The 72,089-nt window shown below is 38.6% G+C and overlaps 2 protein-coding genes across 5 annotated transcripts; both read right to left on the reverse strand.

Moving 5' to 3' along the window:
• Positions 1-14,209: 14,209 nt before the first annotated feature.
• Positions 14,210-41,897, reverse strand: LOC107799237 (uncharacterized). 3 transcript variants are annotated; one of them, XM_075219901.1, is made up of 12 exons: positions 41,602-41,897; positions 31,790-31,899; positions 31,450-31,581; positions 31,298-31,371; positions 31,098-31,203; positions 30,211-30,279; positions 29,441-29,505; positions 29,246-29,344; positions 27,980-28,079; positions 18,444-18,490; positions 14,728-14,842; positions 14,210-14,646 (listed from the first exon to the last, which is right to left on the reverse strand). In XM_075219901.1, the coding sequence occupies exons 1-11, from the start codon at positions 41,762-41,764 to the stop codon at positions 14,839-14,841; spliced, it is 969 nt and encodes a 322-aa protein (XP_075076002.1). In that variant the 5' UTR covers positions 41,765-41,897; the 3' UTR covers positions 14,210-14,646; positions 14,728-14,838. The 3 variants fall into 3 exon arrangements, with proteins under 3 accessions (XP_075076002.1, XP_075076003.1, XP_075076001.1); XM_075219902.1 differs by lacking the exon at positions 18,444-18,490 and adding an exon at positions 20,555-25,179 and having other exon boundaries at positions 41,602-41,896; XM_075219900.1 differs by lacking the exon at positions 18,444-18,490 and having other exon boundaries at positions 41,602-41,894.
• Positions 41,898-43,693: 1,796 nt separating this feature from the next.
• Positions 43,694-48,749, reverse strand: LOC107829635 (proton pump-interactor 1). 2 transcript variants are annotated; one of them, XM_075219904.1, is made up of 8 exons: positions 48,577-48,749; positions 46,505-46,876; positions 45,985-46,179; positions 45,684-45,863; positions 45,379-45,573; positions 45,022-45,120; positions 44,424-44,943; positions 43,704-44,328 (listed from the first exon to the last, which is right to left on the reverse strand). In XM_075219904.1, exons 2-8 carry the CDS (start codon positions 46,868-46,870, stop codon positions 44,015-44,017), a joined length of 1,869 nt encoding a protein of 622 aa, XP_075076005.1. In that variant the 5' UTR covers positions 46,871-46,876; positions 48,577-48,749; the 3' UTR covers positions 43,704-44,014. The 2 variants fall into 2 exon arrangements, with proteins under 2 accessions (XP_075076004.1, XP_075076005.1); XM_075219903.1 differs by lacking the exon at positions 48,577-48,749 and adding an exon at positions 48,367-48,456 and having other exon boundaries at positions 43,694-44,943.
• Positions 48,750-72,089: the final 23,340 nt, after the last annotated feature.

Here is a 72,089-nt window from a genome sequence, read left to right on the forward strand (position 1 = left end):
TTTTTCCTCGGTACTGGATGACTGATAGTCAGTGTTGTATATGTTCCAGGATGGATCTTCCCTGGGCCGGATGGCCAGTACCGAGTGGTTTAGCACTTGAGAGCGGGATCACATTGTGTATTTCATACAGTATGTGCATTGGCATGTAGAGATAGTTGAGTTATATACCTTACACTGTTCAGATATGTATTTACTTTATTGCTTTGAGCTGTCTATTTGACTTGAAAGCATGCCTACATTTCTGCATATTTATTTCTATTATATCTGTTGCGGTTAACTTCGTCACACCTTTCAGTCCAAAGTTTGAACTTGGTGCTTACTTAGTTGGTGTACTCACATTACCTGCACCTCGTGTGCATATCCAGGCGACTCTGTTCATGGCGACAGTTGCTAATTGAGGCCCCAGAGTTTGGAGACTACCAAGGTAGCTGCATAGCATTCGCAGGCCTTGACTCTCCTTCTTTAGCATTTGATGTATTTCCAGTTGTTTTCTTTAACCACTGTAGTGGATTATATTCCAAATATACGCTCATGTACTCAGTGACACCCCGGTTTTGGGTTTGATTGTATCACACTTTGGGATTTATTATGTTTTCAAAAAAGTTTCTTTAATGTTAACTACTTCCGTCATTATTTTAAAGTTATTTCTACTTGTTGGGTTGTTGAGTTGAGGATGGCCTAGTTCCACGATAGGCGCCATCACAACGGTTGATTTTGGGTCATGACAAGTTGGTATCAGAGCCTAGGTTACATATGTCTCACGAGTCATGAGCAGGTTTAGTAGAGTCTTGTGGATCGGTACAGAGACGTCTGTACTTATCTTTGAGAGGCTGTAGAACTCTTAGGAAACTTCACATTCTTGAATTCTTATCGTGCAGATCTGTTGATACTGGTAACTAAACTTTTGTTATTCTATTCTCTCACAGATGGTAAGGACACGTGCTACTGGGAAGGACAGACAACCACTAGTGCCACAAGTCGGGGCTGCGAGAGACCGAGGTCGCGGTAGAGGCCGTGGTAGGGGTAAAGGTATAGCCCCAACCACGGCAAGGGCAACACCTGCAGATCCACTAGTTGCCCCAGTTCAGGATCAGGTTCCAGTTATAGGTGCCACAGCGGGACCAGCTCATGCACTAATTGTGCCCATCGTGATCCTAGGATTTCAGCTCAGATTCTGATCGTGTGCATAAGTCTTGCTCAGGCAGTCTCTGTTTCTACTACAACAGCCACTTCCCAGGACGGGGGAGACACCCAGACTCCTGCCGCTCGCACACCCGAGCATGTGGTACAGGGACTCCAGACACCGGGGTTAATACCAGTCTAGCCGGTTGCAGCTGCTCAGGATTATGTGGTTCCAGTCATGCCTGATGATGAGCAATGTAGATTGGAGAGGTTTGGGAGGCTCCAGCCTCTGACTTTCAGCGGTGCAGAAGGAGAGGATGCCTAGGGTTTCTTGGATAAGTGTTAGAGGATTCTTCGTACAACAGGTATTCTGGAGAGTAGTGGAGTCTCATTCACTACTTTTCAGTTTACTAGAGTTGCCTTTACCTGGCGAGAGGCTTATGAAGGCGTAGGCAGGTTGGTGCAGTTCCACTTACGTGGCAGGAGTTCTTCGTTCTCTTCCTGGAGAAGCATGTGTCGTAGTCTCGCAGAGAGGAGCTGTGTAGGCAGTTTAAGAGATTGCGTCAGGATGATATGACTGTGACGCAGTAGAGACAAAATTTTTGGACTTAGCCCGTCATGATGTTTGGTTGGTTCCCACAGACATGGAGAGGATCAGAAGGTTCATTAATGGCCTCACATTTTAGTTGCAGGTGCTTATGACCAGAAAGAGGGTGTCTGGTGCTACCTTTGATGAGATTGTTGACATTGCTCAGGAGATAGAGTCGATCCGCAGTCAGGGGCGGGTTGAGAGGTAGGCCAAGAGGTCTCGTGGATCAGGTAGCTTTGGTGGTATTCCTTCTGGAGGTAAGTTTCACCATGGCAGAGGTCGTCCTTATAGGCATGCTCAGATGGCCCGCCCAGTTCACCGTGGTGCATCATCTGGCCATAGTTCTCACAGTTCTTAGCAGGGCCACTCATCTCTCAATGCCCTTCTAGCTCAGAGTTCGTCTCACGCGCCATCAGCTCAGAGTTCATTTATGTCGGGTCCTTCTAACGGTATCCTGGTGCTCGGGGCTCCTTTCAATCCCCACTGCCATTCATCGGTAGAGGTTGCTTTGAGTGTGGAGATTTGGGTCATATCAAGAGGTATTATCCCCTCTTTACGGGAGGTTCATCTCAGTAGAGGAGTCAACCTTCGACTTCAGTACCAGTTACTTCACCACCCTTCCAGCCGGCTCAGGGTGGAACTCAATCAGCTAGGGTCTCCCTAGAGGAGGAGTCCGATCAGGTGGCGGTCAGGACCGTTTCTATGCACTATCTGCCAGACCAAATGCCATTGCTTCAGACACAATGATCACATGTATTATTCTGTATGTCATCGAGATGCTTCTATATTATTTGACCCTGGTTCCACCTATTCATATGTGTCGTCATACTTTGCTCATTATCTGGACATGCCTCGTGAGTCTCTAGTTTCATCTGTTCATGTATCTACGTCGGTGGGTGATACTATTGTTGTGGACCATGTATACCGATCGTGTGTAGTGACTATTGGGGGATTTGACACTAGAGTTGATCTGTTGTTGCTTAGTATGGTTGACTTTGATATGATATTGGGCATGGATTGGTTTTCTTTGTGCCATGCTATTCTGGACGGTCACGCTAAAATGGTGATGTTTGTTATGTCGGGGTTTCCACAAATCGTGTGGCGAGGTTCGTTGGATTATATTCCCAGTAGAGTGATTTTATTCTTGAAGGCCCAACAGATGGTTGGGAAGAGTTGTCTTTCGTATTTGGCCTTTGTGAGGGATGTTAGTGCAGAGACCCCTACTATTGATTCTGTTCTAGTGGTGCAAGATTTCTGGATGTGTTTCCTGTAAACCTGTTGGGCATGTTGCCAGATAGGGATATTGACTTCGGTATTGATTTGGTGTCGGGAACTCATCCCATTTCTATTCCACCGTATCGTATGGCACCGACGGAGTTGAAATAGTTGAAGGAGCACCTTCAGGAACTCCTTGATAAGGGGTTTATTCGGCCTAGTGTGTCACCTTGGGGTGCACATGTTCTATTCATGAAGAAGGATGGCATTATGATAATGTGCATTTATTACAAGCAGTTGAACAAAGTCACAATCAAGAACAAGTATCCTTTGCCTCGTATTGATGATCTATTTAACCAACTTTAGGGAGCAAGGGTGTTCTCTAAGATTGACCTACGATCAGGGTATCACCAACTGAAGATTAGGGACTCGGACATTCTTAAGACAACTTTTAGGACCCAATATGGTCATTATGAGTTCCTTGTGATGTCTTTTGGGCTGACCAACGCCCCAGCAGCATTCATGCATTTGATGAACTATGTGTTTTGGCATTATCTCGACTCGTTCGTTATTGTATTCATTGATGATATCCTGGTGTACTTTCGTAGCTAGGAGGAGCACACCAATATTTGAGGGTTGTATTCCAGCGGCTGGGGGAGGAGAAACTTTATGCCAAATTCTCCAAGTGTGAGTTTCGGCTCAGTTTAGTGGCGTTCCTGGGGCACGTAGTGTCTAGTGAGGGTATTCAGGTAGATCCGAAGAAGATAGAGGCGGTTCAGAGTTAGCCCAGACCGTCATCAACTATAGAGATTCAGAGCTTTCTTGATTTGGTTGGTTATTACCATCGGTTCATACATAGTTTCTCTTCTATTGCATCACCCTTAAACAAATTGACCAAAAGGGCGCTCCTTTCAAGTGGTCGGATGAGTGTGAGGTGAGCTTTCAGAAGCTCAAGACTACCTTGACCACAACTCCAGTGTTAGTTTTGCCATCAGCTTCTAGTTCTTATACAATATATTGTGATGCTTCTCAGGTCGGCATTGGGTGTGTTCTGATGCAGGAAGGTAGAGTGATTGCTTATGCTTCGCTCTAGTTGAAGCCCCATGAGAAGAACTACTATGTTCATGATTTGAAGTTGGCTGCCATTGTTCACGCGTTGAAGATTTGGAGGCACTATCTCTATGGTGTGTCTTGTGAGGTGTTTACTAATCATCACAGACTCCAGAATTTGTTCAAGCAGGAGGATTTCAATTTGAGGTAGCGGAGGTTATTGGAGCTGCTAAAGGACTATGATAATACTATTCTATATCATCCAGGAAAGACCAATATGGTGGCTGATGCCTTGAGTAGGAAGGCAGTGAGTATAGGCGGTCATGCATTCATTCATGTTAGGGAGAGATCACTTGCAGTTGATGTTCAGGCTTTGGCCAACCAGCTTGTGAGGTTGGATATTTTGGAGCCTAATCAGGTCCTAGCTTGTGTGGTTTCTCAATCTTCCTTATTTGATCACATCAGAGAGCGCCAGTATGATGATCCTCATTTTCTTGTCCTCAAGGATAGAGTTCAGCACGGTGATGTCAGAGATGTGACTATTGGTAATGATGGTGTATTGAGGATACAGGGCTGGATATGTGTGCCCAATGTGGATGGGCTACGAGATTTGATTCTTGAGTAGGCCCATAGCTCGCAGTATTCCAACCATCCGGGTGCCACGAAGATGTATCAGGATTTGAGATAACACTACTAGTTAAGGAGAATAAAAAAGGGTATAGTTGGGTTTGTAGCTCGGTGTCTCAACTGCCAGCAAGTAAAATATGAGCATCAGATACTAGGTGGCTTGCTTCAGAAGATAGAGATTCCAGAGTGGAAGAGGGAGCGAATCACCATGGATTTCGTAGTTGGGATCCCATAGACCTCGAGGAAGTTTGATGTCATTTGGGTGATTATGGATCGGCTGACCAAATCCGCGCACTGCATTCCTGTGAGTACTACCCATTCTTCGGACCGGTTGGCTGAGACTTACATCATAGAGATTGTTCACCTGCACAGTGTGCCAGTTTCCATCATTTCAGACAGAGGCACATAGTTCACATCGTAGTTTTGGAGAGCCGTGCAGTGAGAATTGGGCACTCAAGTTGTGTTGAGCACAACATTGCATCCTCAGATGGACGGACAGTCCAAGCGCACTATTTAGATATTGGAGGACATGTTACGTGCGTGTGTCATTGATTTTGGTGGTTCATGGGAACAGTTTCTGCCGCTTACAGAGTTTTCTTACAACAATAGTTATCAATCGAGTATTCAGAAGGCTCCGTACAAGGCTTTATATGGGAGGCGGTGTAGATCTCCGGTGGCTGGTTTAAGCTGGGTGAGTCTAGGCTTTTGGGTACAGACTTGGTTCAGGATGCATTGAACAAGGTGAAATTGATTCAGGAGCAGCTTCGTACGACACAGTCGAGGCAGAAGAGTTATACTAACAAGAAGGTCTGTGATGTGTCTTACATGGTTGGGAAAAGGTTTTGCTGAAGGTTTCACCCATGAAGGGTGTTATGAGATTTGAAAAGAAGGGCAAGTTCATCCCTCCGTTCATTGGGCCTTTTGAGGTACTTTAGAGGATTGAAGAGGTGGCTTACAAGCTTGCCTTGCCACCCAGCTTGTCGAATATGCATCCAGTATTCCATATTTCTATGCTCCGGAAGTATATTGGCGATCCGTTTTATGTTCTAGATTTTAGCATGGTTCAGTTGGATGGCGATTTGACTAATGATGTAGAGCCGATGGCTATTTTGGAGCGGCAGGTTCGAAAGTTGAGGTCAAAGGATATAGCTTCAGTGAAAGTGTAGTGGAGAGGTCAGCCCATGGAGGAGGCTACTTTGGAGACTGATCGGGAGATGCAGAGCAGATATTCACACCTATTTGAGGCTCCAGATATATTTCTAGACCCGTTCGAGGACGATAAGAGCAGGAGGATGTAACGACCTGGCCGGTCAATTCGAGAATTGTAGCCCCATTCCCCCATTTTCTGCTTTTTTTGTGTTCTACAACTGTATTATGACTTATTGGATTAGTTGGTTTGAGTCCGGAGTGATTTCAGAATGAATTGAGACACTTAGTCTCTTATTTGAAAGCTTAAGTTGGAAAAGTTGACCTGATATTGACTTATGTGTAAACAACCCCGGATTAGAATTTCGATAGTTCCATTAGCTCTATTAGGTGATTTTGGACTTCAGAGCGCGTCCAGATTATGTATTGGAGGTCTGTAGTAGAATTAGGCTTGAAATGTCGAAAGCTAGAAAGTTGGAAAGATGACAGGGGAGTGGACCTTTTGATATCTGGATCAGATTAGATTTCCGGGAGTTGGACTAGGTACGTGGTGTCATTTAGGACTTGTGTGCAAAATTTGAGGTCAATCGAACTTGATTTGATAGGTTTTGACGTCGTTTGTAGAATTCGGAAATTTCGAAGTTCATTAGGCTTGAATTTGTGTAATTCGTGTTTTTGATATTGTTGGAGGTGATTTGACAATTCGATTAAGTTCGTATGATATTATGGGGCGTGTTGGCATGTTTGGTTGAGGTCCCTAGGGCCTCGGGTGAATTTCGGGTGGTTAACAGAATATTTTTGGCATTGGTGAGTTAGCTGATCTGCTGCTGTATTTTTGTTCTGGTTTCCTCTTACGCATTCGCAAGAGAAGTCTTGCATTCGCGAAGAGTGTTTTTCTGAGTTGGTGAATTTTATTTTATGTGTTCGCGAAGGAGAGGATGCAAACGCGAAGGGTAGGATAGTGTGTGCATCGCGAACGAGTGAGTGGTGTCGCAATTCGCAAAGAAGAGAAGAGGCAACTGGGGACACCATTCATTGGTTTACACGTTCGCGATGAGAGGGGTCAGTAAAGGTTCACGTTCGTGAGTGGTTGATCGCGTTTGCGTAGAAGGGATTTCTGGTCAGTGGCAATTTGTGCTTCGCGAACGGGAGGGTGCTTCCGCGTTCGCGAAGGAGGCATACCTGGGCAGAATAAAAGATTCAAAAAACGAGGGTTTTGAGTTCAAATCACAAAATTAAATTGGGAGCTCGGTAGAAGGCGATTTTTGGAGAGATTCTTGCGTGGGTGTTTGGGATAAGTGATTCCTATCTAATTTTGGTCAATTTTCATGATTTTGTCTTTAATTTCACTATTTAATTTGTGATTTGGGGTGGAAAATAGGGAAAAAAGAGGAAATGTTCTTAAGATAAAATTTTGAGGTTTTGAATGGTATTTTATTATCGGATTTGAGTAAATTTGGTATGGTTAGACTCGTGAGTGAATGGGTTTTCAGGTTTTTTAACTTCTGTCGAACTTCAAGACGTGGTCCTGGGGGTCGGGTTTGAGCCGATTTTGGATTTTTAGCTATAATTTGGTAGTTTTCTTGTGGAATTGATTCCTTTAGCCTATATTGATTGTATTGTATTGCTTGTAGCTAGATTCGAGATGTTTAGAGGCAAAAGCATTTCGGAATAGAGATTTGCTCGGTTTGAGGTAAGTAACGCTTTCAAACTTGGTTCTGAGGGTTCAAAATCCCAAATTATGTGTTATGTGATTGGTATTGAGGTGACACACATGCCAAATGACGGACGTGCGGGCGTGCACCGTGAAAATTGTAACTTGGGTGATTCCATGGCACCGTTTAGTTACTCTATCCTGTTGATATCCATGTTTTCATCATGTGATAAAGTAGTTGAGCTGTAAATCATGCTAGATATCATGTCGAGGCTTCATGCCGGTATTGTTGGGGCCTTTAGTGGTCGTTTCTTGCTGGTATCTCACTATTTTCATTGATATTTTGTACTCAATCGTGTTCATGTATTTTTGTATCATATCTCAGTCTTAGTTATTTGTTGATTCATCATATCTTTGTTTCGGGTTAGTTTTCATGACGTTGTGAGCCGTGGGTGAGACTGGAGAGATTGATGACTGAGCGAGGACAAGATCCTGATTATGAGTGATAGATATGGGATTGGGCTACACGTTGTAGCGGTTATACTGATTTGTGATAGTGTTTGGGTTGTAGGAGCCCCTCTAGAGTCTGTAACACACCTCCAGTGAACGCAGATGATATTATTGAGGGATGGATCTTCCATGGACATGGATTTTGTCTGAAGTACTTGATACCTGGAGATGGATCTTCTCCACAGGGTTAGATTGCCATTTTTCCTCGGTACTGGGTGACTGATAGTCAGTGTTGAGTTATATACCTTACATTGTTCAGATCTGCATTTACTTTATTGTTTTGAGCTGTTTATTTTTTGAAAGCATGCCTACGTTTCAGCACATTTATTTCTATTATATCTGTTGCGGTTGAGTTCGTCACTACCTTTCATCCCAAAGTTTGGACTTGTTACTTACTGAGTGGTGTAATCACGTTATTCCATGCACCTCGTGTGTAGATCCAGGCGACTCCGTTTACGGTGGCAGTTGCTGATTGAGGCCCCAGAGTTTGGAGACTACCAATGTGGCTGCATAAAGTTCGCAGGCCTTGACTCTCCTTCTTTATCATTTGATATATTTTCAGTTGTTTTCTTTAGACACTGTATTGGATTGTATTCCAAATAGACGCTCATGTACTCAGTGATACCCCGATTTTGGACTGGATTGTATCACACTTTGAGATTTATTATGTTTTCAAAAAAGTTTCTTTAATGTTAACTGCTTCTGTCATTATTTAAAAGTTTCTACTGTGTTGGTTGTTGAGTTGAGGCTGGCCTAGTTTTACGATAGGCGCTATCACGACGGTTAATTTTGGGTCGTGACAATAACCTAGCGACTAAAGATTAACCTCCCGATTGTTTGTACTTTTAGAGCAATTCACACATATAGCATGTTTAATTAAACTTTCAAATTTTGGTTATTTTAGGAAGTGTTGCAGTAGCACTCTTCGAGAAATTATTTTTGCATAGTAGCAAATTTATGTTTGGCTAATCATTTTGAAAATTATTTTTGCCAACATTAAAACAGTAATTCGTGGACCAAGGTTTCAAAAATGCTTTTGGGAAAAGCAATTTTTTACCACTTTCTAAAAAATAACTTTTGTTATTAATTACTTACTTTGTTCCTAAAAGCTCGACCAAACACCTTAACTTTCTAAGATAAACATCTTCTTAAAAACAAATACTTTTGGCTTCACAGAAGCTTTGACCAAAAGGCTAATAATTCAGTTACTTTAACATAATATGAGTGACTTTATTGTTATAACTGGTAAAATTAAGTAAGTTTAACAAATAATAATTTTATGACTTTACTATTATTAATATGCCACATAAGCCTTAGTGACCAAAATAATCCTCATTTATTAAAGAGAGAATTATACATAAGTACAACTCATACACATACATAGCAGTATAATAGTCCACTCACAACTTTATAAATCTGTAAGCCAAAAATAATAGGCCAAGGTACAAAAAAGAACATATTTCTATTTTTTTTTATTCGGCAGAGAAATTTCATCAGGACTATTATCTGATTCTAATGAAGTCTTGGAATTTTCTGATTCTTCCGTCTTTGATCTTTCTCCCCCAATTAGTCTTTACTGATTTCTCATGTTATATCATCCAAAAATCAAAACATAAAATTACATGAGTTGCTTGCAAAAGTTGCAATTATATAGCTACATTAAAGAGTTTGAGCTAAAACAGAATGCACATAAAATCATCACAAATATTGAGCATAGACAAGTTTGTAACTTTTCCTAAAGCATTCTTCCTCAAAACTGATAAACAAGATAAAATACCGAGTAAATTATTTTTCCCAAATTTGTTGATTCAATTTATATGGTAAAATTGAAAAACTTTGTTGCAAGTTCGTGATTTGGCAGAGAAATTAACAAAGATAATTAGATTTATACATGGATTGTTCGAGAAAAAGTAAGAAAACATACAAAATTTTAATTTCATTACACATGTACAGTACATGTATAATGATGTATAGCTATGTATAAATTTGTATATAAAATGTATTATAACGTCAGGGGCAGCCCACATTGTAGCAAGCGGGTTCAACTGAATTCGCTTCGTCGAAATTTTTTATAATGTGTATATGTTAATTTTAAATGAAATCGTTTTATTATCACTTGAAACATAAGTGACAGTATGCTCAGTGGTAAGGCGGGGTCATAATCTTTAAAATAGTTCGAGCTCAAGCGCGTTCAGAAATCGTCAGACACTTTATAAGTTTTTTAAGCCATCGTTAGTACATTAGAACAATTAGTATGGAACAAATACTTCTCTATTGACAATAGTATGCGTACTATTTACTTTTTCTTTTCATACTTTTATACCTTGTAAATTGTATAGTTGTGACTTTTCCCTCTCTTTGGCTTACGTGGAGGTCAGTTTTGTATTTTTAATTATTTGTTGTTTTAGTTAATTCTTTGTTTATTTTACTTTTATTTTGTTAATGGTGGCTTAGATGACCAGATTGATTTTATCAGCAATTAATTCAGAGTAAAACATGAAATTTTAAATTGAAGACTTTAAAGGAAATTTTTTAGTCTTATAAATTGTTAAAAATTGTTAAGAGTTATATATAAAAATTAATGGAACATCAATAAAAAATGATTATTTTTGTCTACCCAATAAAAAAAACATTTTATGGAAAAAAAGAGCAATATACAACATTCACTTTGTTGTGCGCGGTAACATTTATTGTTGAAAAAATTCATGTTTTACTCTGAATTAATTGCTGATAAAATCAATCTGGTCATCTAAGCCACCATTAACAAAATAAAAGTAAAATAAACAAAGAATTAACTAAAACAACAAATAATTAAAAATACAAAACTGACCTCCACGTAAGCCAAAGAGAGGGAAAAGTCACAACTATACAATTTACAAGGTATAAAAGTATGAAAAGAAAAAGTAAATAGTACGCACACTATTGTCAATAGAGAAGTATTTGTTCCATACTAATTGTTCTAATGTACTAACGTGGCTTAAAAAACTTATAAATTGTTAAGAGTTATATATAAAAATTAATGGAACATCAATAAAAAATGATTATTTTTGTCTACCCAATAAAAAAAATATTTTATGGAAAAAAAGAGCAATATACAACATTCACTTTGTTGTGCGCGGTAACATTTATTGTTGAAAAATTATTGGAATAATATTACAGCGCCTAATTGACTCCGCTTGAATAAAATTCTAGGTCCGCCACCGCATAGAAGTCATAAAACAAATTGCTTACTTTTGAAACGTTCAGATACGTGAGTTATTACACTAACAAAATTTAATAATCCAAAGTGTAGCCTTCCACTTTCTTTGCCTGATGATTAACATGCACTACCGTGCCGTCAGATGTATCAAGGACCTAAAATTTTAGAGTCAATGAATTTAATGTGTAATCTTGTAATATGTTGACAATTTAGTCATATGCATACATAATTCAAGCCGAAAATGGTAGGTTCAGTTAAACCAACAAGACTCACCATCGATCTCTCTCTAATAGAAACGTCATTTCACGATCTAGAGTGATTGCCCTTTCGTACCAACCGACTGAAGAATTATGAGAAAATGAGTGAACATAGCCCTTTAAAATTTGAATAGATGATTCACTTAAACTGCTAGTACATATCCAGTTATCCACAACTGAAGTTTAATTTCCAGACACCAGCCCCTGAACCTACATCTAAAAAAATGTATAAGATTGTATTACTTGCATCTAGAGGCGGACCCAGGATTCGAGCATGACGGGGACACCATTGTATGCTAATTACTAGCGATAAAATTTGGCGGGCAACTCTTTGAAAACTCAATGATTATGAAAACTTATCATCCAAGTATAAATAAATAAAAGTTTTAAAGAAATAGAAATTATCATTGAGGTCGATGAGGTCATGGAGGCAATGCGTAAGATGAGGAGGGGCAGAGCTACCGGGCCAGACGAAATTCCGGTTGAACTTTGAAGGTGTGTGGGTAGAGCAGGCTTGGAATGGCTTACTGGGTTGTTTAATGTTATATTCAAGACTAATAAGATGCCTGAAGAGTGGAGGTGGAGTACAATAGTTCCGTTGTATAAGAACAAAGGCGATGTTCAGAGCTGTAACAACTATAGGGGTATCAAATTACTGAGTCATATCATGAAAGTCTGGGAGAGAGTGGTAGAAATGAGAGTGCGAAGGACGGTGTCTGTTTCAGATAACCAGTTCGGGTTCATGCCGGGGCGATCTACCACAGAAGCTATCCACCTTATTAGGAGGATGATGGAACAATACAGGGATAAGAAGAAGGATCTCCACATGGTGTTTATCGATCTAGAGAAAGCATCCGACAAGGTTCCTAGGGAGGTCCTATGGAGATGCCTAGAGGTTAAAGGGGTCCCGGTTGACTACATTGGGGTGATTAAAGACATGTATGATGGAGCTAAGACTCGGGTTAGGACAGTATGAGACGACTCCGACCATTTTCCGGTTGTTACGGGGTTGCACCAAGGGTCTACGTTCAGCCCTTTCCTATTTGCTCTGGTGATGGATGCCATAACGCATCATATTCAAGGGGAGGTGCCATGGTGCATGCTATTTGCTGATGACATAGTCCTAATTGACGAGACACGACGCGGCGTCAACGAGAGGCTAGAGGTTTGGAGACATGCCCTTGAGTCTAAAGGTTTCAGGCTGAGCAGGACGAAGACGGAATACCTCGAGTGCAATTTTGGGGCCGAGCCGACGGAAGCAGGAGTGGAAGTGAGGCTCGACTCTCAAGTCATCCCTAAGAGGGGTAGTTTCAAGTACCTTGGGTCAGTTATTCAGGGGACCGGGGAGATCGACGAGGATGTCACACATCGTATAAGGATGGGGTGGATGAAGTGGAGGTTAGCAACGGGAGTCTTGTGTGACAAGAAAGTGTCACCGTTACTAAAAGGTAAGTTTTATAGAGCAGTGGTTAGGCCTGCTATATTGTATGGGACCGAGTGTTGGCCGGTTAAAAATTCACACATCTAGAAGATGAAAGTAGCAGAGATGAGGATGCTGAGGTGGATGTGCGGGCATACAAGGATGGACAAGATAAAGAATGAAGATATTCGAGAGAAGGTGGGCGTGGCCCCCATGGAGGACAAGATGCGGGAAACGAGACTCAGATGGTTCGGGCACATTCAGAGGAGGAGCACTGATGCACCAGTGAGGAGGTGTGAGCGACTGGCTGTGGTGGGCACGAGGAGAGGTAGAGGGAGACCTAAGAAGTATTGGGGGGAGGTGATCAGGTAGGACATGGCACGACTTAGGATTTCTGAGGACATGGCCCTTGACAGGGAATTGTGGAGGTCGAGCATTAAGGTTGTAGGTTAGAGGGTAGTTTGTGAATATTACTACAATGCACTAGAGTGAGACTAGCCATTTAAGAGTTAGTCTTAGGATGCTACTGATCAGCTACTGATGCAGGGCTGTATCTGTTGGATATTAGTATACCTTACATCCTTTTCTCCATCCTTTTCATATTTCCTATATTTCTTATATTGTTGTTATTTTTTTTATTTTATGTTATGTATTTTATGTTATTTATTATGAGTCTATTGATAGTACTAATATATTGTCTCTTGTTGCTCTCTTGAGCCGAGGGTCTCCTGGAAACAGCCTCTCTGCCCCTCGAGGTAGGGGTAAGTTCTGCGTACGTATTACCCTCCCAGACCCCACTTTGGGATTACACTAGGATATTGTTGTTGTTGTTGTAAAGAAATAGAAATTATCGAACAAAGAGAGATTTATTAGCAAGATAGGTGCTACGGAAAAGGAAGGTATTTGATTTAAGATTGTTTTAAACTTTAAAATTTCTAACCTTTTCTCAGTTAAATAAGGGGTCTATGATCAAAAAGGTGTTCAAACTTAAAAAATTATCAAAAAACTTACTAAACAAATCTAGATTAAGGATGTGCTAATAGTTACAGAACTGAAGAAAAGTCTCAAACTCTTAATTAATTGTCATTACTGAGCCAAAGTTGACAGATATCCGCTACTTTGTCAAAGTGATTTTTGAAGAAAGCTGTGGCAAAAGGATTTGTATTTTTCTACTTCTAAAGCGCAATATATTGCAATTTGAGGCTTTTAATTTTAAGGGAGGGATTTGAAAAAGAAAAAAAGTTAAGTTGACTATTATGTGTACATATTAGTTGAATTAAAAGATGTAAAATAAAAAAGGAGGGGAGAAAGAGATAATGGGTTTTGAACCCACGACATCCAACAAAGATTAGTTGAATTAAAGGAAGTAAACTAAAAAGAGGGGAGAAAGAGATAATGGGTTTTGAACTCACAACATCCAGCAAAAGCAGAAACTTAAGTTCTCCACAAAACCGCTCCTCTAATTCACCTCTTTGAGTTTGGGGGCACACAAAAAATATTTAAGGGGTCACAGCTGTATGCAAAGAGATATATATATACATATTTTTTGCCGAGGCTAACGGGGTCCCGTGACCCCTCAAGCCTCAACGTAGGTCCACCTCTGCTTGTATCTACAGGTAATTTAGTGGGTATTTGTTTCTTTAAATACACTGACAGTGTAAAACAAATTATACAACAATTCAAGACTCTAACCGGTTGTCACTCCCTTTAGGAAATTGATATAGAGGAATCAGGAAATATGACTGAACGAGTTCAAATCTGTGTGTCATCCTCCATTTTCCTGTTTTGTCTCGCAAAGAAAGTTAAACCGCGAAATGCAGAGTTGCAGACAACAGAGAACTGGCCTCAGGCGCACAACTGTAACATTGCAAACTTGAGAGAACTATATTTTCGTAAGCGCGAGAACAGTGGTACTGAAAATGAGTGCTTGATAGGTACCTATAGGAGCTTTTGAGTCCACGGAATCCATATTGCCAAATAACTTCAGGCTTTACAAATACCGAATGAGCTCAACTGCAAACTTTCCCTTCCTTGTTGAGTTAATTTCTCCTATCTGAATAAGAGATACATTAGTCAGCAGAAACAACTTCATTTCTCATTACTGTAATCCCCAATAGGATGTAAGAAAATGTTCATTATAAGTCCCAAAATGAGCTAGCACTGGTTGACTGCATAATCTGGTTTTTACCGACAAGCAATTCAACAACACAAATCCCCATACCTCAGATCACTGAACAATATATAATCATCAGTATTGTATTTTGATAAATCTCTTATTTGCACTAACAATGTCCTAAAACCAAACAAAGCAGAAAAACGAGACATGTCTTCAAACAAGCTTAGTATTTAGCCAAATTTCCAACTCAGGCATGTCGCGCAACTATAGAACTGACTCCACCAGTCGTGATAGAGACTCAATCAAAATGAGACTTCTTTAAGCAACCTGAAAATTGTCCCAATTGAGATTCTCCAACAACAATATACTATGCTTCAATTCCAAACTAGTCTGGGTCCGCTATATGAATCAACACTAACCATGTCCCTCTATTTAGACCCATATCAATCCAATATTTGAAGATTTAGGTACTCAAGCAAAAGAAGTTCTCTACATTTTTTATTAGCATACAAATTGTGAACAATTAATTTTTGACCACACCCCAATTCTAAACTATAAATATTTCTTCTAGGTCTAATCTTGATTTTTTTGAACTTTTATCTTACTTTTAATAGGTTCTACCTGTAAAGAAAAAATGAAAATTTACAAAAACTGTATGATTTCTTTTATTTTTATTAGTATCATTTAAAGTAGGGAGCTTTTCCTATATATACTATGATAGAAACTTATTAATTTTGTCTAGGTTATGTAGTTTTTTAAAAGTATCTAGGTTTTTCTTACAAATTGTATACATTCCCCCCTTAAAAAGCTCTCATCCCATTATTAATGTCTTCAATTAAGGGATTGAATTATATCCTTTCCTTTTTTCACACTTCTACTCATTTCATCCGTCCTAATTTTTTCAGTACGCAAATCTTCTCTTCTCTCTCTCTTCGGTAGTTGCACGTCTTCAATAAGAAGCTGGTAATTTTGCTTCAGTTGTCGAATGGTTTTGGTTGGAACCTTCAAATACTCCTATAATGTCATACTACATATTCTATGCTCCTATTATCCTTATAATGTTAGGAAAGTGATACCAAATCTAACAAATCCAATAACACAAAACTGCTTTCCACAATAGCAACCAAAAAGAAACTTTTTCTTCGCAGTTAGAAATCTATACACACGACAAAGAATGTCATGCGATGACTAAAAAAAAATCAGTTGCTAAAAGTTTTTTCAACAATTCAAAAATCGTTAAGCTCTAGCAAAATTATTACTAATAGGATAGTGGCTCATACATAATCCAAATGTGAAATTGGTCACAAATTTACAATTATCATATACATTTGTGATACAATTATCATACATTTGTGATACAGTTTCTGCAACAATAATGATACAAATACAATTATGATACAATCATGATACAATTCTGATCTTTATGTTCTTCAAGTTTCAATCACAACTCTAAACTTAAATTCTGGTAAAATATTGTATTATAATTGTATTAGTATTGTATTAGGTATTGATATATCAGATACAAGTCAAATACAACTTTGATACAATTGTGATACAATTATGAAGCAAATCTGATACACTTATGCTACAATTATCATACAATCGTGATACAATTCAGAAACTTTTCTTCTTCTAGTTTCAATATGAAATTTTACCTAAAAACTCTAAACTTTACCAATCTCCCTCAAAATTGAGATATAAACTCCAAGTATATTCTCAATCTTTTGCAAGAGCACCCAAACAAACAAATCACAAATACATAAAATCCAAATGTTGAATTCAAAGCTTCGAAACTTTTTAATGGTTGTCAATCGAGAACTCTTTGCAACTGCAGTTTTAGAGATAATGTCGATGAATTTGTGTGAAGACAATGAGATTTGGATTAATTTGTATGAAAGAGAAATATTTCAAAATCTTTTTGAAAATGGGATGAAAACTTGATTTTAGGGGCTTTGTATAACTGATATACATGAGAGTGAGAGGGGGAGTGGGGGCTGACGTGGGGTGAGAGGGAAGGGCTGCATCAGTTACATCCTAGTTTTAAGGATGCTCTCTTTATTAAGGTTTTGTATATAAGTAGTAAATATAGATAGAGAATATAATTTTTAAGGAACCTAAAGAAAAGTGGTAAATAAGTTTCTATAGCAAAATCAAGCCTAAACAACAGTTTTTATTTATTTATTAAAACCCAGCCCCAAAACACCATGAAACTCACAAGCTTCGGTTGAGTTCGAGGTCGCCAACGAGGTCGTGTTTCGCTAGCTCCTTTTCGAGTTCGTCCTGATTTTGGTCGCTACTTATTCAACTGTAAAGCTTTCTTTCTTGTTAAATTTTAAAGTGTCATCTTAAAGGTCCATATCTAACCCGTGCCCTCTATTCTTATTTAAGGAACTTGCGTGTATGTATGATTTTTTTTTAAAAGTTTTAATGGTGTGGTGACGTTATGATTCATGCTTATAATTGTTGAGGTTCAATATTCTGTCTTAGTAAATGTTATGAAATCTGGCTATTCAACTTAGCTTTATTTAGGCCATGTAACATAGAGTAATTTTATTCTAAGTCCATGTTGTCTACAAGGTGTTTGAGTTTTTGCTCATTTGAGTTACATCATTATTATGTTCAGATTCATCCTTTATTTTTAGATTATATGGATGATCCCTGAATTCTTCCATACTATTTTTACCTTATCCACTGTATCAAAATCTAATGCCTTTATAAGTACAAGTTATGCATTCAAACATTGATAGCAGAGGATCTGCTTAGCAATTCCTTTTCGTGGCTATTATAACAAATTAGTAAATGTTAAGAGACAAGTTTTGTTGTGGTGATAAGTTTAAAATTGCAAAATAGATCATTAGATTCTTAGTTTTTCTTTAACTGTTAGTAAATTATGAGTTTGAATTAGTAAGGAACGAATTGATTTGAGTTACAACTTTATGCAAATGAGTTTCGAAATTTGTTTCATGGATCTTCAATGCTAGAGACTGTGATTGGAACGATGGCTGTGTTAAGTTGACGTGGGCATGCCATTTTGCTTGGTACAAATAGAAAGATTATGTAAGGTTAGAAAGATCCATATTAACGTTTACTGTTTTAATACAAATATGTTTTAGATGATATTTTTTATTAATTGTTCTGTTATGTATTTGTCTATTAGATATTTTCTTGTTTTGAATTATTTTTTTGTGTTTCATCTACAATTGGTTTTTCATAAATCTCTAAGATAGAATAGTAAGAACTTATTGAACTGTAAATAATTCAAAGTACCTTGTTAATAATTCTAGCAACTAAAGCCATACACTTATTCCACAATTTCATATCCATATTTATAGCCTCACAAGAATCTCAAACTTAGGAAAGAAACAAATCATGAATATGCTAGAAAAGTTACAGATGCACTTTAAATCTTAGCCCATGTGTTTATACTCGAACTTTGGATTGACATGCTTAAATAATAAAAGGATCATGTGCGTATTTCCGCGTCTTGATACCTTTAAATTTAAAATAATTATGTTTTAACCGTGTGTACATTTCGTACCTTGGTTTAACATCCAACTTCAAAGAAGTACTGCGTGTGTACCGCATCTAAGTCAAAACAATTAATAAAATACAATAATAAATAAAGCGATAATAGGCATATCACAATCAGTAAAATACAAGAATAACCATGAATTGATTTAAGCCTTACATTAGTTAAAATAAGAGCGATCGTGCTAGAACCACGGGACTCGAGTAATGCCTTACACCTTCCCCTCGGTTTACAGAATCCCTTACTCAATCTTCTATTTTCGTAGACCATAAATTAGAAGTCAAACCTTCCGTTTGATGAGTGATTCAAATAAAAGGTAACTTGGAACACCAAAACTCAATTCCTAGTGGTGAATCTAAATAATAAACAATCCCTTTTCAAAACATCACTTTAATTGGAAAAACTCCTCTAACTCAATTTCATAATAGGTTTGTGAGAAGAAGAGGTGTGACGCTCTGGCGACTCTGCTGGGGACAATTAATTAGCATTCGAGCTTTTTATTGTTTGGATTTTATAATATTTTGGGTATTATTGTGTTTGGGAGCCTAATGTGTTATTTGTCGCTTATTTATAACTTTACTATTTATTTTAACTGTGATATAAACTGTATCCTCTTTCGCACCCCTCTAAGTCTTCTGATAGGTAGTTATGTTGTGTTTGCCAACCAACATCACAAACTTTCTATCTTGAGATTAGGCCAGTTAGCCTACCAGCTTTTGGTGAGGGATTTAATCACACATTGCAGTTACCTTGCCAGTATTGTTCTACTACTGGTGACGCTTGACGTTCCTTGGCTTGGGTTGTCTGCCCGTGTAAACCAGGTCTAGATACCATCTCCTTTAGGTTTTGAAAACTTAGAAGAACAAGCCACAAGCAATAGGTATCCCTAGTAGGCTACGGTTTATTTGCATAATGTGTATTGGACTTAGCGGGATTCGGCACAAGGGCCGAGCCCGCCTAGGACATGTACCAATTTTTCAGACCAGCATATTCATTTTACTGTGCTATATGTAACATTATTTGGTAGGTTTTGCTCAAATATTGATCGGCTTTAGGATAGATTAATTGAAAATAGGAGAGAAAATTTCCTCCAAATTTTCATAAGATACTCGGGTTTTTTTAAAATAAAATTTTGAAGTGCTTTGGTGAGTAAAATCATAATTTGCAAAATGTTTTTTTTAACTTTTAACCGAACTACAGGGGTTTGGTTCTAGTGACATGATGAGATACGTAGACAACCTTCATTGAGTTCAACCCCATTTTTTTTTTAAAAAACAAAATCATTAAAAAAAGGTGTCTATGAATTATTTTGGAAAAAAAATAATAAAAATAAAAAATATAGCCACTTTGTTTAGTTTTATCTCTTTTGGCCAGTTTTGCCATTGCGCCCCATCCTTTTTGCCGAAATAGCCTTGAGACCTTCATCAGAAGTGCAAAATGGTCGTTTATACAAAAGAGGCCAATTTTTACATTTTTTTATGTTCATTTGTTTTTACAAAAATAGTCATTTTGAGTTTTTTATTTCATGATTATTTTACTTATTTAACCCCTATTATTGAGTCTCATAGTTTGGCTTTTTATTTTTTCTATAGCGTCAAAACCCGAGAAATCGAATTTTTTATGTGTCAATAATATATTTGGTTAAAGCCTAATCCCGCGTCTTACTAAACAGGTACACCATGAGTAGGGAAAGAGATAAGTTTGAAAAGAGGCCCAGATCAGAAAGGATACCGGAGTATCTGATAAAGCGAGAACTCGCTTTTTTGAAGTGAAGCGAAATTTTTATAAGAAAAAAAAACTGCATAGACAATACATGTAATTGTAAGCAAATGTTCATACTTCAATGTAAAAACTAAAGAGTAGCATCAATTAAAGCACAAAATGAGCATCCTATTCTTCTACAAGATTGTAAATGAAGAACCGAAGGGGGAAAATGAGCATTTCGCTGCAATTTATCACTGAAACAGTGAAAAAATGAAGAAGAAGAAGAAGAAGAAGAAGAGGAGAATGAGAAAAAAAAAACTGAAGGGGAAAAAAGTCGCCTGCATTTCGCTGCTATTTGGACACTGAAACAGTGAAAGAAAAAGAAGAACAAGGAGGAGGAAGAAGAAATCACATACCTGGGACCAAACTTGATGATCTTGAAGTTGAAAAGTGTAGAAAACTTGAACCCTAGGTCACCTCTATTGTTGTTGCTCGATGGTCTTTTAAAAAAAGAGCTTTTTTACTTAGTTAACGTTGGCAGCCCAGTTATAAAAAGAAGCACTTGCTTCTGTAGCTTTGTTCATTTTAAGCGAGGAAGCTATCGCTTTTAACAACACTGACCACAGTTGTTGGATTGGTGGAGAGACTTTGAGGACTATGAGCAGCGACAAATAAATAAGTACCTGGGACATTTGGTTCACATGATTACGATTAAGCGTAGGAGGGATGTGATCGAAGCTTTGATTTCGCACGGGGATCCTGATAACAATGTATTCCGTTTTACCGACTCTGACCTGGGAGGAAATCGCTCATTTCCAGGGGTGGGGCCGCGATCTTCGCTGCCAAAGGCCTATAGTACCAAACAATGTGAATGAGGGTAGGTTTCTAAAGCTCTTGAACATAAATTACGGACGGTATGAAGGTTTAGGAGGCAAGTGGGTTAAGTTAAGGTTTCTGTTTCACTTGTATGGCCTAGAATGCAATTTCAAAAGGAATGTGGGAAGATTAAAATCAAAGGAAGATAAGGAAGGTACACAGAAGGTTCGCATTTATGGTGCTTTTTTGGGGCGTGTAGTTTTCCCTTAAGGACACATTGATATCCACTTGGCAGACGTAGTTCAAGATCTGACCTCAGACATGGATGATTATACTTTGGTCCCTATGATTCTTTCTTGCATTTTTCGTGCTTTAACTAGGTGTAGATTGGGCGCACAAGACTTTGATGGCTGCAACATTTTGTTACAGATATGGTTTTTAGAGTATTTCTATCGTCATCCCACGATCACCGACTTTAGTGAGCTATGGCCCAATCATACTGATGATCACTAGAAAAGAATTGACGACTGTGACTTACCAAAAGGGATTGATGCCCGAAAAGAACTACTTCTTACCCTGTCCGCCAAGCGAATCACTTGGAACTACCATTGGTTTTCATCTAAGGAGGTCATTTGTGAATCTGCATACCATTCTTTTTTGGGTACTCATAGGGTTAGATGGTGTTCAGCCCCTATGCTCATTTTCGGGTAATGCGTCGATTTGCACAACTACAGGAGGTACCACCAACACGAGATATGAGCAAGGTCTGTAATAATTTTGGTGAAGAGCAGCCTCATGACGAAGAAGAAATTATGAAAATTTGGTATGCAAGTAAGGTCTCGGAGTTGAATGAGATGGTAGAAGGCCGGGATCGTGGAAAAGGTGGTCCCTGAATATATTACCTGGTTTCATGACCCCATTGTTTAGAGATAGGCCTGAGGGGTCCAACAGGAGGAGAAATGATCAAAGAACTATACAAAGTCTAAAGGAGGAATTAGAGCATGCCCGGATAACCATAGCCCAACAGCAAGCTGGAGTCGCTCAGATTCGCTTGAATATAGAGAAAGATTATCAATCTACCTTAGGCGTCATGGATAAAGATCTAAAGCATGCTAAAAACGAGGTGGTCCGGTTAGAAGAAGAATTGGCAGACACGATTGGTTTAGTCAGACGAGTTGAGGTAAACAAAAATGTTGAAATACAAAAACTTCAAGAAGACTTGAGTATCGTTGACGCACCAGCAACAATTGGAGTTTGATTAGCATAAAGAGCAGTTTGAAAGAGAAAGGGCCCATCGAATACGCTCAAAAGGTCGGCTTCACACACAATTGGAAGAAATGAAAAAGCAGAACAAGGCTCATCTCCATGCGGATTTTGAGGCAGAGCGGCACCAGTGGATGATTGAGAAAGGTGTGCTACATTGTTGTATTGAAGAATACGAGGGACATGAGGCTCAGATGGGACACGCCCTCAACACTAGATATGGTTGTAGAATTGTCACATGAATATGGGCACGCCAGAGAGCAAGTACTTCGATTGGCGGAGAAAGCGGCATATATTCATGATGATGATCATCATCTAAACAATGAGAAATTTGGTCAACCGGCACGCGCCCTCATTCCACAGTTGCTGGCAGTGTTCCAGAATTTGTACGAGACTTTGGGGGGAGAGTGGAGGCCAAGGTCTCCTGAAGCAGACCATTGATGATATCTGTTTAGCAGGAAGACTATTGAAGATTAAAGTTTTAGTTCAGTCAATTAGTTTTTAGTTTCATTTTCATTTGTCCATTTTTAATTTTATATTTGGAGTCTTTTATTCCTATCAGAGTTTGTCTTATTCCAGTCATATTTATGTCCTTGGAGTCAATTTAGTCAGTTTCTATATATTTTCCTTTTCTATCATCGTATTTAGAAAAAAATTGAAAAAGAATGAAAAGTTTTTTTATACTTAGCATTATCAGATTGAGATGAGGAAAGGCTATTTCAATTTTTTTCTAAATACAATGATAGAAAAGGAAAATATGTAGAAACTGACTCAACTGACTCCAAAGACATAAATATGACAGGAATAAGACAAACTCTGATAGGAATAAAAGACTCCAAATAAAAAATTAGAAATGTGACAAATGAAAATGAAGCAAAAAACTAATTGACTGCACTAAAGCTTTAATCCTCAACCTAGTCTTCCTGCTAAACAGATATCATCAATGGCCTGCTTCAGAAGACCTTGGCCTCCACTCTCTCTCCAAAGTCTCGTACAAATTCTGGAACACTGCCGGCAACTGTGGAACGAGGGCACATGCCTATTGACCAACTTTCTCATTGTTTAGATGATGATGATCATCGTGAATATATGTCGCTTTCTCCGTCAATCGAAGTACTTGCTCTCTGGCTTGCCCCATATTCACGTGACAATGCAACCATATCCAAGTAATGTTGAGGGCATGCCCCATCTGAGCCTCACGTCCCTCGTATTCTTCAATACAACAGTTTAGCACATCTCTCTCAATCATCCACTGGCGTCGCTCTGCCGCAAAATCTGCATGCTAATGAGCCGAGTTTTGCCTTTTCATCTCTTCCAATTGTGCGTGAAGCTGACCTCTTGAGCGTATCCAATGGGCCTTTTCTCTTTCAAACTGGTCTTTCTGCTGATCAAACTCCAATTGTTGCTGGTGCGTGTCTTCTTCAACGATACCCAAGTCTTCTTGCAGTTTATGTATTTCAGCATTTTTGTTTCCCTCAACTGCTCTGACTAAACCAATCGTATCTACCAATTCTTCTTCTAACCGGGCCACCTCATTTTTAGCATGCTTTAGATCTTTATCCATGACCCGTAAGGCAGATTGATAATCTTTCTCAATATTCAAGTGAATCTAAGCGACTCCGGCTTGTTGCTGGGCTTGCTGTTGGGCTATGGTCATTCGGGCATGCTCCAATTCCTCCTTTAGCCTTTTTATAGTTCTTTGATCATTTCTTCTCCTGTTGGATCCCTCCGCCTATCTCTAAACGATGAAGGGTCATGAAACCAGGTAATATATTCAGGGACCACCTTTTCCACGATCCCGGTCTTCTACCATCTCATTCAACTCTGAGACCTTACTTGCATACCAAATTTACATAATTTCTTCATCGTCATGCGGCTGCTCTTCACCAAAATCATAATAGAACTTGCTCATATCTCGTGTTGGTGGTACCTCCTGTAGTCGTGCAAATCGACGCATTACCCGAAAAGGAGCATAGAGGCTGAACACCATCTAAACCTATGAGTACCCAAAAAGAATGGTATGCAGACTCACAAATGATCTCTTTAGAAGAAAATCAATGGTAGTTCCAAGCGACTCGCTTGGCGAACAGAGTAAAAAGTAGTTCTTTCCGGACGTCAATCCCTTTTGGTAAGTCACAATCGTCAATTCTTTTCTGGTGATGATCCGTATGATTGGGCCATAGCTCACTAAAGTTAATGATCGTAGGATGACGATAGAAATGCTCCAAAAACCATATCTGTAACAAAATATTGCAGCCATCAAAGTTTCGTGTGCCCAATCTACACCTAGTTAAAGCACGAAAAATGCAAGAAAGAATCATAGGGACCAAAGTATAATCATCCCCTTTTGAGGTCAGAGCCTGAACTACGCCTGCCAAGCGGATATCAATGCGTCCTTCCTTTTCCGGGAAAACTACACGTCCCAAAAAAGCAACCATAAATGCGAACCTTCTGTGTACCTTTCATGTTTCCTTATCTTCCTTTGATTTCAATCTTCTCACATTCCTTTCAAAATTGCATTCTAGGCCATACAAGTGAAACAAAAACCTCAACTTAACCCACTTGCCTCCTAAACCTTCATACCATCCATAATTCTTCAGAAACCTACCCTCATTCACATGGTATTGTACTATAGGTTTTTGGCGGCGAAGATTGCAGCCCCTCACCCTAGAAATGGACGATTTCCTCCAAGGTTGGAATCATTTCACAGTAAATAAAACGGAATACATTGTTCTCAGGGTCCCAGTGCGAAATCAAAGCTTTGATCACATCCCTTCTTGGCTTAATTGTAATCATGTGAACCAAATGTCTCAGGTACTTCTTTATTTGTCGCTGCTCATAGTCCTCAGTGTCTCTCTTCCAATCCCACAACTTTGGTATATGATCGACAATCAGAAAATTCGGTATCCCTTCTGATCTGGGCCTCTTTTCAGACTTACCTCTTTTCCTACTCATAGTGTACCTGTTTAGCAAGATGCGGGGTTAGGCTTCAGCCAAATATATTATTGGCACATAAAAATTCCGAATTCTCGGATTTTGACTCTAGAAAAAATAAAAACACCAAACTATGGGACTCAAAAATAGGGGTTAAATTAGTAAAATAACCATGAGATAAAAAATAAACACTCAAAATGACTATTTTTTGTAAAAACAAGTGAATGTAAAAAAATGAAAAAATTGGCGTCTTTTGATAAAACGACCATTTCGCACTTCCGAGGAAAGTTTTCAATGCTATTTCGGAAAAAAGGATGGGACGCAAGGGCAAAACTAGCCAGAAGAGATTAAACTGAACAAAGTGACTATATTTTTTATTATTATTATTATTTTTAAAAATAATTCATACACATCTTTTTTTTAATGGTTTTTTTTGTTTTTGTTTTTTTTTAAAAAGGGATTGAACCCGATGAAGATTGCCTACGTATCTCACCACGTGGCGAGAATCAAAGTCGCGTAATTCGGTTAAAAAATTTTAGAAATTTTTTTTGAAAATCATGATTTTATACACCAGAGTACTTCAAAATTTTATTTAAAAAAAGGGGTATTTCATGAAAACTTGGGCAAAGCCTACCAAATATTGTTACATATAACACAGAAAAATGAACATGTTGGTCTGAAAAATTGGTACCTGTCCTAGACGGGCCCGACCTCTATGCCGAGTCCCGCTAAGTCCAATGCACATGATGCAAATAAAGCGTAGCCTACTAGGGATATCTGTTGCTTGTGGCTTGTTCTTCTAAGTTTTCAAATCCTAAAAGAGATGGTATCTAGACCTGGCTAGCCGAGGAGCGTCAAAAGTCACCAGTAGTAAAGCAGCACTGGCTAGCTAACGACTCTCCCGCCTAAAACATATGACTAAATCCTTCACCCGAAGCTGGTAGGCTAATTGGCTTTATCTCAAGACAGAAAGTTTGTAATGTTGGTAGGCAAACATAACATAGCTACCTATCAAAAGACTTAGAGGGGTTCAAGAGAGGATACAATTTATATCACAGTTCAAATAAATATTAAAGCGATAAATAGCGTGGTAGGCTCCCAAACACAATAATATCCAAAACATGATAAAAGTCAAACAAGAACCAATGTAAAAAGCTTGAATTCTAATTAATTATCCCCAGAGGAGTGGCTAGAGCCGTCACACATCTTCTTCCCACAACCCTATTACGAGATTGAGTTAGAGGAGTTTTTTCCAATTAAAGTGACGTTTTGAAAAGGGATTGGTTATTATTTAGTCGCCACTTGTAATTGAGTTTTGGTGTTCCAAGTCACCATCTATTTGAATCTCTCATCAAATGGAAGGTTTGACTCCTAATTTATGGTCTACGAAAACATAGGAGTGAGTAAGGAATTTTGTTGACTGAGGGGAAGGTGTAAGGCACTCCTCGAGTCCCGTGGTTCTAGCACGATCGACTTTATTACCTAATTTAAGGCTTATTAAGCCTTACATTAGTCAATAAAAGTGATTGTGCTAGAACCACGATACTCAATGAGTGCCTTACACCTTCCCCTTGGTCAAGAGAATTCCTTACTCAGTCTTCTATTTTCGTAGACCATAAATTAGGAGTCAAACCTTCCATTTGATGAGGGATTCAAATAAAAAGTTCCTTGGAACACCAAAACTCAATTCCAAGTGGCAACTCTAAATAATAAACAATCTCTTTTCAAAACATCACTTGAATTGGAAAAACTTCTCTAACTCAATCTTGTAACAGGGTTGTGGGAAGAAGAGGTGTGACACAAATCACTAACAAAACTAAAGACTTCAAGCAAACTAAACCTTAACCTTAACTAATTGGCATCACCTATATTGATCTTTTTCTCCTATTGTGCCCTATGTTGCTCGGACTCTTCGAAAATGTGGCAGGATATGTGTCGGATCCTCCAATAGTAGTGCATTTTTGAAGGATCCGACACGGGTGCGGCTACATTTTGGAGAGTCCGCGCAACATAGATTGTGCCCTATTTGGTTTTATGTTTACATGGATTCCAAGAGATTGTCGGTCTTATGAGACAACTTCATTCCACGTGATTAAATGTCTTTTTTTCCTTTTTTAACACTTTCAAACACCATGGTTTCACACCTATGAACCAATGTGTTTGGAAGTAGATGTAGAACATGACCAATCTCAAGCGACCTTTTCTTAATTTATCCTCTATGTGGTGCTACTTGCACCTTCAGCTGAATGTGATAATTTCTAATCTTGAATGACCTACATCCATCTTAACTTTCATATTTCTACGACACTCATCCTGTGGATATCCCGTGGATATTCTCGAAATTACAACACCTAATTAATCTTAAAACTGCTATTGCAAAATTGGCATTATAGTAGGGCATCCAGGAATTTAGAGCAACGCTTACTACTTGACTTTTTTCTCTAATCACATTTTATCTTTTAGCTTTGTTTGTTGGTCAGAGACAACTTTTGAAATTAGAAATGATCACACTTAGTTGAGTGACAAAATTGGAAAATGATACTTCCAAAAGTTGGAGAAAAGGGAATTTACATTTTAAGCCAAGTCCGAAGTAAAAATGGATTCTCAACCTCAGAACTCATAGGGAGAGATAGGCATGCCCTTTTTTTCGCAAACGAGCCAATGAGCAGAGCACATTTAGCTCAATATTGGACAAGCATTATAAAAGTTAAACCAAAATTTATTTCTTGTCTATGGGAGATCTGATTTGTGTGTGGGATATGGGAGGGAGTTTCCTTTGATTCATTGACTTTCATAGTGACGGCAGAGTTTTCTGAGAAATAACTTACCTTAAGTCTGCCTTCTCCACTAACTGATATGATATCTCCGGTCTTAATGGTAGTATTGCTTTTTATCACAGTTGTCCAATTGACACGAACATCTCCATTACTGAAAGGCCACCAAGATAAGATTGAGATAATATCAACTTAGGCAACAAAGTATTTGGCCAAATACATCTGCATGGTCTAAGCAGTAAACATATAGAAATTGTTACCAAATCAACATATTATCCACATCCTTAGTGATTCATTCAATTTGGAGGCTACAGCAGCAAACAACCTCAAAATACCACCCCTCTGCTCCCACCCAACAACCCCGCCAAGCTTAGATACTACACAGAAATTGCAACCTTATAAAATCCTGGATCCCTAGTAGGTTAGTTTGAGAAAATCTAGAAGCCTGCAATAACCACCTCTCCCCAGCTGGGGATATAAACGCTATTTAGACAAGTGACAATCAAGCACAAAACTAAAACCCTCTCGCCAGTAGTGTCAGTTCAGTGCTGGTTTTCCTTTTCAGCTTTTCCTTTTGATTTCTTTTTAGGAAGTGATTAACAAACTTCCATCAAGAAGTTACTTATTCATCTGACCTGTTACCACTATAATAAATGAATCAATTTTTTTTCTTTGGTTGAGTTTCCTTTCCTTAAACAGATAATGAATCACTGCACAGCGACCATCTAGTTCTACAAGAAAGAAATCCTTTCTTACAGACAACTCAAGTAAATACATCATAAATAAAAAGAAACTCTTCATTTTCATGCTTATGAATGGAAATATAAATTCTTAGTAACCCTTTGAGAACTTAGATTTACTGTTAAGAAACAAGGGAGAATGTGCATCACTGCAGGATGATTCCCTTATGTCAATAGCCATAAATGCCGAACCTAGGAAAGATTATGGGTTGTAGTTCTTTTAAGTTACCTCGCTCTTTCACAGGTGAAAATCAAAACGAAATCTGTTGGTTATAGCGTTAAAAAACCCAAAAAGTGCAGGAAACAATGAGAAGGTGAAGAAATTTCATGGAAGAAGCCCATTTGAATACCATATATCGAATTTCAAGGTTATACTGTATCGAAAGGACAGCTTATCTGCAAATCTATGACAATTGATTATGGATCACACGTGAATCATTATCATAAATTCAGGCAATAGTCATTTTAATTATTCATATACGATGACTTAATGTAAGATCAGTTATGTCGTCATTCACCGTGCCAAGCACGCAACAAGCAATATATTTTGGAAAGAAAAAAATATATGAAAGGAGATTACCTAATCAAACTGGCCATTTTGGTTCGTGACACTTTGAATCCTGCACTAGCTACGGCATCAAGTCTCAGTGATGCCTCAACGGATTTTAAGGACTTGGTCCTAGAAAGAGTAAAACAAAAACGAAATTTCCTAAATCATAACATTCTGCGCGTGAAGAGAAGAAACCAAAGAAACAATTACTGTAACATCTTCTACCTTGGTGGTTCATATTCAAGGGCTAGCAATGGAATCTTCTTGCAAGAGACAGAAACATTTCCAACCTACAAAAATTAAGTGGAAAGCTTTACAACTTAATCACACCAGTACATTTTTAAAGCTAGAATTTTTTTGCTCCTTTTGGATTTTTCCAAAAAAGATGTTCTATGCAGAAAATTCATATACTTAATCACTGTCCAAATCAATGTAATATCATGTAATAATAGTAGATGTTGGTGGTGAGTACAGTAGTTGTCGATAGTCACAAATAATGTAGAAAATTTCAGTGTTAGTTGGCTGGTAGAAGCAAGTGGTGTGAAGCAGGGACAAAAAAAAAAGTTATAATGGAAAATCACATAGATGCATAAAGGAAAGAAGTTATTTTCTTTCATTTGGTGCAGAGCATTTTGTAATTCAAAGATAATAAGGCTCCTGAAAATACAACAAGACTTAAAAGAAAAAAAGTTGTACTTACTACATAGCAAAGTAATCAAGCATCTTGCAGCATGACTTTCCCAACCTAACCCACACCCATGAAAGAGTACCAAGAGTAAGTATTTTCCATTGTCCAGCCAATTCCAGCTTAGGGAAACTTACAGGTTAAGGGATCCAACTACCAATAGCATTATGCAAATGACAAGACAGATGCGCTCAAGAATGCAGAGACTAAAGTACTCTGATGACGAATGGAGAACAATATACTAAAGTACTTTGATGATGAGAGGAGAAAAGGATACTGCAAGTGGAAGCAATATGTAAAGTATCCTTACCTTGTCCAATGCTGATAAAATGAAGTCAGAAAGTTCTGGAACAACAAGAACATGAGCTCCCTTTTCACCCTAAACATCACAAAGAGATGTTCAAGACAACCTAATACTTAGTCAAATGGGAAGTGGAATATGTTACAACAGTTACATAAATACACACACAAGACCAACATCATGATCTAGAGGCTTTTGATTGGTCAGAAATGTCAAAGAAAGTAAAGAATAAAATATAACTTCATAAGAAAAATTCAAAAACTTTAGATAATCCAACGTGACAATTTGATATTGCCAGAAAATTTTATCTAGTGATATTAGTTTGAAATTGTGAATCAGCAGTCTTTAAAGAAGTTCAACCAACTGTTCTGTTTTAGGAATCGGTTTACTTTTAGAGAGTAGGCCAGCAGGATACTTTGTCGTGCTCTGTTTCTCTGTATCTAAGCTAACTTAGTAGTACGTTCTTGGTATAAAAGGGAGATTTCAAATCTATCTTGGATGTTGCTTCACCCATCAAGCTTTGTGCTACTTCTGCATCTTATAATAGATGTTTGAATCACCACTTCCACATTAAATTGAGGACTCATTGGGAGATCAAGTCTTGAGCTACAACTTTTCTTCATAACCAAGCACTAGCTCCACATTTAAGTTTTAACTCATCTTTTATTACATAATAAATCAGCTGCATAAAAAGGTGGATCCTCTCTTTGGTGATGCCCACAACTAAATTCCCAGGAGCCCTCCAGTTGATAAAAAAAAATTCACTCTCCGTCACTCCTATCATTCTTTTAGATATTTATTCTGTATCCAAATAAATGATGACTCAATTTGGTGTTGCGGAAACTTGAAAGAGAGAGAGAGAGAGAGAACCTCCAAAAAATAAATAAAGAAGATACCTGCAAGAGTATATCTCCCAGCTTATTCCTTACTATCCCCGTACCAAGGATTGCACCAAGGAAATCACCGTGAGAACAAGGTTGAAATGAAAAGTTCCCTGAAATACTGGAAAAGGGATCTCTTTTACAATGATAAAGAGAAATTATGATTGGTTGATTTAAACATAAGACATAACTGAACAAACCACAGGAGGACCTACCTCAAGGCTGAGACAATATCTGGATCACTTGTTAATGCATCTGGATGTCCAACTGAGAGACGGCAACATTCAGCCTATGTATAACAACAAAAAATATAAACTCAAGCAGCTTTATTGCTCAAACAAGTTTTATAGAAAACATTTTGTCGTACCTCTGGGTATCCTCCTTGTGCAACGATCTTAACGTCGGCTAACCTTTCTAAGACTAGCATTGACTCTTTCAGAACAGGTGGGGTCAGAAAGTCAGTATGTAAAACTTCTCGTCTCAATGATGCCCGTTTCGCCTGAGAAGTCGACAAGTGATTATCAAGAACTATCCCTTCATTAAGAACTTCGAAACTCTTCAAAAATCACTCCAATCAGTTTAGGTTTAAGACCTAGAACAATGCTTTGGCTCTTTTTCTGCAACAGGGACCAAAGAGAAAAACCTAGACATGACTTTGCAAATGCTAATTGAGAGAAGATTGATTGGTCCGACAGATGTATATGTACCAGTTCAACAATACGTTTCACATCTTCAATGGTGTTCTTGTCTCCCAATCCTTTCAGTAAAACATCTGTATCACCCTTAATAGCCTGTGGTAGGTCGCATATTCCAAAAGCTGTTTCGACAGAGTTTCAACAAACATGTGGGTCATCAGCTATTACAATTTTATAACTAAAAGTAGAAAGTTTAGGCCAATAGATATTCTGAAGGAATCTTCCAATCCTACAACACTTACTAAGATGCTAGAAATCAGCAAATTTATCCAAATAGCCCTTAAGCTATTACACATCGTTTTGTTTAATTTTTAAGGGGGAGTTGAGGCAGACAAATGGATAAAAGAAAAGGTGATCAAAGTAGTCCTTAGACATCTCCACTTGGTCTTATTTGATCATTATAACTTCAAAACGACTGATATGGTCCTAATACTACTCTGCAAGTGACCAAATTGACCCAGCCAATAATCACCCAAAAAACTAACGGTCTACTGATCTTGTAAAACACACATGAACAGCCAAAAAGAATGTACTCATTCCAAAAAATGGAATTTTCTCGTTCTTAGCTTGATTATACCCAAGGCACCTCATCTTGTGGAACTACAAGTTAGAGACTAGGTGAAAACCAATAAGCACTTAGCAGGCACAATTCTATTCTGCAGAAGCCAATCGAGCATTCACCTTTGCACTAGTAACTTGCAGTGAAATTTCAACTTTTAACAGAAGGAATGATTAAGGATAGTTAAAGTAGAATGTTTAGGTTAATAGATATTGTTTGATAAATGCCTCAGCATAACTCTTCCAATCCTACACCATTTACTCATATGCTAGAAATCAACAAAGTTATCCAAATAGTCATTAAAAGAAATCAGCTTAGAGGCCGTTTGGTCAAGTTTTTTTCCGAAAAAAGTACTTATTTGGAAATATGAGGTGTTTGGCCAAAACAGAGAAGTGCTTTTGACCAGCAGCAGAAGCAGTTTTTCTGCTTTAGGGAAGAAGCTACAAATTCTAGCTTCTTCCAAGAAGCAAATGCAGAAAATTAATTTTATTAAGACAAAATATCCTTATCATAAATTTATATTTCCTAAATTATCCTTCATTATTTTAACCTTTACTTCTTTTTTTCTGCCATTCTTTTCTTCTTCTTTTTATTTTAGCGTATGTTTATTCTTCTTCTCTTACGCCTATTTAGAGTAATCTCTCTACTATAAATAGATCTTTTCTTTTCTCTTCTGCCTTTTTTCTTTTTCCCGTCTCCTATTATTCTCTGAAATAACAACGCTAATCACCAGATTCAAGTAATCTTCAAAAGATATGTTTTTTCTTTCGTAGTATATCAACATTATATAATCTCCATTATGTAGTATTATTTATATTTCTTTTTGCCGTGCATGCATATAATACAGTTGACATAATGAAATACTACCTAATTCGTCGTTTTCTCAAGAAAAGAGAGCGCTTTTCTTACATGTAACATGTAAGCACATATCTTCCTACCAATATTGCTTTTATATACTTATATTTTATATTGATTAAGAATTTCAATATATATATTTTATGTTTTATACTTTAATTAAATAAAGATAAAAAATAATTAAATTCTTTTATAATAAAGATTTAAAATTTCTCTTTTTTAGATAATGTTAATTGTAAACTAAACCTTTACTGCCCTTTTTTCGTAATTTGACACTCAAAAATACTTTTTGAAAGATTGGCCAAACACAATTTATTTATCAAATATCTCAAAAAGTACTTCGCAAATGAATTGGCCAAACACAAACTACTAATCTCCAAAAGTACTTTTTCGAAAAGCACTTTTAAATAAAAGTACTTTTCAAAATAATTAGTTTTTGGTAGCTTGGTCAAACGGGCTCTTAATGTTGTAGCTTGGATAGTTTCGTTTGATCTTTATGTGGGAGTTGAGGCAGACAAATATATGGATAAAAGAAAAGGTGACAAAATAGTCTTTAGACATTTAGACGTGGTCTTATTTGATCATTATTATTTCAAGGTAATTTTCATGGTCCTGGTCCTTGTCCTAGTCTGAATTGACAACATTGGCTCAGCCAATAATACATTTAGAAAAAAACTAACTGCCTATTGATCTTTTGAAATGCACATGAACGACCAAAACTCAGTCAAAATATGCAATTTTCTCACTCTTACTTGATTATATACCCAAGGCACTTGTCATCTTGTGGGAGTACAAGTTATAGACTAGGTGTGAACAAATCAGCACTTAGCACACACAGTTCAATTCTGCATAATACAATCCAGCATTCACCTTTGTACTGGTAACTTGCAGTGAAGTTTCAGCTTTTCAAATAAAGGCATGATTGATGAGGATAGTTAATACAAAGTTTGAATCAGATATCCTCATTTACACAAGACTTGTTTATATGTTGTATTAATGGGCCATTCACTCATTTGGAAGGTGCAAAGCAATTGTTTGATAAAATGCCTCAGGATGATGTTGTAGATTGATGTTGGACTTCTCAAAATGATAAGCCTAGTCAAGGCTATTAATTTCAAGCATATGCAATTTCAATTGCATGCTACTTGAAAAATAGTATACAATTGTGTTATAGATGAGTTAATCAAATCTCCCGCCATTTCATTTTATGTGACGGTATTTGATTGGATACGAAGTCTGATATGTTAATCTGACTTATACAATATAGTGATGAATGAAGAGGATATTAGAGTATTGTTGAAAAGAGAGCAAACATCACATCAACCTTAAAGTGTAGATAGTTTAATGAATTTAAATTCTTGATAATTATGAAAGTTATATAGAAAAAGAATTATTTCAAACATTTTCTACGTCTCAAACAGGAAGAGTGTGACATTATGTAAAGCTTCGTAAAAAGTTCGTAAGGATCTAAGACTTTATCGTACGCCAACAACGATTTGAGATAAAGTTTTGCGCCCCAAGGCTAACCGCGGATGAGGAAAATATTATACGGGCATGGTATGAAGTGTATTACGATATTTGAAAATAAGTAGCTTGAGCGGAAGATCACAAAAAGAGACAAGAAAATTTTAAGGCAATGCTGCAGCATCAAGAATCGCCGCAAAAATGATACAATTTGAATCAACCCATCACTACTCATCGTCTTCTCTACCCAAAAATCCATTTCCAAGACCCATTTCTAGTGTTCCAACAATCTCCTTTGGCGCAAATCTGAAATTTTCGCTTTTGGTCGCCGCTTTTCTCCTAATCATCTCTCTGCCCGCTTTCTGATAGGTCAGTACTCAAGCCTTCGTCTTCCATCTCCTTCTTTAGATTTGTTTGTCTGTGTTAAGGTTTAGCAAAGGGTTTTGGTTTGATTTCCAAAAACCAATAGATCTAAAGCTATTCCAATTTTGGGCTCATTTTAGGTCCTTGTAGTCTTAGTGATAAAAGAAAGTAAAATTAGTGACAATACTAGGTAAAGTTTACGTATTTACAGTGAATGAAACTTTTGTAAAAGAGTAAATCATCCTTCATCATTATTAATCTAAACAGGAGTTAACAGGATTATATGATAAAACGCCATATGAATCGCTCGAAGTAGAAAGAATAGCAGAAAAAGAACCTTTTCTATTCCTTACATTGCTTTAGGAAAGAGGTTGTACCCCTACCACTAGAAATTCATTTAAATTAGACAAAGATAGATTTTAGCTTAAGAATTTCTGGAATTTGGCGGATTGAATCGCTGTCCATTGCTATCGAGTTGCACTCGTTTGGTCACCGGTTTGTTGTTGTTATGTTGCCGGATCTCCTCGCCTATTTCAGAAGCTTGCTTGTTGTTTTTCTTCAGTTAATTTCGGCTGCTAGTTACTTTCGGTGCTACACCAGTGGTAGCGGTGATAGCCCTTTTTGGTCTTTGGGTCGTGGTATTTTCTGTGTTTTCAGGGAAATTCTCAAAGTTGTTGGAGACAAGTTGGGCGCACGAGCATTAGCAAAGGAGAGCAACTTGGACGAGCGTCAGCAAAGGGCGGTGGGAAGCGGTGCGTGAGCTTGCAAGTATATCGAGGGCTGCAAATCAACACAGGTTTGGTTCTCGGGAATTGGTACCTCCCGTTCTACTGTTTTCCTTTTGGTGATAGCTAAATTGATGTTACTTTAGTTCACAATAGTTAAATCATTCAATAGGTGTACAGGTAGTCACTTGTTTCCTTTTAGTTTGATTCGTTGTCCGTTGTGCACTAGCGAGTCTTTTGTAGATCTGTCGTAGGTGTAGTGGCGGCAGTCGGGGATGATAGATTAAAGGCATGTCCTCAGGTGGGGCAGAGTGTGGGGCAAAGAGTGGGCCCGGGGTCAGGGGGTGGGTCGGGAGGCAGGGGAGGTAGAGGGGGCAAGGGAGCCTATAGGTTGAGAATCGGGTCATGGAACATAGGTTCGCTAACGAGTAAGTCTATAGAGTTGGCGAAGATCCTTCAGAAGAGGAAGATTAATATAGCGTGTGTCCAGGAGACTAGGTGGGTCGGATCGAGGGCGAGAAACGTGGATGGGTATAAGTTGTGGTACTCTGGAGTCGTGAGGGGTAAGAATGGAGTGGGTATCCTAGTAGATAGCCATCTTAGGGAGTCGGTGGTAGAGGTCAGGCGTGTGAATGATAGACTAATGACTATTAAATTGGTGGTGGGTGAGTGTACTTTAAACGTCGTTAGCGCGTACGCACCGCAAGTAGGTTGTGATGAGGAGATTAAAAGGCGTTTTTGGGAAGGGTTGGATGACATTGTTCGTAGTATTCCGCCTTCCGAGAGGTTATTCATAGGAGGGGATTTCAATGGTCATATTGGGTCGTCTGCAGGTGGTTATACTGAGGTGCATGGCGACTTTGGTTTCGGGGAACGGAACGGAGGGGGCACTTCGCTGCTGGATTTTGCCAAGGCATTCGATCTAGTGATTGCGAACTCAAGTTTTCCGAAGCGGGAGGAGCATTTGGTTACTTACCAAAGTTCGGTGGCGAGGACTCAGATTGACTATCTCCTTCTCAGGAGATGCGACAGAAGGTTGTGCGAGGATTGCAAAGTTATCCCAGGTGAGACCCTTGCAACGCAACATAGGCTCTTGGTGATGGACGCTATTATTATGATAAGAAGGAAACAAAGGTCAGTACGAGGCCGCACGAAGATTAGGTGGGGCGCCTTGACTAAGGTTAAAGCCCAGGAGTTGGAAGGAAGGTTGTCGGCAATGGGAGCTTGGAGAAGTAGTGGGGACGCAAACACTATGTGGTCGACGACGGCGGACTATATAAGGAAGGCGGCGAGAGAGGTGTTAGGGGTATCTTCAGGCCGCACCGGTGGCCACAAAGGAGACTGGTGGTGAAATGCAGTTGTACAAGGTAAAGTGGAAGCGAAGAAGGTGGCTTACCTGCGGTTAGTGGGGAGCACTGGAGAGGAGGAGAAGAGAGCGAACATTGCGAGATATAAGGTAGCTAGGAAGGAGGCAAAGATGGCAGTGACGGAGGCAAAGACGGCAGTTTTTGCTCGTTTGTATGAGGAACTAGGGAACAAAGGCGGGGAGAAGAAGTTACTCCGACTCGCTAAGGTGAGAGAGAGGACGGCTCGGGATTTGGACCAAGTGAGGTGCATAAAAGATGAGGACGACAAAGTTTTGTTGGGGGATAACCAGATTAAGAGGAGATGGCAGACCTACTTTCATAAACTTCTAAATGAGGAAGGGGATCAGGATATTGTACTAGGTGAATTGAGGAATGCCGACAGCCCCCATGAACTAAGTGATTGTCGGGACATTGAGGTCGATGAGGTCATGGAGGCAATGCGTAAGATGAGAAGGGGCAGAGCTACTGGACCAGATGAAATTCCGGTTGAGCTTTGGAGGTGTGTGGGTAGAGCAGGCTTGGAATGGCTTACTAAGTTGCTTAATGTTATATCCAAGACTAATAGGAAGCCCGAAGAGTGGAGGTGGAGTACAATGGTCCCGTTGTATAAGAACAAAGGCGATATCCAGATCTGTAACAACTATAGGGGTATTAAATTACTAAGTCATACCATGAAAGTCTGGGAGAGAGTGGTAGAAATGAGAGTGCGAAGGACGGTGTCTATTTCAGACAACCAGTTCGGGTTCATGCCGGGGCGATCTACCACAGAAGCTATCCACCTTATTAGGAGGATGGTGGAACAATACAGGGATAAGAAGAAGGATCTCCACATGGTGTTTATCGATCTAGAGAAAGCGTACGACAGGGTTCCTAGGGAGGTCTTATGGAGATGCTTAGAGGCTAAAGGGGTCCCGGTTGCCTACATTAGGGCGATTAAGGACATGTATGATGGAGCTAAGACTCGGGTTAGGACAGCAGGAGGCGATTCCGATTATTTTCCGGTTATTACGGGGTTGCACCAAGGGTCTGCGTTCAGCCCTTTCCTATTTGCCCTGGTGATGGATGCTATAACACATCATATTCAAGGGGAGGTGCCATGGTGCATGCTATTTGCTGATGATATAGTCCTAATCGACGAGACACGACGCGGCGTCAGCGAGAGGTTAGAGGTTTGGAGACATACCCTTGAGTCCAAAGGTTTCAGGTTGAGCAGGACGAAGACGGAATACCTTGAGTGCAAATTTGGGGCAGAGCCGACGGAAGCGGGAGTGGAAGTGAGGCTTGATTCTCAAGTCATCCCTAAGAGGGGTAGTTTCAAGTACCTGGGGTCGTTTATTCAGGGGTCCGGGGAGATCGACGAGGATGTCACACACCGTATAGGGGTGGGGTGGATGAAATGGAGGTTAGCGACGGGAGTCCTGTGTGACAAGAAAGTGCCATTGTTACTGAAAGGTAAATTTTATAGGGCAGTGGTTAGGCCTGCTATGTTGTATGGGACCGAGTGTTGGCCGGTGAAGATCTCACACATCTAGAGGATGAAAGTTGCAGAGATGAGGATGTTGAGGTGGATGTGCGGGCATACAAGGAAGGATAAGATTAGAAATGAAGATATTCGAGAGAAGGTGGGTGTGGCCCCCATGGATGACAAGATGCGGGAAGCAAGACTCAGATGGTTCGGGCACATTCAGAGGAGGAACACTGATGCACCGGTGAGAAGGTGTGAACGACTGGCGGTGGTGGGTACGAGGAGAGGTAGAGGGAGACCTAAGAAGTATTGGGGAGAGGTGATCAGGCAGGATATGGCGCGACTTAGGGTTACTGAGGACATGACCCTAAACAGGGAATTGTGGAGATCGAGCATTAAGGTTGTAGGTTAGGGGAAATTGTGATGTCTTTTCTACAGCGCACTAGAGTGAGACTAGCCAGTTAGGAATTAGTCTTAGGATGTTATTGATCAACTACTGATGATGGGCTTTATCTGTTGTGTATTAATACCTTACATCTTTCTCGTATTTCCTATATCTCTTATATTGCTGTTACTTTGTTATTTTATGGTATTTATGTTATGTTATGGATTTTATGGTATTTTATGTTGTTTTATTATGAGTCTATTGATAGTACTAATATAGTGTCTCTTGTTGCCTCTTTGAGCCGAGGGTCTCCTGGAAACAGCCTCTCTGCCCCTCGGGGTAGAGGTAAGGTCTGCGTACATATTACCCTCCCCAGACCCCACTTGTGGGATTACACTGGGTTGTTGTTGTTGTTGTTGTTGTTGTTGTTGATGTGATTTTAGATTTCAACACTCTCTACTATTCCCAGAAGAAAATATTTTCGAGGCAATGCTGCAGCATCCAAAAATCGAATGTTGTAGCATTCAGACTGTTCTATAAAAGGGCCATTTCGGTCACCCTTCATTTTTTAAGCTAGGGCATGGTTCCTTGATAGGTTTTTTACCCCAAGTCTCCTTCCAAACATCAAGGTTAGTTGGAAATGGTTGATTTAAGTTAGATTATGTTTGTTAACATGAATTATAACATCCAAATGTGGATTTTGTCCAGAATCTTCATCTTCCTCAAGAATCTTCAAAGTTGGGAAATTTCAAGATTTGTCTAAAACAACGTAGCCCCGCTACTCCATTGTTATATATTGTGTTCTAATAAGCTTATAGAACATGTTTATGGAATAAAAGCGGAGTTTAACATAGAGATTGTTGGAACACTAGAAATGGGTCTTGGAAATGGATTTTTGGGTAGAGAAGACGATGAGTAGTGATGGGTTGATTCAAATTGTATCATTTTGAGTTTCTAATGAAGCTACTAGATTCCATGAGGCATTTAATGTACGGCTTGGAGTTAAAACACGAGAATCGACATCCAAAGGAAGAATGTGGATTTCTCTTGAATCTTTGGGAAGTAAGCATAAGCATTGAACACTTAGTTGATTGAATGGGCGTTGTTGTGATATGATGTTGATGAATGTGAATTCATAAGTGCAGATTCAAATTGTTAGTGTCGATTGGCTCGTTCTTAGATAATTGGAGCTAACATTAATGACTAGAAGGGCATACCCAAGGTATATTGAACCGAACCCTTCCATAGAATTATGTCTCCAAAACTTCATATCTTCTAAGTATGTCTACATTGTCTTCTAAGTATGTTTATATGTCTATTGTTTTATGAAATGTTAATGTATGATTGTGTGGGACAAGTAATTATGCATATGTTTTTAAATGTTCCTTGAGCCGAGGGTCTTATCAAAAGCGAAAAGCGCAAAAAAGCTCTATGGTATGTTGGGGCTTTACGCACAAAGCGCAAATAAAACATGGGTTTTAATGAAGAAAGGCGCAAATATGGACAAATAATGTCTAGTCCAAGACTAAGATCTATAAGCACGAATACCAAATATATGGACAAATAAATTGAAGAAAATTCACGATAAAGTGAAATATCAATTATTTAGTGTCATCTTATCAGGATTACGCTCATTGGCAAGGAAAAGTATGCCTTAGGGCCTTGATGATAATACTGAAGCGCCAACTAAGCAAGGCGAAGCGCTCAACATGTTTTGAGTCTCGCTTCCGGGCTTAAGCGCACCTTTGATAACACATGTAGGGGTAAGGTCTGCGCACTCACTACCGTCCTGGATCTCACTTGTGGAATTACACTAGGTTTGTTGTTGTTGTTGTTGTTCATATGTTTTGAAATGAAAATGCTCAAACGCTATGACTCATAAAGTGTTGGGATTTTAAGTGTTTTCAAGCCTTCAAATTAACATTGATGAAAAGGGTTTTCAAATGAAAATGACAATGACAAGAATGTTTCAAGTTTTAAATGTAAAATGAGCATAATGGTAAAGTTTTTCTATGAACATGTATATGACTTTATAGCTTTCAAATGATAAAATGTCAATGGCTATGAAACACAAAAAGATTATGTTTAAGCGGCAAAAGTGCCCATGTTTTTAAGAAAGGGCCAAAGGTGCCAAATTTAGTGCAACATTTTTGGGATTCTTATTATGTTACCGAGAAGGTATTGGTCAAAAGGAGCCAATATCCAAAGCTACACGTGCCGGTGTAGGACTATGGTCGTACTATTGGCTTGGTCAATTAGATAGTCACCCTTGGAACGAGTTACCTTGGTTAGGATTAACAAAATGCTAGCAAACTAATGTCGATCTACATGGTATTATGGTGAGATGGCTTAGCCGAAGGGGCCGAGTTCTTTTTATGGATCGTTCCAACTTTTTGATCGTCCAAATTTGAAAAACACGCAGATGCAGAAAAGATTTTCTGACGCTATATTATAAGCAACGCTATTTTGTTCAGTTCCAATGATGGATAGTAATCAGGAATTCACATTACACTCAACTATTCAACTAAAAAAAAAATTTTAATGAGTAACTATTCAACTAAAATTGCAGTACAATGATAAAAATTGACACAAAAATCACGAGAAGAAACGGAGGAATGAGGATAAAGAGAAGTTTGCAGACCTGAGGAGCGCAGAGGTGCTCGTAGGATGAGGGTTCTATCGTAAAAGATCTCTTTGACGGCATGAGTGGGACGAGAAGATAGGAGTGACGGAAGTACTCTTCTGAGAATCGGAAGTGAGGCTAAGCCACTGGCAGCCATGGTCGACACTCGTAGTGCGCACATTTGGTTCAGGATTTTAAGGGGAGTGGCAATGGTTTGTGGGGCAATTTCCAATTCAACGATTTGGGTATTTTGGAATTTAAAGTAAACACTCAAAGATTTTGGGTGAATGGATATGTTTCAATATTGAAATGAGAGGTTTTGGTAAATACTCTTTTCTATTCTTATTTCAAAGTTGGGCAAATTTAAATGCAACATGGTTCGTGTGTGAGTATTAGCCAACATCAATTTATTTGCTATTGGGGCGTAGTTAATGTGTTATATAACGGATTGGGGGAAAAGAAGAAAATAATTATATGTAAGAATTAAATAAACACCTATTCCGTGAGAAACTTCTATAAAATCACTAGGTTATAATCTTTGGTGATAATATTTTTGTTATTTATTAAATAAGAGCCTGCCTTCTTTTTTTATTTCTAAAAGTTAAATATATATATTAACATGAGAAAATTCCTCCATATTAAAATTTTAGTGTTCTTATTGCTCTTTTTATTCTCATTGATTACTATGTCTGGGTGCTTTGTTCTTATTCTTTGATATATTTACCGTGACATTATTTCTGTGTATTTTTTTACATGATTACTTTCAAAGCTACACTATTGCACTCAAAAGATCACTCAATTAGATTTTCCAAATTTTGGAGTGTCAAATACCTATTTTACCCTCAAAATTATAAATATTTATCTTCTTTTTATTTTTTTAAAACTTTTTAATATTATAATTTTCCCCTTTTTAATTTACATTATGGACTTACCTATAGAATAAATATATATTATTTATAAATTTAAAAAATAAAAAAGTATTTAAGCATATATAATGCCAGAATAACAAAATAATGAGCATAGTAAAAAAAATTAATTAGAATAATTTATTCGTAATAATAATTTTAGTTTTAACATAAAAAATTCAAAAATTAATTTACACAATTCAGAATGAAAGAAAATAACGGTTGTAAAATATATATTCCATGCACGTAATATAAAAGTAATTATTTAAATAAAGTTATTTTATAATATATATTATATATTCTTGAAAATTATGCTTAATTATATTATTTATATTCCATGCACGATTTAATATAACATATTTTACCCTATACAGGTAGTTCCCCTGCTTTCAGGTGACATAACTTTGTATCGTCGGAAAGTTGATAGAAACATAATAATATAATTGAGCATAATTTTCAAGAATATATAATGTATATTATAAAAATACATCTATTTAAATAATTATTTTTATATTACGTGCATGGAATATATATTTTACAACCTTTATTTTCTTTCATTCTGAATTGTGTAAATAAATTTTTGAATTTTTGTTGTTAATACTAAAAAGTATAACAAAAAAAAATAAAAAGAAGATAAATGTTTATAATTTAGAGGGTAAAATAGGAGTATTTAGCAATCCAAAATTTGAAAAATCTAGTTGAGTGACCTTTTGAGTGCAATACGCCTAGTTCAGTGACTTTGTTGCTACAAACGAAAGAAAAGTGATTTTAGGAAATAATTTGGGATAGTTGAGTGACCATTTGAGTAATTAACTCGATCAAGGATCATATTGAAGTATTAAGATGAATTCCACAACTTACAATCTTTTGAGTTCTAAAGTTTAAATATGGAGGCAAAAAATACTAGGTGATTTATTCTCATTTATCCAAGCTTTGGTGGAAAGAATTACCTAGTACCTTTTGCTGGTGAGAGGTAACATGTATCCCGTGAAATTAGTCGAGGTGCGCGCAAGCTGGCCTCGATACCACAATTATCAAAAAATAATAATAAGAGAACGTACGAGTTAGGCTGATAGAATATTTGCGAAAACGAGCATTTGCAGACTTCTGGGAACGCATGAGAAGGGGAGAGCATACCAACAGAAAGACAAAACTCGAACAAAAACAAAATATGCACTCCTAGGTTAACAGAGTTAAAGGCTATCTTTCTTATGAAGCAGCAAGTAGGAAGATCATAAATAACTTAAATGTTTACAATTAAATGCCAAGATTAAAATCTTTAAGCAAATGTCAAAACTTGAAACTACACCAACCAAAATCATACATGCATAAAATACTCTTTTCTGTAAGTATCTGAGAAGGCCTTATCTACCGCAACATTATGACTTCTCCATCCTTAGTCAAGGATGCAAAAAATAGGCATGACTTAAAGATTACAAAAACAGAACTTGCCAATACAAAATTGTAAGCAATACCAGGTTTTCCACCTCTTTTACTCCCCCTCTACTTTTGACTTTCATAATAATCTAGAGAATATACTTGTATGCTACTAGTAGTAGTGGAACTACAAGAGCAGCAGGAGCAGCCCATAGCCAATAGTTCATCGCCTTTTTCCGCTTCAGTATAGTTTTAGGAATATCCATGCCTTTTGCACGCTTTGATCGGCTCCTGATAGTATTCTCTTTCGGTGCCTTAACCTTAGGTGCAACCGATGTTTCAACCTTTTCCTCCGCCTTCTCTTCCTCAGCAACTTCCGCAGCTGCTTCAGTTGGTTCCTCAGTAGATTCTTCAGCAGGAACAGATGCTCCAGTTTTCTTCTTCGCCTTCTTCTCACGTTCCTGAAAGGAGTAAAGATTCTATATAAGTTCATAGCTAATGTAAATTCCTACAACATAAAACAAGAGAGAAATGATAGAATGATAAGGATAATTTCCTTGAGCTTCCTTTCAGCTTCTTTTTGAGCTTTTATTGCTGCTTTGGCAGCTGCTTTCTCGGCCAACTTCTTCTTCCTCTCCATTGCCTTCTTATTTTTTGCTATTTCTTCCTCTCTCTTCATCTCCCTCAATTTCGCTTCATCAACTTCCTTCTTGGAAGTCATATCCTTGGGTTGCTTTTCTAAACCATGGATTTCCTCTTCGATATCAAAGATGTACTTTTTCGTGGTACTTTCTGTAACTTTGCTACTTGCTTCTTTTGGCTGCTTGTTGTTCTTCTCTTTCTGTACTTTCTGAGCAGGAGGCGCTGATTCTTCCTTTAATGGTTTCGTATTAGTTCTTTCAACAATCTCAGATTGGGAAACAGTCTGTGCCGCTGGTAATACTAGAGGCTTTTCGTCAGGGTTCCTCATCCTGCCATCTTGGCTCAACTGCCTAATATCAAGTGATGTTAAAATTCTCCTCTCATAATCATCCCTAAAGGGCTTACTGCCACTCCATAGGGAAATGAATTTATCGACCTGAAAACATTGAAGTTATTGTTAGAAAGAAACATGCAAAACTTCAAATTGTAGCAACTAAAGACAGATCTAATGTACCTCTGTAAGTGAGAGTTCTTTAAGGGCTTCAACATCCTTCTTATCTGCTAGCAATTTTGCTTTTTGCAACAGTGCATTGTTTTGGTAGAAAGGAGCATTCTGAGAAAATTAAACGACATAATAAAGATCATAAAATACATAAGACATCTCTCTTTCATGCTTGCAAGCAAATGATACATTTCATTTTTTGAGTAATTGAGAGCGACAGAATATTTGTTTAGAATGCTGAGATTAACATTTGAATAAATCAACATAGTTCCTTTCAGAACTAACATTTCCTATTTCTTCTCTCAATAATTTCTTTTTTCACAAAGTAAACTTGACAACATTTTAATCAACAAGGAAAGAACATCATACCCCTTCTTCACGGTGTTTTCTTAATTCCAGAACATGTGCAAAAGCTGTGTCCCTCTTCTTTGTTATTTCCTTCAATTCCTCATCCAATAACTTAATCTGACTGGTATTGGCATCGAGTTGATCATCTAGTTGCTTAAGCTTGGCCTTAACAACCTGTTGCTCCTTACGAACCCCGTCAAGGTTACCACTTATAGCCTATAATACAAAAACGGATTGAGTATCGTTAGTTAACCAATGACATTCTTAAGCCCAGAAAACTCAATATTTCACATTTGTACAAGTATACAAAAAGCTCTGACCCTTACCTTAACCTGCTTTTGTATTGTTTCTTTTTCACCAATCGAATCTTGAATTTGTGCCCTCATAGCCATATGGTCTCTTACCTCTCCCCTTGTTCCTTCAAGTCGTTTAATTTCTCGCAGAATTTGTTTCTCTTCAGTCAGAGTAATGCTTTCATGCTGAATACGGTACTGCAGACTCTTAATCTAATCGATTTCAAAATAAAAAACATATAACAATTAACATTAGGTGGTAACAGAACAGCAAAAGGAAAATGAAGGGAAAGAAAAGCTAAGAAACTAAAAGGACAAAGAGACTAGAGCTTACGAGATCGTCAAGCTCCTCCTCGGATGAACACAGACTAGAACCCCCTTCTCTGCCGGCTTTCCTAGGACCGCGGAGCTTGCCCAGGGCATCCTGCAGAGGTTCCATTTCCTTTCTTTTCTCACCAATTACTGCCCAAAACTCCTGATTCTCAGCACTCACAGATTTCCTTTGTTCTATCAATTTTGATCGTTCTGCCTGCAAAATATTAAATGAGTTAGTTATTTCCTTATTTTCATTAAAAAATTTCAAATCAACTGACTGGACACATCCAAATAATCTTTTACAATGCAAAGCTTGCCACTTTTGAGCTAAACTGGATGTTGAGAGGGGATCCATATTCAACAATTTTGGTGCATATTTTAACATGTATAACACAAACATGACTATTGAGTTCGGGTAAAGAGCTTGAGGTTCTTGTTAGAAGACAGAAAATGACATATTAAATAATCTTATAGGCATGTCACTTTGATATGTTCTTGCAAATGTTCAGCCGAAAGAAGAGTTAAGAGACAAAACTTACCCTTATGGCCTTCAATTTTTCAATAACCTGAGATCTTGCTTTGTTCATTTTCTGTAGCTCTTTTTCTGCCAGATCAAATTTGGCCTTGAGTTTTTGGTCTTCAAATCTTCGATATCTAACAATATAGAAAGAATGTATCTGCTTAGGTGCAGGCCAGTCGTCAACTGCATCCTTCCGGAGGCTGCTCACAGGAACATTTTTCCCCGCCTCCTTATTTGTTTCTTGAGAACCATGCGAGCGAAATTTTATAGTCTCATTAACCCCTACACCATGATTCTTTTTTTTGTTTTCCTTCGGAAGGTTTTTCTGTTCAGTTCCAGTTTCAACTGAAACATGAGCTAACTGAGATTCCATGTCTCTACCCATGATTCACTGAAAAACAAACAAAAAAAAATGGCCTTCAACTCTCAAATCCAGAAGTAGACAACAAAAAAAAGGGCAGCCCCGTGCACTAAGCTCCCGCTATGCGCAGGGTCCGGGGAAGGACCGGACCACAAAGGTCTATTGTACGCAGTCTTCCCCTGCATTTCTGCAAGAGGCTGTTTCCACGGCTCGAACCCGTGACCTCCTGGTCACATGACAGCAACTTTAGCAATTATGTCAAGGCTCCCCTTCCTGAAGTAGACAACACAGAACATTTTAACAAACTTTGCATATTAATTACTACCAACTCATTTGAGAATAACACTGTGCTCAGGAGAGAGAGAACACCTTATAGAGAAAAGACAATGAGAACAAAATTTTCTAAGTTACAAAGCCTATTCACACTGAACTACATATGGAATACTTGTTAGTTAATGCATTCATCTACAATTAGTTATGCCAAATGCTGAAGACAATATAGCAACTACGCCTCAACTCCAAACAAGTTCGAGTCATGTTGCTCCATTATGCTCATCTTTGATCAATATTATATAAAATAAAAATCAAATAAAAAGTACTAGAAGTTCTCTATATTTTCTATGGCTTTGACATGGCAAAAAGACTCCTAGAAAAAACATATAGAACCCACTGTAAACGTACTAACATGCCTAACACATACAGGGCAAAAAGACTCCTAGAAAAACTTAGTACTTACCGTACACGTACTAACATGACTAACACATAATTCCAACTAATTAGTATTTCTTATACTATATAGTTTTCTTTCAGTATGCCCTATTTTTCCTTCTAGAAAACTTCCTTAATTCCATACGATTTCAGGTCTATCTCGTCCCCTTTTAACACCTTCATTCACCATGATTTCACACCTACGGAGAGGGCGATGCGGGATATGACCAAACCATTTCAAGCGACCTTTTCTCATTTTATCATCAATGTGTGTAACTTAGATACTTGCTCAACACAAATTTCAGCATACAAGAGCTCAGAAAGAGGAGTAACACACACACAAAAAAAAAAAAGCCATTTAAGAAAACACCAATCTATTAGAGGCTGAAGCGTAGAAATTAAAATGACACCACCAGAAACATAAATAGGAATAAGAAAAATGAAAAGAGAAAAAATCCCAGAAAACCTTAATGCATCTATGCGTCACATCAGAAATAACAGTAAATATTTGTATATATTTTATAAAGGAAAAGTACATATTGCATACAAATATATCTACAAGTGTGCGTGAAAGGTAACAGAACACAGATGCATACATTACTGCAAACTGAAGCAGAAGAAAACACAAATAGTTATTGTTCAATTCCAAACTAGTTTAGGTTGGTTGTTAAATACTGAAATTGCCAAGAATAATCATATAGCAATGCACCACTACAAAATTGGACATAAGAGTTTGTTCACACCCCAAAAGATCAAATTATAATTGAAAAAATATCCATTCATTTATTCTAATGAAAAGTAAGGAGAACCACCTTAATCAAGAGATCAATAGTGATGGAAGAAAAAAAAAAGATTTTATTTTTATTTTATTTTTTGGGGAAAAAGAAAGAGAAAAACTATGAAAGAGTGAAGAAAGGGAGAAACAGAATTGTGGAAATGGATTGAAAATGAAGCATGTATAAGGGGGAGACTTGCAAGTAATAAGGAAAAAATTAAGGCAGAGAATTTTAAAGAGAGTGTACCCTTTGGTTTGGAACAAAATGGGAGAGGGCCATTCGAAAGAGAGATTGGGAGTGAAACAAGTGAGACCCCCCACATATCTCCACTCTCCTCTCCCTCCCTCTCTGTTCTCTACTTCTTGAGAAATATGTGAGACAGAAACTAAACAAAGACACAGAGAGAAGTGCAAGTGTATAGTCTTGTAGAGAGAAGGTTAGGATATTTTCTTTTCTTAAATAATACTACTAACTCTTTAAATAATAATAATAAAATCCTCATTTATCCAAATCTTTTGTGCCCTTTTAGAACAATTACCTGTTATGGCCAATAGCAACACTTAAATTTGGATCTTATTTGATTGTTCTAACAAAAGAATACCCAAAACTTATTTTGTTAATTTATTTATGTTAAAACATATAATTAAATAATTTATTTTAGAATCTCAAATATATTTATATATTAATTAAAAAAATTAAAAACTAATAAATACTCTCTCCGTTTCAATTTATGTGAACTTATTTGACTGGGCACGGAGTTTAAGAAAGAGAGAAGACTTTTGAACTTGTGGTGTAAAATGGGGCACATATATTTTGTTTGGCTATAAACAATTGCATAAAGGTAAATTGTTTTCAAATATGGAAAAAGGTCATCTTTTTTGGCACAGACTAAAAAGAAAATAATTTCACATAAATTGAAACGGAAGGAGTATTAATAAGGCGGAATGTGGAAAATGACAGAGTACGAAAAATTCTCAATTTAATCTTTTAATTCTTCATGTTTCAAAAATCGGATACAGTCCCGATGCCGTCAAAGTTAGGGAAACTACCATCAGAAGCTGCGGCAAGGCAACCACATGAAGGTTTGGGATACAAGAAACCGTCACCAGTGCGCATGTCCATAAGAAGAGTGAACATCAATTATATCACTGTAGAAGATGAATTTGTCACTTCTAACAAGCCTTCTATCTTTGATCGACTTGAAAAATCAACTGTGAGGACTTCCGTGTTTATGAGATTGGGTCCATTAAAGAAAGGGAATAAGTTCGAGAGAAATTATCGAAATACAAGAACACCCGTTTTGCCCAAAATTCAGAAGATCTCTAAGGATTTCCAAAGTCTGGTTCCTTCTAGAATGAGGCGACAAACAAAAGTCATGGTTTCATGTGATGAGGTACTAACGGTGTGAAGCCATACACTATGGTCTACACTAAAGAACATGATGACGACGAAGAAAGTGTGGTTTCTTCGTATCATGTTACTGTACAAGGCGAGTACGGTGTTTCATCTCTAATAGAGGATGACGAGAAATTGGAGGATGTTTCACTGTATTATCATGTATCCTTCAACGATGGGGACCCTCAAGAAGATGAAGATTCGAAAGATACTCCCCTGAAACTTGAACAAGGGGTGAAGGCAATGATTGATACCTTAAAAGAAGTTAACCTTAACACAGATGAAGAACCAAGGCTCACATATCTAAGTGCTTTACTAGCAATCGATGAAGAAATCACTTATATTCAGTTACTCAAGGAGTTCAGAGATGTCTTTGCTTGAAGTTACAAAGAGATGCATGGCTTGGACCCGAAAGTAGCAGTCCATCACCTTGCCGTCAAGAATGGTGCTCGCCCTGTTAAACAAGCCCAAAGGCACTTTAGGCCGGACTTGGCTCCCTTGATTGAAACCGAAGTTAACAAACTCATCGAAGCTGGCTTTATTCGTGAAGTTAAATACCCAACATGGGTTTCAAGTATTGTCCATGTAAGGAAGAAAAATGGCCAGATTCGAGTGTGTGTTGACTTCAGGGATCTCAACAATGCGCGCCCGAAAGATGAATTCCCGCTTCCTATTCAAGAGCTGATGATCGATGCTATTACTGGGTACAATGCAATGTCATTTATGGATGGCTTATCATGCTATAACCAAATTCGCATGGCGCCAAAAGATGAAGAGCTTACTGCATTATGTACCCCCAAGGGCATTTATTGCTACAAAGTAATGCCTTTTGGCTTAAAGAACACTGGTTCTACTTACCAAAGGGCTATACAAAATATTTTTGATGATCTTCTCCACAAGAATGTCGAATGCTATGTTGACGATTTGGTGGTAAAATCAAGAGAAAAGAGCGACCACTTGAATGACTTGAGAATGGTGTTTGAGTTGCTCCGGAGGTACCAACTTAGGATGAATCCATTGAAATGTGCTTTTGGAGTTACTTCTGGATAGTTCTTTGGTTTCATTGTTCGACATCGAGGGATCGAAATTGATCAAGCCAAAGTGGATGCCATTTTGAAAATTCCTAAGCCTCGGGATATTCATGAATTGAAAAGTCTCCAAGGAAAGCTAGCATACCTTAGAAGATTCATCTCAAACCTAGTTGGGAGGTGCCAACCATTTAGTCGCCTCATGAAGAAAAGCATTCCTTTAAAGTGGGACCAAACTTGTAGCAATGCCTTTGAAAGTATCAAAACTTACTTGATGAAGCCTCCAGTTTTGGCAGCCCCTATACTTGGAAAGCCGATGATACTATACATTTCAGCACAAGAAAGGTCTGTCGAAGCATTGTTGGCCCAAGAAAATAGTGAAGGGAAAGAAAACTCCCTTTACTACTTGAGCAGGATGATGACACCAAGTGAGCTGAATTATTCACCAATCGAAAAGTTATGTTTGGTGCTAGTCTTCCCAATCCAAAAGTTGAAGCACTACTTTCAAGCTCATGTCGTTCGTTTGGTTTCTAGAGCAAATCCCATCAAGTTCGTGATGTCAAAACCTGTCCTTAGTGATCAACTAGCAAGGTGGTATCTCCAGTTTCAACAATTTTAAATTGTGTACATCCCTCAAAAAGTTATAAAAGGACAAGCGTTAGCGGATTTCTTGGCAGATCACCCTATACCTGATGATTGGGAGCTAAGAACTACCTGATGAGGACGCAATGGTCATTTCAGTTCAACCTCTATGGAAGATGTACTTTGATAGTGTTGTACATCGCGGAGGAGCTGGTGCTAGTGTTGTATTTGTCACTTCTCAAGGCGAAGTTCTACCCTACTCTGAGATTGATTGTTAAGCTTTATATTACTACATACCTCAGTCTTATTTTATTTTGCAGATTTTATTTTACATGGAAAGTAGCATCCATCACTTAATTTAAGCTTTCTAGAATCATGACCTATGTTAGATAATTGTTAAGCCAACTGAGGTATTGTAAAATCAACTATAGTTTTTAAACTTAATTTCTCCACTCAATCGATTTTGTAAGACTAATAACTACACTTATTTTTGTAGTTTTTTTAAAAGAATGAAACAAGTAGAATTCCCACTACCGAAGTTCTCATCTATGTTTACCCTTTTACTGTTTCAAACATTCAAACATGACTTTGCTTTCTAAATTAATGGATGCTGTTTAGTGTTCCATTTTTGGATTTAACAAGTTAAAATTACTTTAAGATTAGATCCACTCTAAGAAGAAAACAGTTTTTCAACAATACAATTCCAAATCAGTTTTCCTTAAAACAAAGATACATCGCTTCAACATTTTTTAGAGTGGATCTGATTTTCTTTTTATAAAAGAAGACCACTACATTTACATTTACATTTAGTTTAAGGACTTAATTAACTTTAGTCCGGTCAATTAACCATTTATAATGGATCTTAAAGGGTACCTTAAAAATCTTCCCTTTAAATTAATTGAACTCATACCTAGAATCTTTAGGTTAAGTAGACTCTAAAAAGAGTTATACTTTATTAAATTACTTTAATCAATTTAGGTGTCCTAATTCACCTTAGAATTAATTAGGAGGCACATTATGAGGTATGTGGGTCACACCAGTCTAGACCAAAGCTCCACTTCCATATAAAAAGGATGGGATATTATTGGCCAACGATGGTAAAAGATTGCTTGGACTACGCTCGAAGATGCAAGGCTTGTCAATTCCATGCGAATTTTATTCATCAACCTCCTGAAGTGTTGCACCCGACTGTTGCATCCTGGCCATTTGACGCTTGGGGATTGGATGTTGTTGGACCACTGCCAAAGTCCTCTGGTGGGCACCTATACATCTTGGCTGCAACTCACTACTTCTCAAAATGGGTTGAAGTTATTGCTCTTAAGAAAGTACAGAAGGAAAATGTTGCAAGTTTTATCCTAGTTAACATTATCTATCGCTTTGGCATTCCTCGTTACATAATAGCCGATAATGGCAAGTCATTCGACAATAGGTTGATGAACAAGATTTGTGAACTCTTTGGCTTCAAGCAACGTAACTCTTCTATGTACAATGCTGCCACCAATGGTCTAGCCGAGACATTCAACAAGACTCTATGCAACTTGTTAAAGAAAGTCGTCACCAAATCCAAATGGGATTGGCATGACCGTATGGAAGAAGCTCTGTGGGCATTTAGGACAATTCACCGCACGCCAACACAAGTGACCCCTTATGCACTCGTTTATGGAGTCGAAGCCCTCTTGTCACTCGAGCGTCAAATACCTTCATCACGACTAGCTATTTAAGAAGAGATTACTGATAAAGAAAATGCTCGACTTCGATTAGCAGAGTTGGAGGCTCTTGATGAGAAGAGATTGGAATCTCAACATAGTCTTGAATGTTATCAAGCTCAATTGTCTCGCGCCTTCAATAAAAGAGTTTTCCCTAGATCCTTTCAAGTAGGAGATCAAGTCCTTGTCGTACGAAGACCCATAATTACTTCTCATAAACCTGTAGGGAAGTTCACTTCAAAATGGGATGGGCCATATGTCATACAAGAAGCTTACCCAAGTGGGGCTTACAAGCTATTTGATGCAGATGGCATGAGAATCGATCCGATCAATGGCAAGTTTTTGAAGAGCCTAAACTGCATGTTCCTACACTCCTTGACGCATGAGCCTAAACTGCATGTTCCTACACTCCTGGTCCGCATGAGTCTAAACTGTGTATAGACCACATAAAAAAAAGAGTCAGCTAGGTTGAAAATCTCGAAAGAGGCGCCCTAGGAAAAAGTTAGTACATAAAAGAAAATCAGCCATTTTGAACTACGGTATGACTTAATCCTCTTCACCGAGATACGTAGGCAGCTTAGAGTTTCATTCTGAGTTCATTCGTATGAGATCAAAAGATACATAGTGTCCCAATCATCGTTCTAATTAAGTACGATGGAATGTAATCCATTCAATCAACACTTGAAAATCGAGCTGAGATATCATTCATCTGTTAAGCTTTGGATCCCATTTGATTTAAAGAGGGCAAGCTGCTATGGTATAATGGTGTCTTCACTGAAATAATGATAATATTTACATCAAAGTCTAGGGATTTGCTATGTATTCATATTCACATAACCTTCAAGTTTGTTGGTCTTCATATCCGCTCACTGCCTTAAAAAAAGGGGGAAGAGAAGAGAGGCGTCAAAAGGGAACACAAATATAAGAAGAAAGATTCCAGGGCACAACATTTCAAATTCAGTGAGACTTGAACCGAAGATATTTGTGAGAATGGAGCTCTTGAATTTTAATTGATAGTAAGAAAAACGTATTGTGATCCCGAGGCTTCCATACCAAAACATAAAAGGTTTGGCAAAGTCGGGCCAATTCGAAACTGTCGGTATATTAAAATTTGATGTTAATTTCGAAATACTATCTGAAACTATCCTTAAGGTATTAAATCCTATATTTTGGAAATGTTTTATATTTTGAAGTCTTATTTTCATAAAATTAAACGGTTCGTGATTTCGACATTCCTACATTCAAGATATAAAGGTTTTGGTGAAGTCGCGCAAATTTGAAATCGTCAGCGTGTTGGAATTTTACGTTGACTTCGAAATGTCATATGAAACTATCCTTAATGTATTAAATCTTGAAATTTGGATATGTTCTATATTTTGAATTTTTTTTTCGACAAATCTAACGGTTTATGATTTCGACGTTCCTACACTAAGGTACAAATATTTGTGTGAAGCTGCGCAAATCTGAAACTATCAATGTATTAGAATCTAAAGTTAGATTCAAAATAATATCTGGGACGATTCTCAAAATGTTTGATTCCGGAATTTGAATAAGTCTTAGATCTTGAAGTCTATTTTCCACAAAATTAAACGATTCATGATTTCGACGTTTCCACTCCAAGATATAATATTTTTGGTGAAACTGCAAAATGAAGCTATAAACGTGTCAGAATCTAAAGTTAGATTATCTGGGACGTTCTCAAAACGTTTAATTCCAAATTTGTATATGTCTTAGATTTTGAAGTCTAGTTTTTATGAAATCAAACGGTTCACAATTTCGACATTCCTACACCAAGATATAAATTTTTTGGTGAGACTGCGCAAATCTGAAATTTTCAACGTGGTGGAATCTAAAGTTGGTTTCAAAATATTACATGCGGCGATTCTGAAGGTGTTTGATTCCAAATTTTGGATATGTCTTAGATTTTAAAGTTTAGCTTCTAAAAAATTAAATGGCTTATATTTTTGACTTTCTCACATTGAGATATATATCTCATACCACAAAAGGTGCAAAGGTGATGACCAATATTATCCTCAACGAAAAAGGAGGATGTATCTCCAAATACAGAGAACTTTGAGACATGAACGCCAACACCATTTAAAAGAAAGCTAAGTTCTATTATAGGGACATCAATACATCATGATAAGCAAAGAACTATTGATATTGAACCGCAAAGAAAAAAAGGGATATTGATGAAAACACGTGATATAAAGTAAAACAGATAGAGTTTTCATTTCTAAGAATAGCTGCTAGTCAATCAAATGCAAAAAAAAGGCAAATAAAATACTCCATATAGACTAATCTAAACACAAATTTTAATTGACCCGGTCTTTAAGGGTTGCCTCTAGGTGGTGTTTCTTCATCTCCACGTTGGCCAAGTCATCAGCAGTTTCCAAGGAAACATCAGAAATATACAGTACTCCTCTTCAACAGATGAGACTCTAGATTCAATCTCTTCAACCTCTTTCTTGGCAACACCTCAAAGAACTCTTAACTGTTTCACCTTCTCCTTGGCTTCTTTGAGAGACTGATTGGTGACAGACAATTTCTCGACCTTCTACCCTTTCTTAATCAAGACATTATCAAGATGTTCCTTGGCATTTAAAAATGACACTGATTTTTCAACATCCACAACCTTGTCAGAAAGAGTTGATCGTGCCTGGTCATATGAAGTGGCAAGCTCAAAGAAAGACGTCAATAGGTCTTTTAGAGGGGAAATATCCATACCCTTTCCATCCATCTTCTCGAGAATCACTTGGATCTCGAATTGAAGAGAAGAAGCATTGTTTGCGGTAAGGTCCTTGAGTTTGGCATGAATTTTAGCCCAGGCATTCAAAATGAAATCCTTGCGAAGAATCAAGACAAATTTTCTTCCATCAAAGATAGACGTCGTTGGTGCTGATCATTGGTAAAAATTAGGCCCCAATTTTGCTCCAAGACTAGGAATAGAAGTCGCCTCTAGGTCTGACTTAGGTATTGGAAGTGATTTCTTCGAGTCTGGCTCCGCCACGGATTGGCTACTACCTTGTGGCTTGCTTTGGTGTGACGCCATTGAAATATGAACACCACTTGGGTGCACAGAAAAGGATATACAGTCAGTGAAATTACTTGGATATTATAAGATAATATGAAAGTTTTAATCGTTAACTCTTTGATAGCTATCAAAGTCCTTGAAGCACTGCCGATGCTGTCAATAATCTCGACTACACCCAAATTAGCATCTCCTTGATTGTTTGAATATGGCTTCACCTGCTTGAAGTTTTGATCCCCATGACTACTATCACTCTCATTTTGGGACAGGCGTTTTCTGGAGGTAGGAACAACGGTACCTAATGGAAAGGAACCCTCATTGGCTTGATGAGCCTAAACAGGTCCCTTCTTTTTTTGAACTTCTTTATATGGAGGTCCTTTGACGTCGCATGGTACAACCACTTTGGACTTTAAAGTAGGAGGCTTGTCCTCCCTTTTATGCTCTTGAGGCGTGATCTTTAATGGCGTAGCAGTAACTGGCCTAACGGTATTTAACAAAGATTGCAAGTGGTTCTCAAGAAAGTTTCCATGCACTCTTTCCCACCAAGATTTATGATCACGCCCAACTATGCATTATAAAAAGGACAAAGCGGTCGCTGCAAATATATTCCGGTTAACAAGTTTGGAGTCGAATCCCACAGGGAATTAACCTATCAATCACAGCTATTGGACTCACAGAAATTCACGTATTCAATCTTCAAAGATATTTGATTAACAATTTGGGTGTTTATTAACTAAATATTATGTAATAAAAATGAGGTAAATTAAGACTAGCTATAGACTGATTGTAAGCAAGAATGAGAATGGTCTAAGGTTATCATTTCTCCTCTTGTCGGAATCCCTTCCGCTATGTTTGCTATAAATTTGCCTAAGTCTTCTCTATAGATTGTCACACCTCCTTTTTCCGTCCCCGCAAGGGGTGAAGGAGTTTTTCCAATTAAAGGACAATCGAAATGGGATTTATTTATTTATTCAGAGTCGCCACTTGGGAGATTTAGGGTGTCCCAAGTCACCAATTTAATCCCGTATCGAGGAAAAGAATGACTCTGTATTACAGTTTGCGAACCAGAAATCCGGATAAGGAATTCTGTTAACCCGGGAGAAGGTGTCAGGCATTCCCGAGTTCCGTGGTTCTAGCACGGTCGCTCAACTGTCATATTCGGCTTGTTTATCTGATTTTATACAATTATGAGCTCATGTGCAAATTTTAACTCTTTACCGCTTTTATTATTATATTTTAAAAGAATGTGAACATCGTTTAAAAAACATGTCTTTGGATTGCGTCACATGAAATGCACCCGCGATCCGGAACGTATTTTTGTTCAATGTTTTGGGATTTGAATTTGAGTCGCATGAAATGCACACCCAAGTTTAAGAAGGTAAGATTATTAAAATGCGCGCCTAAAGCAATTAGCGTATGATTATTTCTGGGTAAGGCCGTGGAATTTTGCTAAACGGCTCATCCCGAAGTCTAAGTAATTTTAATTAAACATTTATCGAGGGCCCCGCAATTTGTGCGTTTTATTGGGCGAGGCTCATCTCATTTATTTTAAAAGGATAATCCTAAAATGCCTATATTTTTTCTATTAAAATTGTCTCTACAAAATGAAAGAGAAAATGTCTTAATTTATTTACATGCTTGAGTTGTTATAGTTGGGTTTCGAATATGATTCATAAATTCTGAAAATGATGCAAGCAGGGCAGTCCGTTGCCAATGCGGGCCCAGTCCCAACGTGTATGGCATAAAACTAGACCTGGGTCATTCTATTCACATGTTACTACCTAGTTACATGATACTAGGCATGTTCACAGTTTGTCAAATTAAAAAAAACTTAGCAATCTAATTTTAATCCTAGACCATTTACATGCTGAAATTAACCAATAGTATTTAACTAAACAATATTCCTACAAGTTCCGAAATGGTCTATTCGTTTGATGAACTAACGTGCTTTTTGAGATATGGTAATCATCCAACAATAACGAACTAACTAGACAGAATTACTACACCATTTATTTATTTTTTAGGCAATATATATATAGTTCGTCCGTTAAGCTATCGTCATATGTTCCACTATATATATTAAACAGCTACATGATTCTGTTTAGAGTAAGCTAAATAATTTATATATACAAATAAAATTCAGCATATAATTAAATAAATTTAGAACTTCAACTCTTCATTTTCGTATTCATGCTTCATGTTTCAGTTTACAGTAACCAGCGTGTCAGTTGTGTACCTGATATTGGAAGCAAAAGAAAAGGGAGATCAGCAGAAATTCAGTAGCATACAACAACAGCGACACCCAGTAACCAGCAATGAGAAACCAGTGACAGATTTTAAAATCCAGATAAAATCCAGAAACACCAACAACAATCAACGGACAGAAGCAAAGGGAATCTTTTTAGATTTGGAAGACTAATTAATGTTTAACCCTTAATTTCTGAATCCGGATATCAGAATATTTAGATTGTATATCAGGTGTATACTACTCACTCTTTTAATTTCCAGAATGTTTTTATTTGTATTTTTTGGAAGTCTTAATATTTTCGTAATTTTTCTCTCTCTTAAATATTCAGCTATCTTCTTCTTTTTCCTCCTCTTTTCTAAATTCTGTCCAAGTCCCCCTCTATTTATTACCATCTTTCAGCATTTTTTTAAAAATCAAAATCCACTATCTTCCACTCATCCCCCTTTTAATCCCACTACATAATGTTTTGTCTCCCACTTCATTAAACAAATACATTATCCTCCCCCCATTATATCTTGTTCTCCATGCCTACATTAAACAATTATTATTCCCCACTACATTATGTCTTGTCCCCCACCATGTACTATTTTAATATTATTAAAATATTATTTAATCTTAATGGACAGAGCACTCAAAATAAATAATTATTCAGATTTTTAATTCCAAAAATATCCCTCCGACCTTACTGAAATTACCATTTTACCCCTGAAAATACTGCATTTTACCAATCTACCTCGTCAGCTATAACCAATTCACCTAATCAATTCTAACCAAAATATAGCAGCTATAACCAATTCCTAATCAAATTTTATGAACAAATTCAAACTAAATGATGAACAACAAAGAAACAACTTGAATTATTTTGACTGAACAATGTTTTTAAACAACAAACCTATTTTCAGATTCACTAACAATAACAAACAAGTATATTCAAATCATGAGCTCAAATTCAAATTAAAACTTAAACAAAATAAATAAACAGATTCAAATCACTACACTCAAATAATCAATTGATCTTCAAATTAAATCCAACAAAATTACAACAAAGATACATGATTCAAACTAAAATCAAAAATTAAAAACTAAAACATAAACTCACATTAAATCACTGAATTAACATGAACTTCAAACAAAAATGAACATGAATTATCATGTCTCAATTAAACAACAAACATGTCAGATTCAAACGATTTAAACTAACACTCTTCTATATTAAAACTAAATCCTTTTAAATTAATAAAACAAACTGAAGAAATAATTAATTGAACTCAACTTAAATCTAACAATATTATAATTAAACTAACAATTTCTACCTAAAAATAAACAAGAAAAATGAATGAAACAAACTGAAGAAAGATAAAAAAACGATAAACACGAAATTAATATCAAACATATCTGATTTTAGATCCGAAAAATATCAAACAAATTACGGACAGAAACGAAATTTAAACCAACTAAACGGATCGGAACGACGATGAACTGGAATGAAAACAAATCTGCCCGGAAACAAATATTGCACCAAAATAGCTCGACGACGAACACGACCGAAGAAGAAGTAATTGATCGTGGCAGTCGCGAGGAGAACGAAGAAGAAGACGCAGCCATGGCAGAAAGAGGAGAAGCAGCAGCGGCCCGCAGTGGTGAAGCTGGAAGAAGCAGAAACATCGGGCAGCAGCAGGTGAAGAAACAAGAACGCAGCAGCAGCAGTCCAACTGGAAAACGCAGCCATGGCAGCAGCGACGCGAAGGAGACGAAGAAGCAACGAGCAGCAGAAACGACGGGCTGGTCATGAGGCATGACTGCGTGTTGCCGGCGATGGTGAAGGCTGTTGGTGCATCGTTCATGGCTTCGACGACGAGGCAGGTGAAGCCTGGCAGCTCGCGCGACGAACAATAGGGTCATTTGGTTGTTTGGACGAAGAACGAAGGAGGAGGAGCAGCCATGAACGTTGGTTGTTCATGGTGGAGCTGGTTTTGCACTGTGTATGTGTTGATGTTTGTGTGTGTGAGTGTGATGGGGTGAAGGGGAAGGGCTGGAAGGGAAAGGGCAGCCATGGGAGGGGAGCTTGGAAGCTTGAAGAAGAAGAAGGTAAGAGAGGGGCGGGTGGGATTTTTCAACAGTGCAAAATTTTTTAGGGTTTTGTTTTTGAAATGAAAGATAGGGAAATAAAGGTGTTGGGTCTTTGGGGTTATGGACTGGGTCGACCCGGTTTGAAATGGACCGGGTCATAGGGAAATGTTGGGTATATTTGGGCCTGTGGTTTAAAATTGAAGAAAAGACCTAATTCCGATTTTCTTTATATTCTTGCTCTCTTTTCTTTTACTTCCTAATTAATAAAACTAAAATTCTAAATTAACTTATAAACTAAATTAACTTATCAAAAATGCTAATTAATTCCAAATAACTATTATCGCACATTTAAATAGCAATTAACGATAAAATCGCACAATTTAGACGTTAAATGCTAAAAATGCAACGTACATTATTTTTTATGATTTTCTCATTTTTGTAAAACAAACTTAAATAAATACTAAATGAAAATGCGACATATTTTATATTTTTATTAATTTAAACAAATAAACATGCACAGACAAAAATACAAATAATTATACAAAAATACCACAAAAATTCAAAAATTGCACACAAAGGAAAATTATTTTTTTTTGATTTTTTTTTTGGGAGTAATTCTCATATAGGGCAAAAATCACGTGCTCACAGCTGCCCCTCTTTGTCCGGAAACACAAAGGGTTTTCGGGCAAAGATAAAGTGAGCGGATACTAGCGATTTTTTGCCCGTTGGAATACTCCGTGTGAAGCATTTTTTGAAAGATTTGACCGAACCTTTGCTTCAGAGGTTTCCTACATATCCTGGGCTAAACAGGAATCAGGTCAATGTAGTTCGGAAAGTTTTGATTGCTGGGACTGCAATGTTACTGCTGTTGCATGCTACTTTTACTGTTTGCTGACCTCCTTATTACACCATGCTTAAAAGAAAAATCAAGAAGTTATGCTAGACTACGGATTACAAGATCCCATCTATCTTCCATTTGTTCTTGATGCCTTGCTTTCTTGTCGGCTTGCGTCGATTCCGGTGCTTCTTTCTTCCGAGAACTGACGGGGATGACACCGGCCTCTTGCTTTCCTGAACACCAGTTTGCATCTTTTTGTTCTGTCCGCTTGAGGATGCGGCTTCCTGCATTATGCTGTGGATCTTTTGTTGTAACCTTCTGCCTTTTGGTGGGTTAAGGATTTCAAGACCTGAAATGTAAAGACTGAAAAATATTCCCTCGTTATACAGGTGGGCGCCTAATTGGTAAAGACATGAAATGTATTCCCTCGTTATACAGGTGGGCGCCTAATGGTAAAGACATGAAATGTATTCCCTCGTTATACAGGTGGGCGCCTAATGGTAAAGACATGAAATGTATTCCCTCGTTATACAGGTGGGCGCCTAATGGTAAAGACATGAAATGTATTCCCTTGTTATACAGGTGGGCGCCTAATGGTAAAGACATGAAATGTATTCCCTTGTTATACAGGTGGGCGCCTAATGGTAAAGACATGAAATGTATTCCCTTGTTATACAGGTGGGCGCCTAATGGTAAAGACATGAAATGTATTCCCTTGTTATACAGGTGGGCGCCTAATGGTAAAGACATGAAATGTATTCCCTTGTTATACAGGTGGGCGCCTAATGGTAAAGACATGAAATGTATTCCCTTGTTATACAGGTGGACGCCTAATTGGTAAAGAATAACTTGAATTTGTTTCCTCGATTCTCCGAGAAAATTTTCACTTGTGGCATAAAATTTCCTGCCCCAGTTCTGGCGATCTTTCTTATGGCGTGTCTTTCGGCCATCATCAACACTTTATTTTCCTGTTCAAATCAAAGAAAATTTAGTTAGTTTTTAAAATATGGCGAGTGGTCATGTCACTCCTGATGGGGATGATTGTTCCCTTCCCCTTATTCCTGTTTGGCGTTCCCAAAACTTGTTGGGGATGACGTTATTTGTTGTGGATAACATTCTGCTGGGGATGGTTTTTCCATTTATCCCTTCCCCGTTCTGTGTCTCAAAACTTTCCGGGGTTATTTTGCTGAAGATGGATTTTTCTTTCTTCCTTTCCCACTCTGTGTGGTCAGACCATCTCGGAACTTGGTCGATATTCGGTCGGAGTTCTGCTGGGGATCCTCTTGGAACTTGGCCCATAATTTCCTCAACATGTTTTTTTTTCCGGTTCTTCCCCGTACTTTCCTTGTCATTTTAGACCAATATTATTCGGCCTGGCAACCAACATCTTTTGTCTTATTGCCTTGTCTCTGGCCTGCCCTCTTCACATTTTACGTTGTACCATTTTGGCAACTGGTTGTAAGCTCTGAAAGACCTTTTTCAAAAAAATAAATTTCTGGAAAAAGTCTTTTAAACAAAGAAATGAAAAGATAGAAAAAGAGAAAATCTTTCTGAACAAATGATGGGGGAAAGAAAAGAAATGAACTTATCTGGGTGGTATAATCGATTCCAACGATCATGTTGTGCATTCCGGATTAATCAACCCAGTCTATTTGTGTCGATCAATCTTTCTGATGTCTTCACTTGCTGGGGATAAATAGGTGCCCACCTCTTTGCAAAATGCGGATCCTTTCCGCCAATTTATCTTGTCGCCTCATAGTGCCCTTCGCGGGGTTTTCACTAATAAGACTCTCTCATTTCTATCAGTTCCCATCGCCTTATGGTGCCTGTGAAGGTTTTCACCGATAAGACTCTCTCATTTTGCTTCTCTCAGTTTGCGTCGCCTTATGGTGCCTGTGAAGGTTTTCACCGATAAGATTCTCTCATTTTGCCTCTTAGCTGGGGATTGGAGTGTTGCTGGTAAGATTCTCTCTGCTGGGAATTCTTATGGCTATCAATTCTTTCAGCTCATGATCCTCATTCAGTCGGGGACCGACGTGTTATTCTCGGCTTTCATTTGCCTGTCTTGGCACCCCCCGGATACTGATCGGGAGGTCTTTTTTGGACATCAATAGGGGTTTTATGTGGGGCTTAGAAGAGAAGGATATAAAATTCAAAATAACTTTGATGGGTAAAACATTACAACTCTTGGAATCAAACTCTTTTTTTTTTCAAAATTTAAAAACATAACTTCTGCCCCAGTTTTCTTGCTTGGGGAATTTTTTGATTTTTTGTTACATTATGACCGAGCCGTACGGCGCCTACGTATCCTCTTTGAGGAATCAAGTCGAACGTAGTTCACTTGATTCCTTTGTTTTTCTTGCGACCCCCTTTTTTTATCATTCTCCTTCTTTTCTCTTTTTCATTTTTTTCTTTTCATTTATAATTCCAATAGAGGGGTATAAAAGAATAAGTAAGGCTCAAAGGGGTAAAGCAAATGTTAAAAGTGTTTGGATAGAAGAAAGAATTGCCTCCATCATTTCATTATCCGATAAGCACCAAGTACAAACAAAATAAACAACAAAAGAAATTACACATAATATTTTTTGACTGCATCAGAATTGATAGCCATGTCGATGCATCTTCCTTCGGCATCTGTCAGACGTAAAGCGCCGTTGGATAATACTCTGGTCACAGTATACGACCCTTGCCAATTCGGGGCGAACTTGCCTTTTGCCTCGATCTGATGTGGGAGGATCCGTTTCAATACTTGCTGCCCTACTTCAAATTTCCTAGGGCGCACTTTCTTATTGTATGCTCTTGCTATTCTCTTTTTGATATAACTGGCCATGGCATACTGCTGCCAATCTTTTTTCATCAATTAAACTCAACTGCTCCAGTCGGGCTTTGACCCATTCATCATCATCAATCCCGGCCTCAGCGACAATCCGAAGGGATGGAATTTCAACTTCTGCTAGTATTACTGCTTCGGTTCCGTATACCAATGAATAAGGAGTTGCACCTACTGATGTACGAACAGTAGTGCGATAACCCAACAATGCAAACAGTAGCTTTTCATGCCACTGTCTGGACCCTTCTACCATCTTCCTCAAAATCTTTTTTATGTTTTTGTTGGCTGCCTCAACTGCACCATTCGCCTTGGGACGATACGGGGTGGAATTACGATGTGTAATCTTGAACTGTTGACATACTTCTTTCATCAAACTGCTGTTAAGATTAGCACCGTTGTCCGTGATGATCACTTTCGGGATCCTAAATCTACAGACGATATGGGAATGGACAAAATCCACCACCGCCTTTTTGGTCACTGACTTGAAAATCTTGGCCTCTACCCATTTGGTGAAATAATCGATGGTTACCAGAATGAACCTGTGACCATTTGAAGCTGCCGGCTCAATGGGTCCAATGACATCCATGCCCCACGCAACAAATGGCCATGGCGCTGACATTGTATGCAATTCTGTCGGCGGAGAATGAATCAGATCTCCGTGTATCTGACATTGATGGCATTTTCGCACGAAACTAATACAATCCCGCTCCATAGTGAGCCAATAATACCCTGCTCGAAGAATCTTCTTTTCCAATACATATCCGCTCATATGGGACCCACAGACTCTAGCATGTACCTCTATCATCACTGTCGTGGCTTGACTAGCATCTATACATCTCATCAATCCCAAATCTGGGGGTTTTTTGTACAGTACTCCTCCACTGAGGAAGAATCCGTTTGACAATCGCCGAATGGCTCTTTTTTGATCTCCGGTGGCCTGCTCCGGGTATATCCCCATCCTGAGGTACTCCTTGATGTCATAAAACCATGGCTCGCCATCCACTTCTTCCTCTATCATGTTGCAATAAGCATGTTGATCACGAACCTGAATATGCAATGGGTCAACATGGATCTTGTCTGGATGGTGCAACATCGATGATAAAGTGTCCAAAGCATTGCCAACCTCATTGTGAACTCTCGGGATGTGTCTGAACTCCACTGATCGAAATCGCTTGCTCAGATCGTGCAAACATTGTCGATATGGTATAAGCTTTAAATCCCGAGTTTCCCATTCACCCTGGATATGATGTACCAGAAGGTCCGAGTCTCCCAAGACCAAGACGTCCTAGACATCCATGTCTGCAGCTAAACGTAAGCCCAGAATGCATGCCTCATATTCAGCCATGTTGTTGGTATAATAGAAACGTAGCTGAGCTGTAACAGGATAGTGATGTCCTGTTTCCGAAATAAGTACCGCTCCTATTCCAACTCCTTTTGCATTCGCAGCCCCATCGAAGAAAAGCTTCCACCCTGGTTCCTCATTCAGTTCTAACTCCTCTATATGCATCACTTCTTCATCTGGAAAATACGTCCTTAAAGGCTCGTATTCTTCATCAATAGGATTCTCAGCCAAGTGATCGGCCAATGCTTGGGATTTCATGGCCGTCCTCGTCATATAGACAATGTCGAACTCTGTGAGTAATATCTGTCATTTTGCCAATCTTCCTATGGGCATAGGCTTCTGGAAAATATACTTTAATGGATCCAGGCGTGAAATAAGGTAAGTAGTATGTGACGACAGATAATGCTTAAACTTCTGTGCTACCCAAGTTAGAGCACAACATGTCTTCTCAAGTTGAGTGTACTTATTCTCATAGACTGTAAACTTCTTGCTGAGATAATAGATGGCTTGCTCTTTTCTTCCTGTGATGTCGTGTTGCCCCAACACGCAGCCAAACGAATTCTCCAGGACTGTTAGATAAAGGATTAATGGTCTCCCCGGCTCAGGTGGAACCAACACAGGTGGATTTGATAAATATCCTTTGATTTGGTCAAATGCCTCCTGACATTCTGCCGTCCATTCTATCGCGACATCTTTCTTCAGTAACCGAAAGATGGGTTCACAAGTTGCTATGAGTTGAGCAATAAATCTGCTGATGTAGTTCAACCTTCCCAACAGACTCATTACTTCTGTCTTGTTCTTCGGCGGTGGCAAATCTTGGATAGATTTGATCTTTGATGGGTCCAGTTCAATACCTCGCCGACTGACGATGAATCCCAACATCTTTCCAGATGGAACACCAAAGGCACATTTAGCCGGGTTAAGCTTAATATCATACCTTCCAAGTCTTTGAAAAAACTTCCTTAGGTCTGCTACATGGTCTTCCTGATGCTTAGACTTTATGATCACATCGTCCACGTACACCTCGATTTCTTTATGGATCATGTCATGAAATACAGTATCATTGCTCTCATGTACGTTGCCCCAACATTCTTCAAACCAAATGGCATCACCCGGTAGCAATAAGTTCCCCACGGCGTAATGAATGCCGTCTTTTCCGCATCTTCTTCATCCATCAGAATCTGATGATACCCAGCATAGCAATCTACAAAAGATCCGAGATCACGTCCGGCGCAATTGTCGATCAAGATATGGATGTTGGGTAAAGTAAAGTTGTCCTTTGGGCTTGCCCTGTTCAGATTACGGTAATCGACACACACCCTGATTTTCCCATCTTTCTTTGGCATCGGCACCACATTACCCAACCAATCAGGATATCGAGTGACACGAATAACCTTTGCTTGCAGCTGCTTGGTTACTTCTTCTTTAATCTTCACACTCATATCCGTTTTGAACTTCCTCAATTTCTGCTTGACGGGAGGACATGCCGGGTCAGTAGGCAATTTATAAACCACTAAATCTGTGCTTAACCCCGGCATGTCATCATATGACCATGCAAAAACATCTTTGAACTCAATAAGTGTTTTGATCAATTCTTCCCTGATATTTCGTGCAATGTGGATGGTTATTTTAGTTTCTCTGATATCGTCGGCATCCCCTAAATTGATGGTTTCTGTGTCATTTAAGTTGGGCTTGGATTTTTTTTCAAACTGACTTAACTCCCTGTTTATCTCCTCGAAGGCTTCATCCTCATCATATTCCGATTCATTATCATAATCGACCTCTTGTATAGTTAGTTCGGAATCAGATTGATCTTTTAGACTAGGTTGAAGATCCGTTGTGCATGCCATGTCGTTAGAACCAGTATGAAAAGAACTGTTCAGAAAAAGAAATGAAGGAAACAAAATTAAAAAAAAACATATAAAACAAGGCATAAAGAAGAAACTTTTTCGTTTATTGAATTATGGGATAACAAGGTTTCACACTTTGTTGAGAAGTAATAGAAATAAAAGGAATCTGGATTACAACCTTGGAATAATCCAGAAAACAAAAAGGAAAATCAGAGCCAACTACCAGGACTCCCTCCGAGTAGGAAGAGGAGTAGCTGTCCAACTGTTGACATTGGCCCTAGGCCCCACAAACTGTATGTCTGCCTTACTGGAACCCTCTCCAGCTTCTATTGTGTTGACATCTACGAACATTCTTTCTAAGCCCTCATCCAAATCTCCATCTGGCCCAATCAACGGTCCACTAATTTTCGGGACTGACAACCTTGTGACACCTGCTCTAACAAAAGATCTAGAGAGACGCGGAACTGGCTTGGGAAGAACCCAAACTTTCTTCTTCATTTTCCGAGCTCGCTTTATATTTGCTGCAGTTGGTTTGAATCCCAATCCGAAAGTCTCTAAATTCTTGGGCAAAGAGACATGTTGAACAATTCCCTGGAGCTCAGCCCCCAGACCTTTTCCTGGCACGAACCCATTACTTAGCATCTCCGAAACTATCATGATGGTTGCGGAAGCTATCCTGGGGTGTGGAGTGCTTTTACCCTCGGAATCTTGTTTGCTGACACTACATCAAAAATCTGATAAACCTAGGGACCTTTGTCATCGTTGGTTTCTATGAATGGCACAATGGCACCTCCCATGGTGCATGCAGTGTCTTCCCCATGCAGCACGACATCTTGTCTGTCCCATTCAAATTTGACCATTTGATGCAATGTGGATGGCACTGCTTTGGCCGCGTGGATCCACAGTCGTCCCAACAAAAGGTTATAAGATACCGTGGCATCCAATACCTGGAACTCCATAGTAAACTCTACCGGGCCGATGGTCAACTCGAGTATAATATCCCCCACGGTGTCTGTTCCACTTCCGTCAAACCCTCGGACGCAAACGATGTTCTTGTGGATTCTATCATGGTCAATCTTCAGCTGGTTCAGTGTGGATAAGGGAAAAATATTGGCATTTGAACTGTTATCCACCAACGCCCGAGTAACTGCCGCATCTTCACATTTGACAGTCAAGTAGAGAGCTTTATTATGTTCTGTGCCCTCCATTGGCAAATCGTCATCAGAGAACGTTACCCTGTTTACCTCAAAAATTTTGTTGGCAATTGTTTCAAGGTGGTTCACTGAAATTTCATTGGGCACATGAGCTTCATTTAGTATCTTCATCAGGGCCCGGCGATGCTCGTCCGAATGGATCAATAGTGATAACAACGAGATCTGGGTCGGTGTTTTCTTCGATTGTTCGACAACGGAGTAATCATGCACTTTCATCTTTTTCAGGAATTCCTCCGCCTCTTCTTCTGACACGGGTTTCTTTGTTACTGTTGGGTTGGACCTTCTCAACTCCACGGGAGTAAAACACCGTCCCGATCGAGTCAGTCCCTGCGCCTCACAACTATCCTCCTCCACTTGCTTTCCCTTGTACATTACCACTGCCTTTTCATACTTCCATGGCACCGCCTTGCTATCAATCACTGGCAATTGGACTACCGGCTTTATGATGACCGGTTCCCTGTAGACCCCTTTCACAACAACTACGGGTGCAGATGATGCTCCCGATACTACCAACTTGGCTGGCTCTAGTTTATTTGTAGCGGTGGATGGATTCTTCCCTAATATCACCACTGGCTTGACATCTTTCCCCTTCAACTGTACCCCTGCTTCCCCACCGGTCGATTTTTCTTTCGGAGTGGCACGGATCATCATCATTGTCTGTGAGGGTTTCTTTGGCTCCCCTCCTTCGTGCACAAGCTCGATCATGTGGGCTTCATGGTGCTTTGGCAATGGGTTCTGGTTAATGTTGGGTGCCTCCGGTGCCTGTAACTCGATCTTGTTGGTATCAATAAGATCTTGTATTGCATGTTTCAGCCTCCAACATTTCTCGGTATCATGTCCGGGAGCTCCCGAACAATATTCACATCTTACCGAGTGATCCATATTTTGGGGTAAGGGATTTGGCAACCTAGGCTCAACAGGATTTAATAAACCCAACTGCCTTAATTTGTGGAACAAGGCAGTATAAGTTTCTCCCAACTCAGTAAAGGTTCTTTGCCTCTGCACTTTCATTTCTGGAAGCCGGATTTCCCCTGAAACCCATCCCTGGAGGGTTCCTGTAGGCTCTTGGCGGTGGATAGGTGCTTTGTGGTGGTGGATAGGTATTATGTGGAGGTGGGTATGTATTGTGGGGAGCTGGCGCGTGCCATTACGGGCGAGCCGGGGGTTGAGTATATGTCTGGGCTTGATGGACGGAGAAATGTTGTTCTTGTGGTGGGTAGTAGGGTTGTGGAGGGTAATTTGGAATGTGTGGGTAGTTTAGATGATGGGGTCTGGGTTGGTAATGAGGGGAATGACCTCTAGATCTGGACCAATTGCCCGCCTCTATTGTCGTGACCTCCTCTCTCCTTTTCTTTCCGAGCGCACCTCCCGTGCCGCTCTGAATGGCCTGAGTCGTTGCCTTAATTGCCGAGTAACTCAGGATCTTATTGGACTTAAGTCCCTCTTCTATCATACCTCCCATCTTCACCACTTCGTTGAAGGATTTGCCAACTGACGTCACCAAGTGACCGAAGTACGTTGGCTCTAGAGTTTGTAGAAAGTAATCCACCATTTCTCCCTCTCTCATTGGAGGATCAACTCTGGTTGTCTGTTCTCTCCATCGGAACCCAAATTCCCGGAAGCTCTCTCCGGGTTTCTTCTCAAGCTTTAGCAATGTGAGACGGTCTGGGACTATCTCAAGGTTGTATTGGAAGTGTCCTGCGAAAGCCTGTGCCAGATCATCCCAGGTGTACCACCTGCTCGGATCTTGTCTTGTATACCACTCTAGTGCCGACCCGCTCAAACTCTGACCAAAGTAAGCTATCAGTAGTTCATCTTTGCCCCCCGCTCCCCTCATATTGCTACAAAAACCTCGTAGATGTGCCATAGGATCGCCATGCCCTTCGTATAAATCGAATTTGGGCATCTTGAACCCTGCTGGTAATTGGACATCAAGGAAAGGGCATAGATCCTTGTAAGCCACGCTGACTTGGTTACCTAACCCGTGCATGTTCCTGAAGGACTGCTCTAGGCTTTTAAATTTCCGCATCACCTCGTCCTGCTCTGGGCTCTTAGCCGGCTTTTCAATCTCCGCCGGGACCTCAAAGTAGGGATTATAGGTGTGTGGCTCGGGTGCTTTGAATGTGAGTTCAGGGGGGTAATATTGTGTATCGTGAGCCTGAAACAATGGCTCACTAGACGATCTGTGCAATGGGGTTGGTGCAGGCGCCACAAAGACGGGAACATTTGGTGGAGGAGGATTCTGATTGGGTAGTGGAGCTTGGGGATCATAGGCCTCTCTTCCCTGATAGTAATGATGGCTTGGGAAACTCGTTGAAGGGCCGGGAGAGGGGTATTCTGGCGTGTGTCCTGGTTGGAGAGTAGGAGTAACAGGTAGTTCATGCCCCTTTTGGGCTCTAGCTAAGGCTATCTGCATTTCATTCATTTCCAGCCTCATTTTTTCCATTTTTTCCATGGCCTCCTTCAGCATCTGATTTGCCGTCTTTTCCGACTCAACACTGTTGTCTGAGCCAGTCATGCTTTCTGGTATGGGCCCTTTTGATCTTGTTTGATAATGGTGCAGTGCCAGTACGCTTTAACAAACTAACAGATATAGATTGGAAAAACAACAAACTTGTCAGTGTTAGAATCTTAACAGATATTGTAATTGCACGTTGGGGGATGCAATGTTCTTAGGCAGTTAACCATTTCTAACATGCTTTTGCTCCGACTGCATGCATCATCCCGACTTATTTTATTTGTGCCTCTTTCGAGTGTTTCAGGGACCTCTCTTTTCTTCTTCTCTCTCTTTTTCCTTTTTTAATTACGGTCGAATCCTATAGAGATTGCCTACATATCGTGAACCCACACGAATCAGACCAGGCGTAGTTCGTGCCGCAAAGTAAAGACACAAAACTCTTTTGGAATCATTCAATTCATCACCAAAATTTGCGATTACAAGCTACTTATTTTAAACAAAGAACATCAAAATACAGATTCCAAAATTCTTAACCTGACTTGATGAAAAAAAAACAAAAAAACAACATATGGGAGACAACGGACCCATAAAGTCAACAAACAAGACTCGAACTAGGGATACATTAAAGATTTCAATTTAGGTGCCCGCGAGACATCGTTCGGCCTTTCCGCGAGCTTTGGTGTAAGACCCCTTTGCAAGCTCTTCAACTCATTCATGATCCGGTGGACGTAGACCATGATGGAGGTAAGAAGGGTATCACGAGGTATTTTCTCACATGCTAGGCATCTCATGTAGATGTAGTGCCCAATCTCATCAATCCTACCTCGGATGTTATCCCTTTCCCCTAACAGTTGCTCTATTCGCCGGTTCTTTAGTCCCAGTACTTGAACATTGTCGGCGAGTCGATCCTGAAACCTCTCCATTTGTTCTTCCATTCTGGCCATCACATCATAACAGCGTCTTCTGTCTGCTTGGGCATCTCGGACTTGTTTAAAGATCCGCTCCTGAAGAGTGGAGTTTGTTTCTCTTAATAGTCCAATGCTTATTTCAGAATCCCTTATGACTTGTTGTAGATGTTTTCTCCGTGCCATTGTACCTTTTGCCCATCTGACCCGCATTCTTGCTATGCAAGCCTCGGATCTCTCCAAGTCCTCTCAGCTTTTGCTG

Source organism: Nicotiana tabacum, chromosome 8 (genome assembly GCF_000715075.1).
Source record: "Nicotiana tabacum cultivar K326 chromosome 8, ASM71507v2, whole genome shotgun sequence".
In the NCBI taxonomy this organism is placed as follows: Eukaryota; Viridiplantae; Streptophyta; class Magnoliopsida; order Solanales; family Solanaceae; genus Nicotiana; species Nicotiana tabacum.

Coding starts and splice junctions, on each gene's coding strand:
- LOC107799237 (XM_075219900.1), bottom strand. CDS start 41,764: ATGTGCGCACTACGAGTGTCGACCATGGCTGCCAGTGGCTTAGCCTCA. Junction 31,582..31,789: donor TGAAACGTATTGTTGAACTG/GTACATATACAT, acceptor TCGACTTCTCAG/GCGAAACGGGCATCATTGAG. Junction 29,345..29,440: donor CTTGAATATGAACCACCAAG/GTAGAAGATGTT, acceptor TACTCTTTCTAG/GACCAAGTCCTTAAAATCCG.
- LOC107829635 (XM_075219904.1), bottom strand. CDS start 46,870: ATGGGTAGAGACATGGAATCTCAGTTAGCTCATGTTTCAGTTGAAACT. Junction 46,180..46,504: donor AAAAATTGAAGGCCATAAGG/GTAAGTTTTGTC, acceptor AATATTTTGCAG/GCAGAACGATCAAAATTGAT. Junction 45,121..45,378: donor GAAAACACCGTGAAGAAGGG/GTATGATGTTCT, acceptor TAATTTTCTCAG/AATGCTCCTTTCTACCAAAA.